General features: G+C 37.6%; 5 protein-coding genes across 7 annotated transcripts; 3 read left to right on the forward strand and 2 right to left on the reverse strand.

Moving 5' to 3' along the window:
* Positions 1-9,497: 9,497 nt before the first annotated feature.
* Positions 9,498-35,871, forward strand: LOC133517786 (homeotic protein spalt-major). Of its 3 annotated transcripts, none has more exons than XM_061851205.1 (9): positions 9,498-9,981; positions 22,131-23,894; positions 24,789-24,968; positions 25,232-25,365; positions 29,316-29,411; positions 29,784-30,009; positions 31,134-31,312; positions 33,338-33,505; positions 33,787-35,871. In XM_061851205.1, the coding sequence occupies exons 1-9, from the start codon at positions 9,912-9,914 to the stop codon at positions 34,153-34,155; spliced, it is 3,186 nt and encodes a 1,061-aa protein (XP_061707189.1). In that variant the 5' UTR covers positions 9,498-9,911; the 3' UTR covers positions 34,156-35,871. The 3 variants fall into 3 exon arrangements, with proteins under 3 accessions (XP_061707189.1, XP_061707190.1, XP_061707192.1); XM_061851206.1 differs by having other exon boundaries at positions 9,499-9,780; XM_061851208.1 differs by lacking the exon at positions 24,789-24,968 and having other exon boundaries at positions 9,502-9,981.
* A 682-nt stretch (positions 35,872-36,553) lies between these two features.
* LOC133517789 (26S proteasome non-ATPase regulatory subunit 6) lies at positions 36,554-41,276 on the reverse strand. Its single transcript, XM_061851211.1, has 6 exons — positions 40,871-41,276; positions 40,534-40,708; positions 39,570-39,729; positions 38,941-39,125; positions 37,924-38,099; positions 36,554-37,356 (listed from the first exon to the last, which is right to left on the reverse strand). Exons 1-6 carry the CDS (start codon positions 41,146-41,148, stop codon positions 37,182-37,184), a joined length of 1,149 nt encoding a protein of 382 aa, XP_061707195.1. The 5' UTR covers positions 41,149-41,276; the 3' UTR covers positions 36,554-37,181.
* A 1,420-nt stretch (positions 41,277-42,696) lies between these two features.
* LOC133517787 (exonuclease mut-7 homolog) lies at positions 42,697-46,347 on the forward strand. Its single transcript, XM_061851209.1, has one exon. It carries the CDS (start codon positions 43,305-43,307, stop codon positions 45,828-45,830), a length of 2,526 nt encoding a protein of 841 aa, XP_061707193.1. The 5' UTR covers positions 42,697-43,304; the 3' UTR covers positions 45,831-46,347.
* Positions 46,348-47,840: 1,493 nt separating this feature from the next.
* LOC133517788 (geranylgeranyl transferase type-2 subunit alpha) lies at positions 47,841-57,233 on the reverse strand. Its single transcript, XM_061851210.1, has 10 exons — positions 57,033-57,233; positions 56,702-56,812; positions 55,768-55,883; positions 54,555-54,751; positions 53,916-54,077; positions 53,349-53,462; positions 51,807-52,033; positions 50,263-50,446; positions 48,943-49,268; positions 47,841-48,187 (listed from the first exon to the last, which is right to left on the reverse strand). The coding sequence occupies exons 1-10, from the start codon at positions 57,033-57,035 to the stop codon at positions 48,041-48,043; spliced, it is 1,587 nt and encodes a 528-aa protein (XP_061707194.1). The 5' UTR covers positions 57,036-57,233; the 3' UTR covers positions 47,841-48,040.
* Positions 57,234-57,393: 160 nt separating this feature from the next.
* Positions 57,394-59,075, forward strand: LOC133517791 (zinc finger and BTB domain-containing protein 14-like). Its single transcript, XM_061851212.1, has 2 exons — positions 57,394-58,464; positions 58,561-59,075. The coding sequence occupies exons 1-2, from the start codon at positions 57,777-57,779 to the stop codon at positions 58,812-58,814; spliced, it is 942 nt and encodes a 313-aa protein (XP_061707196.1). The 5' UTR covers positions 57,394-57,776; the 3' UTR covers positions 58,815-59,075.
* The last annotated feature ends 1,873 nt before the right edge of the window (positions 59,076-60,948 follow it).

The raw sequence follows: 60,948 nt of genomic DNA on the forward strand, positions 1-60,948 counted from the left end.
TAAGCGGCCCATGTCTACAATATTTTCTCGATAATTTAAGACATTAACGTTTCATCTCTCGTGCCGCTAAATAAAAATAATAAATACTGTACACGCACACTGCAATCTCGGAACGACATTTACAATTTACTTTGGTATCGCCCTGAGCATTTCTTTGTTCTTTTGACTAAATCGGTGAGAAACAGTTATGTAGGCCAGTTACGCGTCCTCCTTGAAACATTGTAACAGGTCACAGATCACTTGCCACTAGAAAGACAACTCTTCACCACTTTTTAAGAGTCCGCAGCAAGATCGGCCGAATTTCGCCTTCCCATACAAACGAAGTTTCGTTCTCATATTAAAACTACGTATTGGATTGTAATGAAACTTTGCACATACAATAACATGAGGTCTATCAATGAAAATTTATATAGCTCTAGGTTATAAAACAAACGAAATAGAGCAAAAACAAGTTTTATATAAAAAACTTAAATTAGCTGTATTTTTTAACTATGGGTATCTGAAGCTACATGAACTAATTGCAATCTAGCTAATCGTTTTAAAATGAAAGCATAACTACGGAAAGTCGAGCTTGTTGCGGACTCTTTAACTCGTATAAATAAAAACATTAATAGATATTTAAGAAAAAAATTGTTCGAGGTGTTAATACAATCTGTTGTTTTATAGTTCCTACATATAAAATGGTGTTGACTGCAAATTAATGGTGCGCCTCGCAAGCGCCTATAAATATGGTGGACCGTGACTTCGTGGAGGCTTCATAATGTAGAGTCTGGTGAGTCTATTGAGCAAGTAGAGCCTTTTCACTCGACTGCAGTCGCAACTATTTTGCTACCGTATATTTTTTGCATAGAGTAGCAGTATTAGTTAAAAAGGTAATATGGTTTTATATATTTTATCTTGTACATGTTTGAACTATGTATAGCAAATATTAAGTGTAATAAACATAAAAGTTAGGTGCTGCGTAAGGGTGCGTGTCTTATGATAAATAGTGCATGCCGCCGTAAAATTATGTGATTTGTAGTATTTAATTTTAAAATATATTTTTATAATGTGAAAGCTAGTCTTAAGGTATTTATTTATGGGCCACTAGTTGCCTGAAATATAGGTATAAATATACAATATATAGTCGCGTCAACAAAGGGCACTATCACTTCGAGCGAGCCGATGCTGGGAGAGGCGAGTAAACAAGTAGGTAACAAGCCGCTAAGTCGCCGAGGGACGCGCTCCGCGGCGGCGGGTCGGTGAACGGCGCGACAGCACTTTTGTGCTGCGAGCGCTTCCGTGATGCGTACCCTTTGCACAAGCTCCTATCAATCAATGTCCACTTTTAATGACTTAATTTTGACATACCCAATCTCGACAATGCTGTTGAGAATTTGTTTCATACAACAGAGAAAATGTACTTGTTATTACAACGTCTACTTCGCTTATTACCACGAGCGGGCATCTCCTGCCCGCCGCTAATTACACCCGATGTTCCCTTGCGAGGCTTCGGCCAATATGTCCATCGCTCGATCGTAAAGCGCGCCTAACAAAACGAGAACATAAACATACCTACAGAGCTCGCAATAAAACCGCGTGAAAATGGCAATAGCTATTCAGAGGGAGATATTAAAATGCATGGAAATAAATTCGGCGTCGCATTCGGGCGTACGGCTCTGGGGGTGCAGTAAAAATAAACAGCGACGCCATTAGAACTCACTTCCATATTCAAATTTATGAACGCGTCCGCACCGCTCGCCCGCACCAACCCGCCGGTCACGCCGATCGCCATACATAACAAATAAATTTGGCGTTTAATTTAAACTTTCAACCCCCTTCACCGGTAGCGGACGTTTAAACCATCGAAACGTTTACTCCCCGCAACTTCACGATAACCTGAACGTAAACAGAAAGTGCTTACTGAACAGTGGCGACCGGTAAAGTAAACAAGCGATGACATTAGACCGACATTTTGTGACGGAGACGCGAGCTTTCGTTTGGATAAACAGACGTTTTCAAAAATGCGTGTGTTTAAATCGAATGTGACTCGTGTTACGGAGTTATTTCGGTTTAACAGCCGTCCGTTAGCCCTGAAATAACACCTCGCTAGGTGAAACCATTCAGAAAACTTAGTTTCTAACATTAATTCATATGGGATTAGATGTCATCATAAACAGGAATTATTTACTCGACTGAGGTTAAAAACAACAACATTTCGGTGAAATGGTTCTAGAGAACAGAAATATCTCTACCATCTTTCCAACTCCAAATACTTAGGTACTTATTAACTTATGGTAAATTAAATTCATGGGTTCAAGGCGTTAATATTGACTACTGAGAGTTCATTTTTAGGGTTCCATACCTCAAAAGGAAAAAAGAACCCTTATAAGATCACTTTGTTGTCCGTCCGTCTGTCTGTCTGTCTGTCAAGACCCTTTATCTCGGGAGCGCGTGGAGGTATCCAGTTGAAATTAAAATCATATACTCAGGGCTACAGACCCTTGAAGTTGTGGAAAAATAAAACAGCTAAGTTAACATAAACAAAAGATACGGCCGTTTATGCCCCAAAAAACGTATATTTCGACACTCAGGGTACTTCTTATCAAAATTTATAGGGTACTTTCCGTTGCCCTAATGAAATTTGGCAAGTAATATGACCTAATACTACAAGTAGGTACATGGAAAAATCAGAAAACTAGAAATTGGTAAAATAAAATAAAAAATAAGTTGGGCCTCGTCGATTTTTAGGGTTCCGTACCCAAAGGATCAAACGGGACCCTATTACTGAGACTCCGCTGTCCGTCCGTCCGTCCGTCCGTCCGTCTGTCACCAGGCTGTATCTCATGAACCGTGATAGCTAGCCAGTTTAAAATTTCTACAGATTATGAATTAGATTATGTATTTCTGTTGCCGCTATAACAACAAACACTAAAAACAGAATAAAGTAAATATTTCTTTCCAATCTCGAGGTTCTCATCCAATCACCGAATTTAAGCAACGTTGCGCGGGGTCAGTACTTGGATCCCCCCGCGGGTTGCCCACCTTGTCGTGGTGGAGGGGCTTAGTAACCGTGGCTTGGTCTCCCACGGTAAAGCGAAGAGGCAACCAGGGCCGGCCTGTTTGAGGTGCGGGCTGGCCCGAGGAGGACGCTCCAAGTGGGCTTTGTAAGCCCGCTTGTGACGCGTTGGAGGTGGACCGTCGAGGAAGAGGAGTGTCGGTATTGCGGTGAGCCGTGCTCCCTATCCTCGACGGCCGAGGTGGGATCGCAGGGGAGGAGGCGTGATGGTATCACGATGCGCCACTCTCCCTATCCCCTGCGACCTTGGCGGGGCCGTTCCGCTGTAGCGGCGTTGGTGGGGCTGCAGAGGAAGAGGAGTGTCGGTGTTACGGTGTGCCGTTCTCCCTGTCCTCTGCAGCCGAGTTGTGGTTTGCGGCAGAACCATGGACCTCATCTGCCGCCGGGCGCTTGGGAGTTTTCTGGCGCCCGTGGCCTCCTTGTGGCGGACTCGGGAGGGTCCGCTACACTGCAGGACGGAGGCCGAGGAGGAAGGCGCGTCGAACCATCTGGCGCGCCTAGCGTCAAGGGCCTTCGGGCATTCGCGAAGGAGCCGCTCGCGGGCGGCTGCCGCCGGTGGGGTCGCGGATGAGTACGCAAGCGTTCCTGTAACCCCACCAATAAGGCGGCGAGGTGGCATATGGGGGGTTTTTAGTGGGTATACCGTGGGCCTCATTAGCCTAGACGGGAGTCCCACATAACCACTCGGGTCACCCCCCGCACCCGGGTGGTATGCGGAATGCATTTTCCCCCCTAGAAAAAAAAAAAAGGGTCAGTACTTGGATGGGTGACCGTTTTTATAGATAATGGTACGGAACCCTTCCTGTGCGAGTCCGACTCGCACTTGGTCGGTTTTTTTTTGTCCTGTTGTGTCCCACTGCTGGGAAAAGGCCTCCCTCTCTTTCTTCCACGCGTCTCGGTCTACGGCAATGTTAGGCATTGGCCTAACTTTCCGAAAGACTTCAAGATCATGCCGCCATCTCCTGCGAGGTCTGCCGTGATGCCGCACTATGTTTGGTGTCCACTCGGTATTCGTTTGGCATACGGCAGATGTGTCCGGCCCAGTCCCATTAAGCTTAACGGCTGTCAGGGCTACGTGGGCTAGTTTGGTTTTGGAGCACAAGATGGACGCCAAGAATACTGCGCTCCATCGCTCTCTGGCAAACCTTGAGGGAAAGCTTTTGAGTAATAGTCAAAGACCAAGTCTGAGCGCCGTAAATGAGGATCGGAAGAATACACACATCCATGAGTTTGCGTTACAGCGATATAGGAAGGTCACCCTTCATGTATTCCTTCATGGACCAATAGCCCTTCCAGGCATTTTCGTTACGTCTTGCGACCTCCTTGTCTTGTCGTGCCTGGACAGATACTATTTGGCCATGATTTGGCCCAAGTAAATATCCTCATGGACATATTCTATTCTTCTGCCGTCAACTTGAATCCTACGTTTGGCGCTTTTAGTTATTAGTTTGGTCTTTGACATGTTTATTCGCAGTCCGATCTCAAGGCTTACCGTGCTCAGATGTTGGAGCATGCTTTCGAGTTCTGTAGCCGACGCTGAGACGGTGTCGTCAGCAAAGCGAAGGTATGTTAACCGTCTGCCGCCGACTTCAACGCCCTGGTCCTCCCCTCCAGTTGCCTGCCAGGCCTGTTCCAAAGTGGCTGGGAGACAGCGGGCCACTCTGTTTGACGCCTTTTTCTTTTCTGAAAGTTGGACCAGAAGACTGTAACTTTATGTTTGCTGTGCTATTATTGTTATGTTGTTTGCGTAAGAGATGTATGTAGGTGGGGTCAATGTTTTGCTCTTCTATAGCATATACATCTGCGGGTAGCTAAGCACCTACTGTATTTGATTCGAATTTTTAAAAAACCTGCCTTTGTTTGGTAATGACGGGTCGAAAGGACGGGTTCAACCGATTTGAATATAATTATATTTGAAAATAAAAATGTGATAGAATATAAAACTATATATATCAATAAATATCAATAAATGGTAGGTGTTGCTAACTCACAAGCAGCAATAAAAATATATTTAAGTCAAAAGTATGTACTTTAAAAAACGTTAGGACACTCATTATTTTTTATATAATGTATCTTAAATACAAGTATAAAATATCCGAAAAAGAAGTCAATTGATTACATCGTTTGGCGAATAAAAAATAAAAACTGTTTTTCTTATTTTTATTTATTTAGCAAATAGTAAGCATTTAGGGCATAAAATTCGTTAAAATGATATCTCATAATAATACAAATAAACGTGCATTAGAATATATGAATTACAGACACGATTTTACTATGACAATCCGGCCTGGCCCTTTGTGTAGAAACATGTGGAACCCTCGGTGGGAGAGTCCGAATTGCACTTGTCCGGTTTTTTTCGTAGCCAATTAGTTCATGGTTCTATAATGATTGGTACATACATAGGTAGAGTAGAACCAAGTTAACTCTGTACATACTGCAATGAAAAAATATAGGCAGACATCATAAACGTCAAATTCCTAAGAAAATATATCGTTTGCAATGGCACTATTGGCATTATTCATTAATGCACTAAAAGCTTCAATTAGCTATTAAACGTTTGTCTTTATTTACCATTTTGACTAATATATTGGTAAGAAAGGGATAAAACATAAATAAACTACTTAATAAAGGCTTGTAAAGTTTGTAGAAAAAGAGATGGTTTGTCGAGACAAAGTTAGCTTAGATTCTAATAAATAATAAATAACTGGGGACAATCTTACACAGATCCACCTAGCCCCAAACTAAGCAAAGCGTATACTACGAGTACTAGGCGACGATATACTTACCTAAGTATATAGATTAATACATACTTATGTATATAGAAAACATTAATGACTCAGGAACAAATATCTGTGTTCATCACACAAATACATGCCCCTACCGGGATTCGAACCCGGGACCATAAGCTTCATAGCCAGGGTCAATACCCACCAGGCCAGACCGGTTGTCAAATTCTAGTGATATTTTTTTAATTAGGACCTACCTTAATTGTAAAGTCGATATGATTAATATGAATATTTTACTCGCCACGCTACCTCTAGGTACATTTCAACAAATGATATTGAAGTTGAACAATTCTAAACTCTCAAAAAGATAACTCTGCAACCATTTATGGGTCTCCCACACTACACTGTCAGTGTGTTTTCGTTTTTGACGTCAGAGTAGGGGTGCGACCCCTAGGTGGCGTCTAGGGAAGCGGATTTCAATCCTTTAGGACGTATTGTTATTTTTACATCCATTCTTACTTTAGTTTTTATCGCATAGCTGCGACTTTGAATTACTTAACAAACTACAAGTACCTACTGTCAGAATATGCTATAGCTGTATTTTTTTTTTATACTACGCCGGTGGCCTACAAGCGATTTTTTTTTTGGAATGCGGTTCTAGTGAAGTAACAATTTGGGCACATATTTTGTAATTCGGATTTTTTGGTAAAATATAAATAACTAGTCGAACCATGAAAATAAAATAAAAAGTAAGTATTTGATTTATAGCAGCAAATAGCCAAAATCTTAAAATACACGCCGGGAAAATTTTGTTTAGATACCATCACCCACACAGTTAACTGTCCTTATTACAAAAGGCATAAGATCTACCGCGGTGGAGGTTAAGACTTAAGAGTGTTGCTGTTTGTACCTGATCTGCGTCATTCTTAACAAGGCTGTAGCAACAGCTGAAGTATAGGTACGTCAGTAGGCACTTATGTGCTTCTTCCGACGACCTGTCTGGCCTAGTGGGTAGTGACCCTGCCTATGTAGCCGATGGTCCCGGGTTCAAATCCTGGTACGGCTATTTATTTGTGTGATGAGCTCGAATATTTGTTCCTTAATTTGTGTAATAATGTCCTATAATATTTATTTATTTATTATTTTTTGTCAACACTTTTTAGGGTTCCGTACCCAAAGAGTAAAACGGGATCCTATTACTAAGACTCCGCTGTCCGTCCGTCTGTCTATCTGTCTGTCTGTCCGTCTGTCTGTCCGTCTGTCACGTCAGGCTGTATCTCGTGAGCCGTGATAGTTAGACAGTTGAAATTTTCACAGATGATGTATTTCTATTGCCGGTATAACAACAGATACTAAAAAACAGCATAAAATAAATATTTAAGGCGGCTCCCATACAGCCATGATTTTCTTGCTGTTTTTATAGATAATGATACGGAACCCTTCGTGCGCGAGTCCGACTCGCACTTGGCCGGATTTTATTCATTAAGTATTATACATAATAAAATTTTATTAGATCCATTTACAACCCCGTTATACAACTTCTGTTCAACGTGAGTTTAACAATTATATAGGTAATACCTACAATGGATACAGTTCCCACTATCAGTCACAAAAACACAGCACAGTAAGTGTCCAAACACCGAACAAATGTTTTCCGCGAAAGTTTTCCTTGTTGCTTAGTCTCGCCGCTTGGCACAAGATGGCGTTAGCAGTAAGGGCATTAAATTGGAATAACCGCATGTTTTAAAAAAATGTATCTCTAAGTTCGAGGAACACGTTGTTTGAAGTAGTGTTAATTTTTTGTACATACATGATTTTTGTTATTCAGAAAAGCCGTGTCAACAAGTGGGAGGGTCGCATCACAACGCTGGGACAAAAACGTTCGACCTTGACACCACTGTGGGTATTATTGTGTCAATACCTATTTAAAACGCACTTAGCTGTTTATTTTTAAAAGAAGTGTTAGTAATAGTGGTATAACTTAAACCATTACCCACGCCAAACAAGTTTATCGTTTTCAAGTAGGTACCTAATATAATGTTACAAGTAGACAAATAGGTACTCACTAGTCTAAAATTAAATACGTAGAAATGTAAATACCTGCTTTAACATCAAAATAATAATAAATGAATACTGTTATGTAAAGGGCAATTTTTTTTTTTTACTAAAAATAGATGTTTTGATAAGTAAAAGTAAACCTATAACTCCTATAAGGTACCAACTATCCTCGTACATAACTATTTGTTTACTAAAGAAGCTTGTACGAGACACCATCACTATAAGATCAACCATACCTACAACATACTCTAAAAACAGCCTCAACAGTTGCAACAAAATTCAGTAAAGTCATCGTTTAAATTCTAAACTCAGGCTGGGATCGGCTAATCAAATTATCTAAGTCATTTCATCACCTCGTGTGTTGGCTAGGATGACTGGCAGATAGCAAATTGGCTGCCCGCGCTCCGGGAGGCCTATCCGCTCCGGAATCACACCTTAATGCAAGGGTGACCCGTGACACTTAAGCCAACTCGATAAATCCTATAATCGAGTGACACGATTTTTAAAAGTTATATATTTAAGCTAACAGCTCCCGGTCTCCGCTTTTTAATAAGTACCCTGAGTTTTTTTTCTAATTAAATTGGATCTAGTTACGCATGTCAGTGGCGAGTTAGTCACAGTATAAGTTATGCTTCGGATATTTTAATCAAAATCGGATCGGGCCCGTTTGGAATGTCAACAATAATGTGGATACGTATTGATTTATTAATAAAAATATAAATAAGTACCCGACGAACTATATTAAAGTTTGGTGAGTAGGTAAGTGTTACTCAAAAGCCACTTAAATAACCAGATAAGGTAATAATAATTATATAAATATTATGTATTGAAAATGAGGGTAAGCCATATAATAATTATTTTATAATAAGTGGCTGTATCTAAGTACTTAATAATTATAGACACCCACCCCACTCACGAGACCCACTGATTATAAAATAATTATTATATGAAATATATATTACCTAAATTTAATATCATTATTCGAATCTACTCATAATTTATAGAAATATACCTATAAGTAAGTAATCATAATAATAATAATAGAAACGTTCAGCCTCATAAGACCTGACACTTTAGGAACTTGTCATTTTCTTATTGACTTGTTTACTAGAGAAAATTGTAGGGGTCGCCGTTGTCGACATACGGCATGAAGGACTACTTCCGAGTGTTGATGGAGCTTGACTTTCCTAAGTGATTACTTACCTACCTGCGTAGAGTGTGAATGTGTTATCCACAGGTATATATATAAATATGTAGGTACCTATTGTTGTTAAAGTTGTAACAACTTCAATAAAAGTTTAAAAAAGTTGTCTGCAAACTTTTCGAAACTTAGTTAACCGCTAAAACATTCCAACGCGTCGATGCCAAAGAAGTCAAGATCAAACGATTTATTCAAAATACTTTTTTTGTTATTATTAAGGGTCTTCAAAACAATAAATTAGATGACGTGTAGCTTTAATTAGTGTATGTGGGAGGCTTCGTGGGGCGCGAGCGTCGCCATCTAGCGGGCTCGCGCCGCCCACCGCGCGCACCGCCTCGCGGCCCCACTCGCCACATATCGCTTATGAATATGAGGCGTTATGATTATGAAAATATGCCCCGCCCCGAATATGGAATATGGAGGAGGGGGGCCCGTGCGGCGCGTGCGAATGGGCGAAGTTTGATTTATGAGCCGGGCGCGGCCCCGCCTCCTGTCATAACCGTATACCTGGTGCGCGCGCGCGCTCGCCGCCCGCCGCCCGTCGCCCGCCGCCTCGCTCAGTCGCGCTTCAGATGGCGAGTGGCGCGCTCGGCCGCACCCCGTGTCCGCCGTAGCTCCCGAACACTGCGCGACGCGCGAGTGCCGACCTCCAGCCCTGCTGCGGGGCCATGTGCCGGCTGTAGCCGCCGACACCATGCCGCGCGTGAAGCCAGCCTGCGTCCGTCGCGTCTCCATCGGTACCTAGCTCACCCTCGAACCCACCACGCACATCACTACACAACCATCATACATTTCGGAACAGTGAATATATTTGACGAGAAAGATTACCGTGAATACGTTTTCGTAGAGCCGACCGCGGTCCGCGACAATGATTCAGTTAGCGACGATAAAATTCGGCATCCACCAGAAAGTGAGCACTAAAATTCGCCCTCAACGTGGTGAGTAGAGTGCAGTGAATTTCCACACTTGACAAACAAATGCGCTTACACGAGGGACCACGCCGCAGGTAGGTGCGGAACAAGCTTAGTGAAGTGACAAGAAAAGTTTATAGCGGTGAATGCAGTTTCCAAAATATTTTTTTACTATCATTTATAGAAAATTACACATACTTTTACAATTCTTTTGAAGTTTGCAGAGTTCGACCAAATTTATTTGCGAAGGTAGGTAAAAATAAAAATATATATAAAATGTGAATAAAGAACAATAATTTACTCCAACTTAAAAAGTTAGATAATCAAGTTAAAAAAAGTAAGTTTAGTAATTAATTTTGTCACAAAATAAAAATATATGTCTTCATTTTTATTAAATTATTTTGAAACCCAATTCATACGTAGGTATTTTGAATTTTCACAGGTTTTTCACCTATATAATTATTAATTACCTGTTTTTGAAATAATAATAATATACAACTGGGATGACACAATGATAACTTTTCCTGGTTATCTATGAGTTTTATTTTATAATGTGCAAGACTTTAAGAACTTTATTTTTGTTTTTTAATAACTCTATTTATGAAATTAGAAAGCATTTTTTTTACATTATACTTATATTTTGCTTAACCAGTGAACAAAATTAATTAACGTAATTTTAAATTACCTGCTGTTAATCATTAATGGTTAGGTGGTATTTATAAAAAAGAAGTGAACTTAACATAATTTAGGTGTGCTTGTTCCTTCATAATTAGGTATAGCAAAGGTATGGTTGCGCAAAAATGTTGTTAAACAAAAACAAACATTTTGGTAGAGCTTAAAAATAATGCTTTGGTATGTAAACCTACCTTGTTTTGTAAAAATATTGTACCTAGTAGAGTGTCTACACTTCGCAAACTTGAGCAGTACCTATAGATAGTGATTAGGCTCTACAACTACATATGAGATCTGTCAAATTTTTATTATAACACCGTTACGGTCGGCTTATCTCATTGCCAGTTTTATGAGTGCTCTATAAAATACTAAGCGGCGTTTTATCTGCCAACTATTGAAATAACGTATTCACATTCTTATGAAATATATTCACTGTTTGTTTGGTCCACTAATAAAGTCGAAAAACTTGTTAATATTCCGGTCCCAGCGCTTAAAATGAAACGTTGATATGCATAATGCTTCCATTTACTCGTACAACTCGATGATGAATAATTACTTTTGATATAATTTATAGTCCTTCTCTAAGTAGATTAATTAGCTCTCAACTTTAATTATAAACTTAAAATATTTTAATGGTGATTGCAGCGATAAAACAAAATAATAAATAAATTTATTGTACGTGGGTTGAAAGTCGTTAGGTACGTGTATTATATAGTCGTTATCATGGCCACAAATCAAAATAGTTTTATAGAAGAACATGTTTAATATCGCAATTATTCTTCCTACACTCAGACGCTTATTCAAATCTTCTAACAAGTATCTGCATGGAGAAATATTGGTATTTATAATACAAAGGAAAAGTTTATAAATAAAGTTTAAATACTGCTACGATTGCGTTATTTTATGATATCATAGCATCAGGTACGCAATCATCCCAAGGGATTTGAACCTGTTATGATTTGAACAATGTAACTGGAATAAACAACAATGCAAGTTGTTTTGTAAACTTAGCATAATGGTGGGTTTAGGCGGCGGTTGCAGGACAGTGACCGTATATTTTTTTCTGTGCGTAATGCAGCGGCCGCCGGCCTTTCGGACGCGGCGCAAAAGCGCTGTCACCGGGCACACAGCGACACCACTAATCCTTCATCTTACAAATAATTATTAAACGCACCGGCATCTTGCCTCAAATGAGATGGTTAATCCTCGCCGCAGCAAGGCTCGGATTACTGTGTTTTGTGTCGGTGCTCACTTTATCGCTCGCTTTCAGTGTAAACATCATAAACGTCAAAAAAATTGAACGGCTTCAAACGCGGCGGCTTATGCACCGGACATGCAATTCTTTCTTTTTTTTCAATCGCAAATTTCGGAGAACTAACAATAACTGGTTTTATACGTTTGATACAGTGTTATTAAAATATTGCGGTAACACTTTGATAGCAAACTAGAACATTTATAAACAATTAGGTACCTACCTGCAGTTTGAATATTGGAATATACTGAACTAGACACATGTTGTGTAGGTATATTATAAGGACACAGGCAAGAAGTGACAGGTAGGTAACAAATATCATGCTCACTTCGTTTTTTTTTTAGATTAGAAAATTCTTGCATCGTTAACTAGGTGGGTATGCATTTCTATGAAAACTATTTTAAAATGATAATATGCCTCTTTTAGGTATTGTCTTTCTATTAATCATGGAAAATAATGATATTATATTTAATTTCAAATTTCACCGAGTTGGCTAGTTAAATAATTATTTATCTAATCCTAAAAACAATATGAATAATATTATAATACGGTGACACATTAGTCTCATTACCGGCTGTTTATCCCAAATAGTTGAAAAGCTGGGAAATTTCAGCGTATTGTTGCCAAATCGCCAATAAATACCTATGTTGTATATGTTGATAAGAATAAATAAATGAATAGGACTTATTAAATGTATACATGTTCTGCTTTGAACATATATGAATACTGCACTAATCTTAAATTTTAACCCTAAAATTACCTATTTATAAAACATCCCTTTAATAGATAAAACAAGATTTGTCTCCTTCTAACAAACACGAGTATCAGAGTGACGAACAAGGACAAACTAATTTAAAATGCATTACATTTTGTTATGTTAATACTAGTAGGCAGGAACTTGGTATTGCATTGTCATCAAATCTGCATAAGCTAAAGAAACTTCAAATCAATCCGCTCTTTGAAAATGGAGTACAATTAACGGCTACTAAATCCTATTGGTCCTATTTTACATCATTTTGGTAATTTTAACTTGGTGAAATATGTGATAGCTATTTATGTAAAATGAATAAATAGAGCCCATAGAAGTTTCAGTACATAGATACCTATATTTTATTTTGTCACCTACTTTAGTGAACCATCGACAGATATATAAACATATACTTAAATACCTAACATTTTTACAGAGGCTTACTTATCCCCTTATGGGATAGATTATACATTTAATTTGTTAACTAACTAGATACACAAATAAATATCATATATCAACAAAACAATGTCTACACATAGATACTTATACTGCTGTACACGTAGGTACATTATAGGTACAATACATTTGACGTACCTACATGCTTAAAGTAGGGTAGGCGCATTTGAACAAACGAAAAAATCTGTTGTTGATATTAAAAATGTTGCTTTTGTTTGGCATTGCAGGGTAAGAGAAAAGACAATTCACCATTTGAAATACCAATTAATTTTTCATCTTGATCCGATTCGCTTCAGCCTTACTCTAGGTAACCTAGTTAAGTTTGGAACTTATAATAACGGGGTAATGAGTTCCAAAAATATATAATAAAATAGATTCTCTAAATCGTTGACTTAGATTTTATTTTGCCGAATGATCAAGTGACAACTCAACACAATAGGTAACCCAAACTAACAGTTAGAAACTGGTTTGGACAATAACTTAAATATACACTATAAAACGCTACGTTGTAGACATCAGAACGATTTCGTAAATTGAACGTAAAACAAAACAAAAATATTTATTTTAATTTGTAAACTAAAATTATACAATGAAAAATTAGGATTTGGCGCAGTTAACCTAAAATGCTCCTCCTCGCTTCGCTCATCGTTCGTTGCACATTAGGTTACAAATATTGTTTACATGTCATAATGATAATCTTGTTCCGTGTAGGATAGAGATTCATAATATCATAATTCTTCCAAGTGAAACGTCATTATAATGAAAACTTGCCAAATGTTTGTTGCCACAATACCTAAATCATTTGCGAAAAGTTGGTTGGCAAGTGAAATTCGGACAGTAAAACTTCGGCTAAAACGCAGAACAACGATAAATAGTACTTATGTGATTCGAGATAGGTAATTAATAATAAAACAAGACTACTGCGATTTTTTCTTATGGACCTGACGGTCGAAATCAGCTTTTGAGTGAAATACGCACCTTAACGGTTTTTTTTTCTTATAAAATTTACAAATATAGGTACACAACCAATTAGACATAAAGCACACAATATAAAATAAATTATTAATACAATAAAATAAATAAAGTAAAAATGCCTACTTAATAACTTTAATGTAATTGATATGCAGTTATTTTATATTTAATACTTTTGGTATTTTATAAATAGCGCACGAATAATTAAGCCGTTAAGATTATATTATTTTAATAGGCACATAAAGTTAATAATGAATCATTTTCAGCTAAAGTAAAATAATAGTTTTCAATTTCAGATTTTCAGGTAACTGCTTGAACGGATTGCTAGCGACATCTAGTGATGAGTAGCCAAACCCACGGGCATTACAAAATAAAAATACCTATATGTCGAAGGGTGGTGGATTTAAGGATATTTATTTAATATAGTAATTTGAAAATGAAAATGAAAAATATTTATTTCATAACTTATAAGTAAACTATCTACACACATAAACCCTCTATGATGCTTTCAAAATCGGCAAATAATGGCTAGCATTAACTGTTCTGTTACAATATTACAATTGTATTATTGCAATTCTATTACAATTTTTTATCTGTGAAAATGTTATTATTGCTTCATATATAACTCAATTTGGTAATAACATTCCAATTTCGAATATCTCTGATGAAAAGAAGCAATTTGATTTGACCTTTGTTCTAATATCAGTGGAGATGATGTTTTATTCGAAATGAAATATCAATTGCAAACCATATAAAAAAACTACGGATGCGTAATACGCAAGTGACATGAAAAAAGGTTTCTTTTACTGCCATTTGACGTAAAGTTATCTTTTAATTAGTTTTTAAGTACCTATACAATTAATATGTATTGATGTTTTTAAACTATTATAGCAAAACTTTCGTGTAAAATGAGCGATAAATATATTTCGGAGACGCCACGGAAAGCAATGATGCCCCAATGCCGGCTCTAAATAAATAATAGTTATTTACGATACAAGTGCGAAAAATAGGAAATTCGTAACGAGTGCCGATAAATTGAAATACGACCGAAGGGCGAGTTTTAAATCGACACGAATTGCGATTTACCTATTCGCACATGTATCATACAACGTTTTACAGTACATATGACCCTTTAAATTTTCGACATCGCTACATAATGTGCTAATTTACGCACTAGTGCGGAACAGAAGCACCATATGTACTGTAAATAAATATTATAGGACACTATTTCACAAATTTACTAAGTCCCACAGTAGTAAGCTACCCACTAAATTGAACACATATTAGTGAAAGAATAAGGATCAAAGTCAAATGGCGTTCTAAAAGTTTTAATTATGTGTCGAAAGATAGCAGTAAATTTACGTCGCTACAAAGTTTTCTTTGGCAATACACCTCTATTTCAAATTATCTTTGATAATATGTGTGTAGATAAAATATTGTATGTGACTGTACATAATTAGACATTAAAACACTCGTGTGGTCGATCCAATGGAGGGGCGATCCAAAAGTAGTGACAATCAGTATGAAAGTTACATCAAATGTGAAAAGTAATCATTTATTTTACAGTACATATGGTGCTACTTTTCCGCACTAGTGCGAAAATTAGCACATTGTGTAACTATGTCGAAAATTTAAAGTGTCATATGTACTGTAAAACGTTGTACGATACATGTGCGAATAGGTAATTCGCAACTCGTGTCGATTTAAAACACTCCCTTCGGTCGTGTTTTAATTTATCGCCATAATCGTTAAGAATTTCCTAGTTTTCGCACTTGTATCGTAAATAACTATTTCAATCTTGTCTCCTAGCAAGTTTACACACTTACCATTGTTTCTCTAGACCGTTCATTTAAAATAAAAATTGTTGACCCTCTAAAATGCCTTCACAGAGACCATTACCTCGTTATCATCCAAAAATGTGTTGACTTTACGATCTTCCTTCAGCTGTGAAAAGATATAAAAGATCCTGGGGGCTAGTTCTGGCGAATGTGGGGGGTGTTCTAGCAATTCGAATCCTACATCACGTATGGCAGCCATTGCATCACCGACCTTGTGGAGGGGTGCGATGCCCTGGTAAAACAGGTCACCAGCTCGAATTTTACCCCGCCGCTATTCTTTGATAGCTTCTCTCAATCTGCGTATTTGGTCAGCGTCGATAGAGCTCGTAATATTGGTTCCCTTTTCCAGGCATTTAATCATTATCACTTCCTCGGAATCCTAGAACATGGAAGGCATGATCTTACCAGCTCAGCTTGCGACCTTGAACTGCTTCGCTGTAGTGAACTCGATCGCACCCAGGTCGTGGATTGATGGTTGGTCTCAGGATCGAAATGATGGATCCAAGACTCATCCATGGTGACAAACCGACGGAAAAATCTTTCGGGATCAGTTTGATATTTGTCAAGATTAGTCTTTTAAATCTTACATTTTCTCCTGTTCTCTTACGTTTTCTTTTGTTCGGCCGTTAACATTGTATGCAACCAACGGGGAGAGACTTTTTCATGTGTAGTTCATCAGTTAAGAATATTTGAATACCCCCCTCCCCTTCCCCTCCCCCCCCCCCCTTCAAGTCCCCTTGAGCTCAACTAGATGCCTGGTAGGCACTTTACTATTTTTTTTATACCACGTCGGTGGCAAACAAGCATACGGCCCGACTGATGGTAAGCAGTCACCGTAGCCTATGAACGCTGTTAACTACTATCTGTTAACACGAGATCGTGTTTTTTTGACGTTTTCATAAGTAAGGAAGATTTGTGGGCAGTTTTCGGGGTGTTCGTCTTTAGTTGATGTTCTACCCAGGTTAAACTCCTTGCACCGGCGTGCAACTTTAGAATACTGAGGCGCAAAGTCTCCGAATGTTCCTGCTAATTCGATGTGTATATTTTTAGTACTCACACAGATATTAGTACCTAGTAATCAATAGGTCATAGTAAAACGGCGCATTGATTAGGAACAGGATGCATTGTTATTTTTGTGCGTTCTATTCCACATCCAAAACTACATACAATAAAACATCTGACGTTCGTCCCTTTAAATGAAGTTTTAAGTTTTAAATCTTACGGAAACATTTTTTTCATTTAAGAAATACTTTCACTAACTCTCAACTACACTTTACCTACGTACAATTTTGCTTTATTTTTTTCTTTAAAGGTTAATATATACTTATAGTATTGTTAATAAGCAACCCATTGCTATTGTTAATTAAGCATAATTTAATGCTTAAACTTAAAATACAACTTAACACAACAGATTTGAAATCGGATCAAATATAAACTCAGTAGCATGGTTAAAATATAAGCTATTCTTATTTGCATTTGTGTTCAATATCATTTTTACCGCAGCTTCTAGCTTCTAACAACATAATCATATAAGGAAGGCGCGTTATTTTTCATCTAATTATAGGAGTTATGAAGCGCGGAACAAAAAATCTTAAAGTACACTTACTTAAATGTATTGTATTTGTTTGTATTGCTCATACTGTGTATTGGCCATAAATAATATTTACGGTTTTTTGTGAATAATATGTGTTGCAAAAGTAGTGATATTTTCGTTTCCGTCCGCCTAGGAGCTAGTTTTCAACTACTGCATTATATAAGTTGAAAATCGATTATACACCGTGTTTTTATTGAATTGCGTTAACTCCGGGGTTTCGGTAAGTACGTTTAAGGAAACTAAATGGCATAGTAAATTTTAAAAAAAAAAAATTTTTTTTTTGTTTTTTTTTACAATTTTTTTTTTTATAAAAAGTAACTAAATGTTGCATATAGCGTTATTATAACACGGGCATTACATTTAACTCAACCAAACAATTGAAAACTGTGATATATCAATGTCATTTCTAACATCGATCGTCCGAGATAGTACGTACGTTAGTAGCACATGTATGAACTCGCACTAAACACTAATCAATAAGTAAACAGGCCCTAAGGCAAGTGTACACGCTCGTAAGGGCCTTATAATATAAAAAAATATGATTGATTATCTCCGAAATGGAGTTAATTAGAATATCGGTGTCTTTGAGAAAGTTACTTAATTAAAGCTCAGGAATGCACCCTCGAAATTAACGCAAATCAAAAAAAACACGGTGTATATTAGGAGTGTTTCTTCAAAAGGCGCTTAATAAATAAGTCCTTTTGAAAAGACACTCCTCATATTTAGTTTTTAGTTCTTATGTTACACATACATCATTTTTAGTTGGTTTTATAGCTTCTGTCCGCAACTTCGACCGCGTATAATGATTATTTTCGTGATAAACCTATCCTATGTCCTTCCTTTGGACTCAAGCTATTTTCATACCAAATTCAATCATCCTTCATTTAAATCTGTACAAAATCAATTGTACAAACTAATATTTTATTCACACAGTGGATGTAAACTAAATGCCTGCTTTAATAGGCGATACAGATCATATTAAGAGGAAAAACAAATGTATTTAGAATAAAACCACCATACTAAATATTCGCCTAGCCATTTGGGTTTCTGTCCGTTCATGGACGAAAACTAAATAACCTTAAGTAGAATAAATTTAAAAGTGAAAAAATTACTGCCTTGGGTGAGACTCCAGAGGCCGTGAGTTCAAGACTCCCTAAGGCAATTTTTCCACTTTTAAATTAATTCTAAGCTTAATAGCATCGTTCGCAGACGTTTCTGCTAATTAAAAATTAATTTTGAAAACTAAATATTTCATATAATTGGTATGTTAGTTTCCGTCCACTAAATTTCTCTAAGATTTCTTTTAAAAACTTCATAGAACTGTCAATTTTTGGTTTTATTATACTTCTAAGTATACATACAACTATTACTTACAATAGCTAGAATAGTAATTAAATCTTCCATGAACATTTCCAGTCTGTACTTTGTTCCTGGTTTTATGACCTCTGAAAGGCACGGATAGACGGATACAAAGCTGCAACGAATTTATTTTATTTTTAATTAGCTACTTGCGAAATATAATTTTTATGTAAATAGATCTATTATGGTATGTTTGTAATCAAATTATACCCAATTCTTTGTAGCAACTCCGTCAATTGGACGGTAACAAGCACACTAACCCCACCAAATTCATATCCAATATAATTGTCGTTATTTAAACTAGGTATATTATTGCGATATGTATACACCTCCCATTAGTCAATTTTAACCTCGTACCTACGTTCCGGCGTACTTGTGCCAGTACAAATTAATTTGAGTTTTGAACTTTTATAGAACTAAAAGAAAGTTCCAAATTCAAAAGCGCAAAAATTGCCTTTGGTTTTAAGAAGATAACTTTAGGACACCATACAAATACATTCATTTTCAAAAATGACATGACTTGAAACATTAGTAATTAAATTAAAATTAACTATAAAATATCTACAAAAGCTTTTTAGAGCAAACATTAGCCCTCACACTAGGTTGTGTCTTGAGGCCTGTGCACTGTGGGACATTAAACATAGAATTTACCATACTTTGTAAATGTAACAAAAAACCAGTTAGTTGACAGAGATACAAACTAAAGTATAAGTATCCATACTTGTGAAAAGTTGCCTCTGTAGATATTTTAAGCTGACAAGCCGTTATTCGCATTTCTCAATTAATGGCGGCATATATAATCATTTCAACAGTCCTCTTCATCATGTTGATCATAAGTTAAGCAGTAACTTACCATAGAATAATAAATAGGAATATAAATAATACGAAAACAATATTTTAGGTTTATTACTAAACAAATTAGCTTTTATATTGTTTCCACTATTTAGAATTAACAGTTTTTGTTAGAAAAATCGCAGTTTGTCACTTAGGAGCTTTATGTTTATGACGTGCCTACTACCCATTAATTTTTTAACTGTAGCTCTATACAATAAACGTTTGTAAATAAAATATATCACTTCAAAACTACTTACAACCTGAAATAGTTTCATCCCGATGACCACTATCAAAAAGGTTTTCTGCTTACTCGTCCACCTCAACCTTTGAAATAATTGACCACAGCGGTTTATAAGTAGCTACATAAACATATTTTACGAAACAGTTAAAAGCGTTTTAGAATGCTTTTGGACGGAAAATTGAACAAATTCGCAGCTAATCGAACTAATAGATACCTATTTAGTAAGAAGGTACTTATTACTTCAATTTTTTTTACATTTTCGCATTCTCCGAAAGCGACATATTTTAAACATGCAAAGACTTTCAAAACTTGCAAAATACATACAAAATGCTTGTTTTAAAATTTGGTCCGAATATTTTTTTATGTTAAAGGAGAAATTCACCGCTTCCGGCAAGACTCGAACTTGCGAACTTTTTTCTTTAGTATAAAAATTTGTAGTTTCGCCCGTAGACATATCTGCTTGATAAAAAATAGTCCATAATATTTATTCCTAAAGTAAAGAATAATTCAGATACCTACAGTTGAAATTTGACAATATCATAACACTAACAGGCCAATTCTAATTTTAGTTACCTATTAGATTTGTTTCCAATATTATATGCATATAATTTCTTCAACCAAAAACGTCACTTTTGATACTGACAGATCAATATCATAGTAGGCAACAGATTTAATAACTAAAACTAGAATGTTGATTATTGGCCTGGAAACAATTAGCAGTAATAAACACTAACCTTTACTTTGATTTTGATTCTTGCACAAAAAAAATAAGTCCTTTTTTGCGTCAGAGGAAAAATCACAACACATCAGCATGAACGACTTGAAAAGCGTCGCCAAGACTGACGCATGAGTCTTAACCAATGTCAGTCACTGTCACAGCGTGCGGGGAAAACAGAGCCAACTTAGGACGCGGCTTCACGGCTTGGCCAGCCGTAGCTAACCACGAACTTGTGTGTTTAAAATAAATTAACTTACCGATTTGCCACAAAAACTTGTGTCGGACAGGCATCGAATAACCGCAAGAAGTACCTACTATCAAAAAATAAACGATGTTGATCAGCGGAAGAGCTTTTCTAAACGTGTGTACTTAGTACAGAAAATATAGTAATATTCATTATTAAGGTGCTTCCTACTGTCGCGTAAGTAAGACTTTGAAACGAAGTTATCTTAAATTAAAACTACATCAAAAAATATTAAAATAAGCAGTATATGATTATTTTTTATAATTTACTAGCTAAGTACTGACCGGAAATTTTAACAAGCACCTACTTAATTTTTATATGCAAATAACTCCTTATTTTACAAGTGCTTAATAAGAGGATTTATAATCCTTACTGAATATAGTAAAAACCTACTCGATATGGTATGGATCGACAGTGACGGACACTCGGACGGGTTGAATGCAGATGAATACCTGGGTAGACACCTAATTATAGACCAACTCGTGACAGCTGAAATATACGCGGTTTTAAACTTTCATGTTTTTAGAAATAAATATTGATAGGTTAAAGCTTCAGTCAGTCAATTTAATTTAAACGCCTTTGAAAATTGTACCACAATGTTGATACTAAAAAAGATCAGAAAAGAAACAATAAACGCATGATCACTTCAGTCTGTAGTATAGGCGGTTGTACCGCCTACTTCTTTAATTTTAATGTTTGTTCAAAACGAATACTTAAGTACCTACCTACTAAGAAAATATTTTGTAAAACATACTTTTAAATTAAAACCCACTTTTAGATACACTACAGAATATAAAACATCCTTACAATTAAATTACCCTTTAATAAATATTTTTCTTCGTTTACTGCCATATTTATTCATGAAATAAAACAATTAAATGGATCATATCGAGTACTGGTAAAGGGCTCGAAACGTTGGGATGTATTTTAATTCATTAGGTATACGTGATGTTACCCTTCAAATAAATTAATTACTACATTCAATTTAATTATCCTTTTACATAGTTCGCTCCAGACGAAAGTATCAAACAAAGTAATAATATTATAACTTTTCGCGGTACCTAAATAGTAATGGTAATTTATTGAGTAATTCCACACACGGCACTACAAATAACATTAACATAGGTAGGAATGTAGGTGAAATGCCACCACTAGCATAAAATACCTAAATAGGAACATCGACACGTACACCTACACAATAAAAAACTAAAAAACTTTCGATAAGTAATTAAGTTTTCTTTGTTTTAGGTGAAAGTTCCGGTTCGTGTTCGGAAGAAGAAATTAACAATGTCTTACCAGAAGAAGCGAGAGATAGAACAGAGGCGCACATGTGCCCGCGCTGCCAGGAGCAGTTCGATAATCTGCACGAGTTCCTGCACCACAAAAGAGTGTGCGATGAGAAGGCGCTACAGATGGGCGAGGAACGAATGCACTCCGACCCTGAGGAGATGGTCGTATCAGGGGACGAAGAAATGGATGAACCTAACAAAAGATTAGAACAAGTGCGAAGGCATCGACAAGATGCAGAAAATAATAACAGCCTCGAAGAAGGAGAAGCAGAAGTGCCTGAGGCCGACGTGCCGCCGGTAGGACTACCTTTCCCGGCTGCCGGACACGTGACGCTCGAAGCGCTACAAAACACGAAAGTTGCTGTAGCGCAATTTGCCGCCACAGCGATGGCGAACAATGCCGACAATGAAGCGGCGCTACACGAACTTGCCGTCCTACAAAGTACACTTTTTACGCTACAACATCAACAAGTTTTTCAACTGCAGTTGATACGTCAACTACAAAACCAACTGTCGCTAACACAACGGAGAGATGATGATGGAAGTCCGTCACCGAATGACACTGAACCGATCGTGCCTGCGCCTGCCGCTCGATCACCGTCGCCGCCTCGTCCGCCACGGGAGCCATCACCTCCTGTACCCATGCCTCCTACTAGCCAAAGTTTACCGTCTACGCACTCGCATCTTATTCCTAAGACAGAGCAAATCTCCATTCCAAAAATCCCAACCTCTACGCCACCTATGATGTCCCACCCACCCTACAGTTCCATATCGTCCTCTTTAGCATCTTCGATCATAACGAATAATGATCCACCACCATCCCTCAACGAACCAAATACGCTTGAAATGCTACAAAAACGCGCCCAAGAAGTACTCGACAACGCATCACAAGGTCTATTAGCGAATAACCTAGCAGACGAATTAGCATTTCGTAAATCTGGAAAGATGTCGCCCTACGACGGAAAAAGTGGAGGGCGAAATGAGCCATTCTTCAAACATCGCTGCCGATACTGCGGGAAAGTCTTTGGAAGCGATTCAGCGCTACAAATCCACATCCGGTCGCATACAGGTGAACGACCTTTTAAATGTAACGTATGTGGATCGCGATTCACAACTAAAGGGAATCTTAAAGTCCATTTCCAAAGACATACTGCGAAGTTTCCACATGTCAAGATGAACCCTAACCCGATACCAGAGCATTTGGACAAATATCACCCTCCGTTATTAGCGCAACTGTCGCCGGGACCCATCCCGGGTATGCCGCCCCATCCACTTCAGTTCCCTCCAGGCGCACCTGCACCTTTCCCGCCAGGCTTGCCGTTATACAGACCACCGCACCACGATCTACTGCCACCGCGTCCACTGGGAGACAAACCTCTACCGCCTCATCCACTATTCGCAATGCGTGAAGAACAAGATGCTCCGGCTGATCTCAGTAAACCATCTGCGCCGAGCCCTTCCCGATCTGCACCCGAAATGTTCAAATCGGAGCCCCAGGATGAGGAGAGCCAACGGGATTCTAGTTTTGAAGAATCAGAACGCGTATCACCCAAGCGAGAACCTGAAGAGAACGATGCAACTCAGGAGGCTGAACATGACCGATATCCCTCAACGTCGCCTTACGATGACTGCAGCATGGACTCAAAATACAGCAATGAAGACCAAATCGGCAGAGAAAGTCCGCATGTGAAGCCCGATCCAGATCAACCGGAAAACTTATCAAGTAAGAATTCATCGATATCTGGGCCAATTTCAATAGCAACGGGACTACGTACATTTCCCACTTTTCCTTTGTTTCCCAACTCCCCGCCTAGCAGTATTTCTTCAGGTAGTTTAACTCCGTTCCACTCCTCCGTCCATGGCGTCGTTGACGTGGATCTAGCTCGCGATCCTTTGTATTATAATTCGCTTTTACCACGTCCGGGTAGCAACGACAACTCGTGGGAAAATTTGATAGAGATAACAAAAACGTCAGAAACAACAAAATTACAACAGTTGGTAGATAACATAGATAACAAAGTATCCGATCCTAATGAATGCATAGTATGCCATCGTGTTCTATCTTGCAAAAGCGCTTTACAAATGCATTATCGAACACATACAGGCGAACGGCCGTTCCGGTGCAAATTGTGCGGGCGCGCTTTTACCACTAAAGGCAACTTAAAGACCCACATGGGCGTTCATCGTATTAGACCTCCCACTCAAATGTTACATCAATGTCCGGTTTGTCACAAGAAGTTTTCAGATCCTTCTATTTTACACCAACATATACGCCTACATACCGGTGAGCGTACAAGCAATCACTACGATCAGATTCGCAATGTTGATATTAACGGATACGCACCATTGAGCAATGGATTAGACACCATGGACTTTCCTTCGTACCGTGTCCCTCAGCCCCTATTCCCTACTCCTTCCACTCCCGGCGACCGACGGGCGGACTCCCGCGGGACCGACGATGAGAGCGGCCGGGACGACCGCGAGCCCGCTAATAGGGAGTTCGACGACGACTCAGATACGAAGGATCGTCGAACTTCGCCGCTCTCCGTCTGCGCCTCGGCGTCCGAATACGAAGTAAAAACCATCACCACAACGGCTTCCCTCCCATCGGCGACAGGTTCGGAGAGCGGGCGGAGCGCGCGGGCATCGCCGCCGTCACCGACGCTGTCCAGCCTGTCCACGCCGCCGCGGCTGCCGCTGCACTCGCCGCTGCCTTCGCCGCCGGCCCCCCTCGCGGCGCTTGGTGCTCTCGGAGGATCGCCCTTCAGCCCGCTCGGACTCGCTTTTCCTCCCGCAGGTATGCGCTAAGCGGGAACCTATGTTTTCGTCCGCCCCGGTCGCCCGCACGTCCATTCCCCTCGAATCATTCATCCTCCGCCTGTCAACTAACGAAAGATCGCTTACCGGGCGCTCGAATACACGCTGATTGTAATTAAACAGTTATCTAACTATAGAAGATGTTGAATCAATACTTCTACAGTGTAATCGTGCGTTCCGATTTAAATACAGTGTGGCATTGTGTAAATACTCGTATTGTAAAGAGGAATTGTCTGTGTACAGTGCGCGGCAACACAACGTGTAACATCTGCTACAAGACTTTCGCCTGCAACTCTGCCCTGGAGATACATTATCGAAGTCACACCAAAGAGCGCCCTTTTAAATGCACTGTTTGCGATCGCGGCTTTTCCACAAAGGTTAGTGAATTATCATTCTTGTTGCTTTATGTATTTATTCTTATTTCTGTTCCCATAATACTCCTCCATATTACCATCATTTCTGTTAACACGATATTGAGCGGACCCGAGAATTCCAGGCAGTATTATATACCTACTTATCACGCATAAAATATTACGATTGTTTATTTAATAATCAGATAAGAGGACACAACACCGATCGAGTATTCTTGGCCAGCGGCCAGTACATATCTTATTGTAACACAAATAGCGACATATGCGCGTTTACGTTTCCACAAATTTTCTGTAGACCCACATCTGCATAAACCTCATTGACAATAAAATCTTTGACTCGCAAAATAAATTGTTTTACGGCGTGTAAATAGGCGGTGGCTATTTTGATCGTAAAGTCAAGCTTGTAACAATCGTGATTGTTGTAACGTAAATAGATGTAAATAGTTCGAGTCCAATAGATAGTCGTGTCAAGTGATCGGAGCATCGAACTCCAAGTTAGCTGTCGAGGAGACAAGTTGCCCGAACGCCGAGGAAGTTCTTGCGCCGGTTTCATTTCAGAGAAGTTTCAGTGCATTAATTTTGCAAGCTGTAATTACAAGTCGCTAGTCGTCGCCTCTAGTTCGCATTAGTTTCGGCCGTTGTCTCCGCGCATCCGAGCCAACGCGACTTGCCGACTTGCGAGTAATTGACGACCAACTTGGCGAACTTGTAGGCTCGTTTGATCCGATTTAATCAAAACTGTACTGATGCCTTCCTATCAGACGCCGACTCAAATAAGTCCATGTAAATTTTAACGTTGGTACTTAATTACACTTTATAAAAGAAAGTCCCCCCGCGTCTGTCTGTATGTATGTATGATCGCGATAAACTTAAAAACTACTGAACGGATTTTTCACCTATCGACAGAGTGATTCTTGAGGGAGGTTTATCTAAGTGTATAATTTGTAAACCCGTGCGAAGCCGCCGGGTCGCTAGTATAATAAGAAAATAGTACCAACAATACTAAAACTCGTTAAGTAACACATGTTTATTTTACAAAGACTGAGTCTGTAAACGCAATTTAAATAAATATCTGAATATACCTAAATAGAAAGTATATTTAAAACCAAATTACACTGAAAAAAATAAATAGCCGAACTGGTTTTGTAACTTTACTAAATAACTAAACTACGGTTATAAGAAAATAAACTTGCATAAATTTACAAAACTTATTTTGTAGTGTATAATAAATACCTGAACACGGTTTTGTAACATACAACACATAGTTCGCAAGTCCCAATTTTTGTGTAAACAGTAACCAAAATGTTTGTTACAGTTATGCAAACATTTCTTTCAGTGTAATTTTTCGCATATAGGACGAGGAAAAATATATTTTTAATACTTTAATAAATAGACTGTCCGGTATTATCATCTTACGCTAAACGAATTAATTAAATTGTTATATTAATAATAAATAAAGGCTATAAGGATCACGTTTATGGCGATTCTGGTTTATACCCGGTTCGGCCAATATTTCAAGAGGCAGGGACACAGCGCTGCGCCCGCGCCGCCCGAGTCGCTTCGCGAGGCGCGACACAAAAATGATAACTCATAAAAACAACGTCACGAAAAACGATCAGAATATTAATTCACGTCGTAAAATATTTATTGCTTATAAATCCTTGAGCCTTTACCTACGCTTATCGTCATAAAAAGATTATTTATGCTCGACAAAGTAACATTTTTCATATATTACCAAAAGTTTTTGGTCTTATCAATAAAATATAATTTAATTTTTATTTATGACGGCGCCGCGAGTTATAAGTTTAAAGATCTCGCTACAAACGTATGTCATTTTATAAATCATGTTCCCCTATTTATAGGTAATGTGGAATTTATTTATTAGTAATGTATGTCCGAAACTGCCCACGAAAGGTGTAATTTCGAAATAAATGTGGGAATAATTAACGCGTCGGCAGTGATCTGCAGTTTCAGATAATTTCCGACAAGTTGTAATAAACATACATTACGCTCACTACAAGGGAATAAATTCTTTGTCCCTGCTTGTAATTTTAATCGTGATCGTGAACATTCTTGAATTGCTAAAGAGAAAGTCCCGAGTTGCCTTTAGTTCAGCACGTCGGCGTCCATATCTATCTACACCTATTCAGATAATATACGACAAGAACTGAAACGGATATAATATTAACCTGAGAAATACTTATCAATAAATAATGAGGCATTTTTATGATTATGTTATCATATTGAACATTTGAACCGCTAAGCTATTTCTGCTGTAGACTGTACGAAATGAATGTGACATAAACCCAAAATGTTGGTATGTTTCACATAAAATTTACCACAGTTTATTTTAAGTTGTTTTAAAGACAAATGAACATCAATTTTGAAAGCCCAAATTTAAGAATTTGATTTTGTGTTGCGCCTATTCTTTACGTAAGTAAATATTTTCTTGTCAGGTTTACAAATATAACTAGGTACAATTTATGGTTAAATTATAGTAATACTAACGAGAGCGATACGATAACAGGACTATACTCAATAGGTTGTTTTGACGGAAGACCTTATAATGATATTTTAATGAGCAGCTGCGGTAAAAGGGCAATTAAACAAAACGTATCCAAAAACAGCAAGTACTTTAGCCGCGGAAAAGGGACCTAAAAGTAACCAATTCTAACTCTAATTTTGTGAGATATGTTAGTACCGGAAGAATTCTACCAACACTAACCATAATGTACTCGCATTATCACCATTGGAACATGCGCAATGAAAAGCTGGGAATGCTAGCAAACACAACGAATGGATACGTTGGATTGGAATACGGGGGACTATCCGTGCCGTTTACATGCACATTTGAAATTACAATAAGTCGACACCCACCGGCACCTAACGAAAGTTCACGAGTCAAACATTTTATCGCATATTGAAATCTTGTTACACAGTAGCATTGCGCGTGTGTTCGTAGCGGTGCGCTATAATAATACCTACCTATTTTCACAGACATAAATTAGTTACTGTTTGGTACCCGCTAACAAAATCAGTTAAAGATTAAAATTCTCTATATGAAATGAAAAACTATAAAATATATCACCAACACCAAGATGATCAACGAGTTATAAAGACAATTTGTATAGTTAAATTTAATTTCCGAAAAGAAGTAAATATTAGTTCTACTTAAAATATTTATGTATAATAAACAAATATATGCAAAAATATATTGAACTCAATGCCAATTAAGTACTTAACCTAGGATGACGTCGACGGGTCAACTTAGATATATTCATCATCATAGGAATCACCTACTTAATAATCTTAATATATTTAAAATTAATAGAGATATAAAAAGAAGTATCCTTGTAGCGCCATCTAGCGTGGAGTAGCAAATTTAAAGCATTATATTAACATTATTGGTCTTCTGTATAGCAAAAAAATTTTAACATTTCGTACACATACCACTACGTGTAGACTATAAATTAGTTTGGTAATGATGTTTTTGGAATTAAAATGTGCCTATGCCACACTGAACAACTTAGAAGGGGTAACTAAACTATACGGGGTACTATTATATTAAGTATACCTATATTACCTACCACCTAAGCCGACATGGCGATTTTAACTTTTGAAAAACTTTTTTATTGATTTAGTAGTAGGTGCGACACGAAACATTTAGTCCCATAAAGTCCGCTTCGAATTTATATGTTCAATACTCTAAAGCCCTATTTAGACGGTTCAAGATGCGTGCGTGCATACGATTTTCGTTACATTGCGATCTTTGGTCGATCGACCGAATTAATTGTACTCTATTAGCAATATATCGAATATTGCATGCAAGTTCTGTAACCGTCTAAATGTGGCTTAACTCAGTTCCTTTCGGCATGTAGTGTACCAACTTAAATTGTTTGTCCCCATTTAACGGTGTGCGAGTGTGTGTGTAATGTTGCGTGTCTTTGTGGTTCCAGAGCAGTGGCGGCGGTTGTCGGTGTGGTAGGCGCCCGCGCGCCCCTCGCCCGCCGCACGCCACTGCTTTGGATCTCTGGAACGCCTTCGTTTATCCGGTATGGGTGATGGACGCCTGAGCGTGTCACGCAGTTCTCGTGTCATAGCTAAACTTTTTTAGACTATTCAAATACCTTTAAACTTACATAGAACAGTTTGAGATATGCTACGACACGGCGTTCTGTTTTTAATTAACTCAAAAGCTTGCTTGGTACTAGAATGGCTGTGACCTTTACGCAGTGCTTCATGTGTCCTTTACACTAACTACTCATTAATTAAAATGTAATAAATAATTCAACTGATCTGACCATTAAGACCTTAGTTACAATGTTTACGCAAATTATAAATTTGAAAGGCACTATATTAATCTGCACAAGCTTCTCGGTCTGACTGCGTATTCTTGTTTTCTAATTTTATATGTATTTGTCTAGGGCAACATGAAGCAGCACATGCTAACGCACAAGATCCGAGACATGCCGCCGTCGTTCGAGAAAGGCATGTCGGGGCCGCCGGGTCCGCCGAGCGAGGAGCGCGACGCGAGCCCGGAGCGCCGGTCTTCGCCCGACAAGCTGGAGCTGAAACGGTCTCCCCCGGCGCATCCGCCAATGTCGCACGCCTCGCCTATCGACTTGCCGCCGATGCCCAAACGGCCTAGCGGTTAGTTGATGCTGTTTTTATACTTTGCCTTAGTAACATCTTCGTGACACCACGAGAATCCATGATCCACCGATTTTTATACGACATATGACATGGTTTCAATTTTGTTATCTCGTACAAAACGATGTTTTTGGATTTTTAGACTAGGTCTACAAGTTCCCCGTTCATGTATTTAACATACGTGTGTTTTCTAAATTAGGTAATATTTGATTAATATCTTAGGTAGAATTGTGACTTGTTTATACAAGTCCTAAACCTAATGGTAAACCTTATGGTTTTGAAAGCAAAACAGTCGCGCTAAGACAAAGAATTTTTGTATCGGAAACCTACCAGCTGTCGAATCGAAGGAAATCTGGGTTAAGTGATATTTCTAACCATTAAATACTCAGCGGCGCTTATATATACCCTTTCCCTATATTAATATTTACAAATTCATACCGGTTTTTCTTAAGATAAGAAGTTAAAAGTGCGTAATAAAGACATTTATAATAGGTATATTAGCAGAGGAAATTGAATGAAAATTGCATATTAATATTCGAAAGAGTTCTAGAGTGAAAGCAAGATAGCAAAAAGTGTTGCCCAGCTGTATCATTGCGTCATTTTCATAAGAAAAAAGTTGCATAAGTGATAAAAAAAATCACAACTCCACAAAAATATCAATACGAGTATCGAACATAAATCATAATCTCTGATGACCATCGGGGTTTTTGGTGCGAGAATTATTTCGTGTATTTTATAATTTATTACTTTTTGTTTATTGTAAAATAATTACTAAACTATGAATTAAAAATAGGTACTTATTAAGCTCCAAATTACAGATTGTTAAAATAATATCGGTTTTTACCTACTTTTTTGCTCATGACAGTAAACATGTATTTTATGTATTAGTACACGCGATCTCTGTAGCGACTGTACCAAAACTTTTAAATATTCAGCGAGAAAAGGGAAAAGTCGGGCCCGGTCAAAGGACCTCGAATCCTTTCTTTAAGGTTAAAAGTGTATCTTAGAAAAGCAACAGTTGTCTCATGAACGTATTAGTCCCGCTTGACTTATGTAAATAGCAGCTTACTCCATACAATTAAAAATGCTATAATAATTTGACTAAACTAACCTTGTCTCCTCAGTGGCAAGCGGGCCGACGCACCCTCCGCCGCCGGCGTCCTCCAAGCACTTGTGCGGCGTGTGCCGCAAAAACTTCTCGTCGTCGTCGGCGCTGCAGATTCACATGCGAACGCATACCGGCGACAAGCCTTTCCGATGCGCCGTCTGCCAGAAGGCCTTTACCACCAAAGGGAATCTTAAGGTCAGTCCACATAACACCAAATATCGAGTAGGTACGCCTTTTTTCGTATCTTCAGAACCTAGTCTAGTCATTCTTCTAGAAAATAAGTCGCCATTTTTAAAATGACATTAGGTAAATGTCAACCATTCGAGCATAATAACTGATAATAACAAAACTCTTCGTGCTAAGATGCCTAACAGACTACACACGATAAATTTTATCGAATATTTTTACCAAAGAATACAATACTCACTAGAATTTTTACTGTCAGTTTAATCTACTCAATAGGAGGATATATTACGCGAAACTCTGCGTAGGGGGCGTCACTACTGTCGATCCATCACAATCTGAGGGTCTACCGCGAAACAATAAAATCAAAATTTCGTAATCTAACCTCTCTATCACTCTTCTATATCCGAGCGATGAAGAGTCGAATAACTATATTTCGATTTTCGCGTCTCCCAGTAGGGCCTACTGGAAGACGCGAAATATTGTAAACAAACCGCCTTGATGCATCAATGTCATATTTTATTATCTGTAAAAACTTGCCAAAAAAACAGTTTAAGGCACAGTATGTATAAGTTACTCTATGATTTGCAAAGGCGCTAGTGCTGCACTCTGACGGGAGATTGCAGTTATTGCGGTCATTTTTCTCTGTCACTAATAGGGAGTATTACTGCAATATTCTGCCGCCAGAGAGCAGCACTATCACATCACATAAACCATAGTAACTTATACATACTATGCCTTAACTAACTCTTATAGCACTTACGGCCTCGGCCGCGGTTAGGCACGCCCACGGCGTCTTCAGGGCGTTTCGGGCCTTCGGGCCTACGCAGATCTCGGCGTTCGGCCTTCGCAATAGCTGTCTACACCACGTTTCACGTAAACCATTGCGTGTGTGTCCCTAAAACAGCCTAAAGGCATTTTTATTCTTAAATCCTGTCGGTAACAAACTATTTTATGTATTTTTTTTTTCAAAATTTTAGACCCAGTAGTTTCGGAAATAAAGCGTGGTCATTTTGCCTATTTTTTTCAATAACTTCTGAACTATTTATTTAAAGTCATGAAAAAAGAAAATTTCAGATTCTTACATTTTAGTACATTATGATACAAGTGTGCTAAGTTGGTCATTACACACGAGGCGATATTATGCGCGCGAGCTGCAAGCGAGCGCGCAATAAGAAAACCGATATGTGTAATGACCATAGCACACGCGTTTCATACGACGTTTTTCAACACACTTGCGAGGAAATAAGAAACTTTCATAGTAATCAAATTTTAATTGTTAAATCCGTTAGTATGCAGTGTTGCACCTGTCATACTGCCTGCCGCCCCTCGCCCCACCGCCGGCGGCCGGCCGGTCCCTCGCCCGCCGCCGCCGCCCGGCCAATTTAAGAAGGCTCCGTTTCCATACATGATATAAGCAATCAGTTACCTTCTTAACTCACTCGGATAATATAATGAAAAAGCACGAGTGGTATAATATACTGAAAAAGGCACGCGTGTTTAATATCTAGGATTATAAGCCAAAAATAGGTGGAATAAAAACACCATTTTGAACAAGTGTGTTGAAATAGTACATTACGATACAAGTGCGAAAAATAGGAAATTCGAAACGAGTGGCGATAACTTAAAACACGACCGAAGGGAGTTGCGAATTACCTATTCGCACATATATTGTACAACGTTTTACAGTACATATGGCCCTTTAAATGTTCGATATAGTAACGTAATATGCTAATTTTCTTACTAGTGCGGTAAAGTAGCACCATATGTACTGTAAAATATAATATAATAATAGCGAACATGATTGTACCACCAGTTTTAGAGTATTGCAAAAAGTCTTATCTTTTTAGTAAAAAGACGTACTAAGCGCTGCGAATCTAATACATAATACTTAGTACTAACCTAATAGCACCCGCTTAGCTTATTCTGACAGAATGGTAACTACGGAATCCTACATTGAGCATGGCCCGACATGCTCTTGGCAGATATTAGGTACCTATAGATTATTTTTTTACTAATATGCAACTTGTACCCCAGGTGCACATGGGCACGCACATGTGGAGCGGCGGCGCGTCGCGGCGCGGGCGCCGCATGTCGCTGGAGCTGCCGCCGCGCCCGCTGCACGAGCCGCACGACCTGCTGCGGCGGCCCGACCTCTTCTACCCCTACCTGCCCGCGCCCTTCCTTAACGGCATGCAGCAAAAGGTAAATATTTACTGCAGACTGGACTACCTACTTACATTTATATCCGCTACCCAAGTTAAAAGCCATTCATTGTTGTGATATTACGGGAGCGATGCGCGACAAAATCAACCATTATCAGACCAAACCCAAACCAAAAAAAATGGCTGAATTTTTTATTTCGTCGCCAGTGACAGTTCCTTACAAGCGTGTTTACGCTGTTGGCCTCTTTGATTCCTCAAGATTTAATTGAATCATACTCTTAGATCATGATTGTAGACTTAAAACATAATTTTCTCCAACAGCTGAACGAAATATCTGTGATCCAACAAAGCGCGGGTCAGAACGGTGTCGCTGGAAAATTCCCTGGCCTTCTCGGCTTCGGTGCGTTCGGCGTGAGGCCAGGCGCGGCATCGCCTCTAGAGCGGCCGCCTTCGTTGGAAGGCGACGAGCGCCAGGCGGCCATGCGAGAACTAGCTGAGCGCGGGCGGGAACTGGCGGAGCGCAGCCGCATGCGCGACGAGGAGCAGTACCGCTCGCCGCCCGCGCACGGCTCCCTGCCTCCCCCCGCGCAGGCGTCGCCGCCCGCGCCGCACCACCCGCACCCGCACCCGCATCCGCACCCGCTCGCCTCGCTCCCTCCGCCCGCCCGCACTGAAGGACTCACGGTCTAATCGGACCTAGAGTTGGAACTGCATTTATATCAGGTCGGAAGCAGATTTCATAGGAGCTACCACCCGAACACATTCCAAATATTGATACGCGATGTGAGCTTCTTATGTAATTAGTGCGATGGTCATATTAGTAACACCGTCGCCTTCGTCGACGGGTGAACCTAGTAGATACATCATGTTTATAATGTACAAAGTTATATTAGCCGGAGTTTAAGGGACTAACTACGAGAAAATTGGCGACTGTAAATGTGCAAAGCGTAGTGCTATTTAACGATGTTATTCCAAGTGTTATACGCCTAGTACCTATTTAACTGTAAGTAAGTTATATGCATGAGTACGGGCCGGGGGCAATGGGGGCGCGCAGCCCCGCTTGTATGTCATTACTCTGTGATAGAGCACATTTGTCACTGTATCTAGTTTCGACAGATTACTTCGGTATCGCCAAGTAACTTGAATACAGTGAAATGTGCTAACATCAAAGTAAATATAAATAAATAAATTATCCCAAAAATTAAATAAAGTTTTAAGTCTTATATCTATAAATGTAAATAAAATGTATGATATAATTATAAATTAATATAGCGAAAATTTTAATATTACAGACAATTATACCTAGTACATTTTATTGTACAACACTCGAGTGGAGTGCAATATGCATGATTTTTATCTTATGCCACATTCCAACCGACATATTATTTCAAACGTAATCTCGGGCACGAAATATTAGTAATCATTGTGCCTAATACTACATCGAACGTCACTCTCACCTGCACACGGCTCGCCGAGCCTACATTGTTGTACAATAAAATATCTGTCCTAATACCGTATGTGACTACAACATATTGTATTTATAAGGTACACATTTGAAACTACCTACCAATTGTTGACCTAAGTTTAAATTATTGTAACAGAGGTTAATGACGTATTCATATCATGTAAATTAAAAAAGTATTTGCATTTGAGGTCTACATAGTTGTAAGTATTTAGAGTCATAGCTATTATATTGCTTTAGAATACTTTGACATATCTTTGTAAAATACGAGCGGCTGTTGACGTCTTGTTGAAATTAATAGGTTACTACCGCTAGGGTATTGCCAGTACTCAGACTGACCTTGCGAGATGTTCCCGGGACTACTGTAACGTTTCTTTCCAATGTGCATTTTCTCAATGGCAAAGTACTATCAATATTAATAATTTGTGATACTGACATGTCAATAATATCAATTTAATTCTTCAAATTTGTTTAAATGCTCAATACACATCAATATTTATGAAATACTGTATTGCCATGTAAGTATTGTGTGATAATATTGATAGTGTGATCCGCTCTTATGCTTATGATAGTCACCGATAGTCAAGTCTCCGTGTTGGGTTCTATACGAACTATGTATGTTTTATGATTACTAGTTATCTGTGTATAAATGTCCTACTAAATTATTTATATGAAGTATAAATCATGCATGCACTCTTAGTATTGAACGACGGCTTGTGGGGCGGTAGGCCTCACTACAGTTTAGTTGTAAAGATTCAATTCTCATAGCACCTACGATTCATTAATTTTCAAGTTGCAAATAGATCCTAGAGAGTAGTATTAGTCATGAATATGATGTGTCATGGTCATGTCAGTATAAATAATCATTGTAAATTATTAAATGTTTATGTAAATGTCCAAAAAGTATTCAAATTATTTAAAAAACAATTATATTAATAATTATTTTCTTTTTTGTTCTCCTTTACCCTTTGCTCCTTTTATTTTTTAAGTTACAAATAAAGAAGGTAATCATTACAAGCTAAGAATGTCTTCAAATTGGATCGATCACATTGGTTTTACTTCTTTACATCACCCACGAGTAAATTTATGATAGGGGGTATTACTGCAATGTTCTGCCGCGAGAGTGCAGCACAAGCACTTATCGTAAACCATAGAGTAACTTATACAAATACTTACTGTGCCTTCAACAGTTTTTGACAAGTTTTCACAAATAAATTGATCGAGTGTAGAAAGTGTAGTTCTCTACCGTCCATAGATAAATTGTTACGAATAAATATGACATTGATGCATCAAGGCGGTTTGGTTACAGAGGACCTGCCGCCAAAATCCGAAAAATGAAATTTCGTTATCTGTTTCGTTTCGTCTCGTTTAATTAATTATCGTGTAATTGTCAAGAAAGTGTACGTTCGAATATGCAAGAGTGATAGAGAGGCAGATAACGAATTTCGTGTTTCGCGGTAGGCCCTCCGTTTGTGTTAGTGGCGCCCCCTACACAGAGTTTTACGTAATATTCCCTATTAAGATTAGTGAAAAAGTGGATTCTAAACTATAAACTTCAAAACATAACAACTGTACTATTTCGAAATAAAATTATAGGTACATTTCGAGAGAATTAAAAGATATATGTTTCTTATCATAATTTTATTTAGAGATGTTTATAAAATAATTTCAATACAATTCAACTTATTACTTTAACTAGGTAAATAATCAGATTGCTGCTAAAATATGCGTCATTAATGTCGCATTTCGCCTTGTTGGTGCTAGAGTTGCAATAATAGGAGTAGGTAAGTATTGTTTCAATATAAATATTCAAAATGGTACAAACCCTCATTTCATTACATTTGGTTATACTACTTGAGGATCTAGATATGAGAGACGGTTTATAAGAAAGGAAAACAGATTCACTATTTCTGGCTTAATTGTATAATGCCCTTTAACATGTAAAGTAAGAACAGATACTGGTTTAGTAAGAGACTTGTGAAGAATAAACGTAAATCACGCTGAGCTAACGCAAAACGCGAATCTCTCACTCCGTAACATGCGTGGAAAAAGTGTATGGATGATGCATCTGATTTGGGGCAGTTCGGAGCCCATTCCATTATAGACCATTTACTAAGCGTGCCAGTAGAATGTCTCATTTATTCTAACAAACCGTCTCACGAATTTCTCCCGGCCAATGGGACAGAATAACAACGAGAAGTTGTGAGCAGTACATGTGGGCGGGCGGGTGTGAGCCCGCGCACGGCAGATAGATCTAGAAGTTGATGACGCTGGCGAGCTTCTTGACGCGGTTGAGCAGCAGGTCGCCCTCGCGGATGGTGGCCTGGTACAGCTGCGAGCGGTCCGCGTCGGCGCCGCGCCCCGCGCCCGTCACCACGCAGCCCGCCACCGCGTCGATGCGGCACTGCAGCCGCCCCGCCGCCGTGAAGCTGCGGACACCCACGCCCACGGTTACAGATACAGAGCCTTCGTGGCGACTCTAACGATTTTAAGGCGAAGGGTAGGGCAAGCTCTTTCCATACAAACTTTGTGCGCGTTTTTCTTCGTTTGTTTACACTACAGTTATTATTTTTGGTAAATATGCTTATTTTACTGTTAGCTAGGGCTTGATGTATTACTTTTTTAAATCATTTTTTTTGTATTTTTATTTTTTTTTAATAAAGAAAAATTTCTACATCAAGTTCTGCATATATCCAATATATACAAGCAAAAAATGTAATTAAATGTGCCAAAACTAACGAATAAAACTTGCACAAGGTTTGTATGGAGAATGCCTTGCCCTAACCTGCGCCTTAAGTATAGCTATTGCTAACAATTAATTAATGCATAGGTCATTAGATAAGTTTTGAAATTGACAAATATGAAATAAAGAAGTGGCCTATCACATATACTTTTTAATCGAGACTAAGGCAAGACTTTTGCAGTTAGAGATGTTTGCCTTGTCCATAAGAGCTTAAGTCATTTGACGCAAAATTTTGTCTTGTAATAGAACTCACTTGGAGATTTCCTCCTCAACAAACTCGCGGGTTACGCCAAAGGTGGCTGCGATGTTGTCGAGACTCAGCGAGCGGTAAGCGCGTAGCAGCTGCACGTATGCCTTGATGCGGGCCTCGCGCACGTAGTGCTGGTAGTGGGGGCGGAACACCGGGTCCACGCAGATTTGGGTCTCCACCTAAAGTAGAAGAGAAATAAAATGTAAATATAATGAGTTAATACAAAATATGTAACTAATGAAAATTTTATGATATTAAAATAAAGAAAAGATAATGATGTAGGCTAACCTGCCCACTATGTCGCCTCTAACGGGCCTTCTCCCCCTACATTTAGTATTCTCCTACTAATTTTCAACCCTCCTTTGGCTTTGCGGTAAATCTTAGTGGATGAATTCCAGGATGTAAAGCGTCTTTTTAGCTTCATGCAGGGGATTATAAAGGAACAAACGTTCAAAATATTCCAAAATACTAAACACAGAGTGGGGCATTTTGCAATGATATTAGTGAAAGCACACCATTTTATTTTACTCACACCTTTCATAGCATATTTGGAATGTATGTACGCGCGTTTCAGTCGTCAATTTTTTTTTGTCTCAATCCCTACTAATATTACAAATGCAATAATAACTCTGTCTGCCTGTCTGTTACCTCTTCATTGCAATCAGAAGATAGAATTTTATTTTACTCACAACTTTCATAGCATATTTGGAATGTATGTACGCGTGTTTTAGGCGTCAATTTTTTTTGTCTCAAACCGTACTAATATTATAAATGCCAAAATAACTCGGTCTGCTTGTCTGTTACCTCTTGATCGCGATCAGAAGATAGATGTATATTTCAATTTCAATTTTTGGTCGTTTGGTAGTACCTAGTCAAGGAACTCTACTATATAACCAAAAATATCGAAACACGCCAAAAATATCAAAATATCTAAACACGCCATAAATATGCCCAAAGAAATAAGGTGACAAAAATGCTCTGGTATTGACCTATTCAGGGTGGTGCCCTTGCAGTACTCACCCAGGCCAAGCTCTTCATGAAGTCCGCGTATCGGCACTCGTGCAGCGACTCGACGAGCTCCCGCAGCTCGGGGAAGCGCGAGCGCAGCGCCTGCACGGCAGCGCCCTGCCGCCGCAGCGCCGCTTGCAGCGCGTGCCGTTCCAGCGCTAGAGCGCACGCTAGCACGCAATATTGGATTATTGTGCCTGAAAAATATCATTTCGTCATTTAACGTCATTTGGTTTAGGTAAGGTAAATTGAACAAAAAGATACAGTGCTGTATACTATCAAACAAATTCTTTGATCTGAGTTGCTAGATGCAAAGTAACGGTTTCGTCAAAGCATGCACAAAGCTGTGGTGTTAGTCTCAGATAATAATAAAGTCCTCTAGATGCCCAGTCACACACATAATAGAGGTGCTAAGCTAAAATAACAGTTTAGTCAACTTGTACATTTTTAACAAGAACTAACTGAAAAGGGCTGCTCATATAATTTAGTTCTGATATCATGATTTATTCAATATTTTCAGCAATATTTGCCCTCAATCATGCAACTACTAAAAAAATACAATCTACAGAACTATGATATGATCTAAATTACTTGTACAAAACTTTGCACCATAGACCTAATAATACAGGTGATATTCTTACCAAAATCAACTAATTCATAAGACTCAAAAGTGGAGACACAGTCAATGAAGAGGTCTGCAGCTTTGCTGTAGTCTCTGACAGCCAGGCAGTAGATAGCTTCATAGGCTTTCAGCTTGTTCCTTGAACGCCAATCTCCACCTTTGTCAACCAGCTCATGGGCCTGAAAACAAAATATTCTGTTAAGAACCACTCTAGGTTATGGCTTAGAAGCCATACCTTACCTACTGGTAAGCTATATAGGTTGTGAGTGTGAACCCCTACTCTGATGCCTTTTTTGAAACTGCAGGTGTACAAAATATCATTTAGTATTTACCAGATGCCCTTTGTTGAAGAAAAACTACATTCAAATGCCAGGGTTTATTATTATTTATATATAATTCCATTGCCAATGGTAACCAAAAACCAAAAACACTAGAAGTTAAGATCAACTGATAATGATAATGATTTTTATTTATGTGGGACTAGGTCAATCTGTGTAGAATTGTCCTATAGTATAAATATTATAAAGAAACAAAAACTGAGCAGATTAGCTAAGCAGTGATTATAATACATATGAATTATATGAACCTTCATGTTCAGAACAAACATAGTGTAACTTATCAAATTATAAGAAAATTCAACAAAATTTTGTACACCAAACGCTGTTCTATACCAAAAAAACAATGACACCAAAATTGTATTTACCATATTCTATGAAATAAATTTATCAATAGCCGATCCACACAGAGTGAGCATACGCGTTAGGCAATTTCCTCACGCACAAACCGGCCAGTGTAGACGTGCCTCGGCTGAGGCATGTCTATGTGTCATGCGTATACTCGCTCTGTGTGGACCCGGCTAATTATGAATTACATAACTAATTAATTATTAGTACCAATAAAAAAATATGGTGTGCATGGCTCAACAGCACCCTGTTTTGTTTACTGAACCATGACTACAAACTTTCAATGTAGATAATGTTTACCTTATTAATAGCTTTTCCCATATCCTTCACATTGCAGCCATGGAAATAGGCAATTCTGAATAACGCAAATATAGCATCAAGTCTTCTGTTGGTGGTTAATGTGGAATCTTCATATTTAGAAGTAGCCAAAGCCGTTGCTCCCTCTTTGTCGCCAATAGAACACATGTAGTCTAATCTGAAAGTGACATACATAAGTATTAAAAACCAAGTACTGTACATGAAATCAGTATCAGTTCAGATTTATTTTTTACAAAATGAATACAGTAAGATCACAATGACGTGCTAATGCAATAAACATTCATACGGCACCTGAACAACAAGCCTAAGCTCTCCTTACCTGTCCTGCCAAACTGGCGTCTCGGAATCATCCTCCTCAAATTTAGATAATCGTTCTTGATTCTCTTTAGCCATAGCATCATATAACTTCTGATCAAATGGCCAGCCTAACTCAGCACAAACCTCCTTGTAATAGGGAGCCATATTTCCAGCCTTTATTCCTTGAAATAGTTGCTCCCGTAGCTGTGCATCATTTTTTAAGTCAGGCAAAGTCAGCTTGAACTTAATGCCAGCTAGGGCCATGTATTCTGGAGTTTTACCCTCAGCTGATAGCTCCATTTTTCAAGTTTAAAATATAATAACTACACAAATAAGATGAGAATCACAAGAAATAACAATTTCACAAAGCGTATCTGAAATCCAAACTAGCCAGTCAGAGCTGTCACTCGAGGTTATGTTGTCAAAAAACACTTGGTCATTGAAGAGTTGCTAGTAGAGAAAATGGCGAAATTTATTCTTATTCATTTCTTAAATCCACACTTCCCGATTTTGGGCCCGAAATTACTCCCGATCTCGAGCCTGATAATTGTTTTCCGTTTCATGGAATATCAGCACATCGTTAACAATATTTCAAATATAAAAAAAAAAATTATATGCAAAAATATCAAACATTGAACATTTTTGGCAATTATGTCAAATACTGTAAATGTAGAAGATGTGTTGATATTTGGTGAAACGAAAGAATACTCTTGTTCGGGCCCGGCATCGGGACCATAGCGAATGTTAGCCCAATATGCCTTAAGATAGTGCCAATACATGACACATGTTGAATTTTATAACAAAATCTAATAAAATAGATAGCAAATGAGCAATTTATCGCAATAATGTGGTTATTAAAATAATATATGGGAAAGATAAAAAAATTTAGCACCTGAAAGTTTCAAAATTAAAGGGTTTCTTTTTTTTTCAAAAAAGGAAAAAAGTAAGGGTACCATTCGATTCCTTACATTTTATCCAAATAAATATAATAATATACATGAACGCAATATTTCACCGACAAAATCTCAATTTTAATGTTTTTACATACTTCAAGATGGGCTCTTGGTGACCGTGACGTCAAGTTTGCTTATTTTATTTATTTAAACTTTATTGCACAACACATGAAGAGTACAAATGTCGGACTTAATGCCAGAAGGCATTCTCTACCAGTCAACCATGAGCCAAACCGAAAGATCCTAATTGGTGCAGGGTCAGAGGGCCTACCGCGAAATCCGAAATTCGCAAATTGCGGGGATCTTTCTCTTTTACTCTTATTAAGACGTAATTAGAGTGAGAGAGAAAAATGCCCGCAATTGATGAACTTCGATTTTCCCGGTAGGGGCCCAGAATACAGATTGCTTATCGTTTTTATCATTTCTGACTTTTGTATTGCTTTAATGCAATGGGTTCCATATAGACATTTGATTCTAAAAACAAACCTGAACGATTAATACCACTAATAAAAAATTGTCATCTAGCCTATTACATCCACACTTTATCAGGCCAGCGATGTAAAACGTCTATTTGTTCTTTTTTTCTTAAGATATCATTGATGCTTTTTTCATAATAAATGATTAGCTCTTCATTTCAGACGTTTAATGTACTTTCGCACTACTATCTCCTAAATCTACTATCCTCTGTCGGTTCTTATTAGTGAGTATTATATTCTTTGGTTCTTATCGATATCGCGGCGATGCCTAGAATCGAATTGCCGCATTCTAATCGACGCTTCTTAATCGTTTTCACGCGGCTTATGTTTCCAATCACTAAATGTACGGAAGGTGGAGATAAGGAACGAAATCTCCATGTACCAAGAAGTGTCCTCAAAAAAAATTTAATAGGTGGCGCTACAATACCTGGAGTACTTGAACAAAAAAAAACAAATCATAGACAGCGCAATTCACTCCGTCAATAACGCCTAGGTTCTTAGCAACTCTAGCGTTACTCTGGAGAGATTTGGAACTATTATTTATAGCTGACAGCTGGACACTTTTGCAACAGTTCTACCATAAGAGATGCCACTCCTCTTAATTCCACACTCCATAACTAAATGTCACTCGTGACGTCAAATCAAAGTGTCTTCGAAAAATGTTACTTACACGCTCGGTCCCCTTACAAATTGATCAACTTTAACAACTCTTTTCTTCTATCTCGATATATTGTGGCGACAAAGTATATTTTACAATTCAAATATTGCTATTAAAGAAATCTTTAACATTGACAGAATGCAATGACATTTCAGTGATTGAATCTGTGTAGTGTGTGAAAAAACCCTTGAAGTATTTGGCGAATTAATACATTTTGTTTGTAATCATTATAATCTCGAAACGACCACTAGACGTGATCCGATGATAAATACACAATATGGCTGTGGCTTGGCCTTAAAATAATAATAACAATCATAAGAGATACTAACGATTGTAACGAGTCCCTACGTGCAATAAATTTGCATCAACATGGATATAAATCAGCTTGTCAGCAAAAATCAGTCCATTAAGATAGTTCCATCGATAGAAGAAACTCTTCAAAACCAAGGACTTGATGTAGATTTAGACGATAATACAATATTATGGCTTCATCAATTGAAAGAAACTTGGAAAACGTGGAAGAGGAGTCCTACCATTGAGCACCACATTGAATTATTTTTCACCTCTAGGGCTGATGCTTTTCGCGTAGCCCTGGTCTTTGTCATAAAATGCGAAGAATCAAAAGATTGTAAGACTAAAACATTACCCTATTTTATTATTGAGATTTTACATAAATGGTCACGAGCAAACAATGTAGTACCTGATGACTGCCTAAAACTGCCTGCATTCCATATAGCTATCAGGCAGAGGAACCAGAGCTTTCTGAGTCTTATGGCTAAAACTTATCAATTATCAACTATCAAAGAAACTATTTTGCCAATTGTAAGGTCAATGATCACAAATGATAATTGCAAGCAAGCATGCCAAGTTGTCATAGCACTTGAGTTATTTGATGATATATCAGTACAAGAATTACTATTCCCATTGATTCTGCAAGACAAATCCAATATTATTGATGAATATCTTTTAGAGTGCCCTGCCCAAGTTGCACCACTTCTTCAGTTTTTAGATATGTTGCTTGATAAAAATTTTAGCATTCGTGAATATGTTCAAAAATATATTGAAGAATATAACATTGGTAATATCAAATATGATAAAATACACTATAAGCCACTGGGTAAGTTGGTGGCAAGATTATGCAATAAATTCAAGGTACCAATTGAAACCTGCAAAAATCTTAGTAAAAATCGAACAACTGGAGGTCTGAGGTACTTAATTCACCAAAAATATGAAGAAAATAATGTAAGCACAGCTGTTTGGGATGATTTAATCAAAGATTCACTTCGACAGAATGCTGACTCAGCACATGAGTTCATTGACATGCTGGTGGCATATGACAAGAATGAAGCTCTTAAATGGGCATCATACTTGAACTTACAAGAGAATCTGTTGCCAGCTGCCTTGCGGGAAATGACTATTCAAAGTGATGAACCAGAACCTGAGAACTGGGATACAGATGTTAAGACTGAGATTACACATCAGGAGTATTATAAGTTTACGTTGCCTCTAGAGCAAATAACAATGATAGATACAGCTGAAAAGTTTTATGACCTGATGATGAATGATTTAGCAGGATGTAGTCTAGTAAGTATTGATTGTGAATGGAAACCATCCTTTGGAGCAAAACAATCTCAAGTAGGGCTTATCCAGATAGCAACTGATAGAAATGTATACCTTATAGATAGTATCATACTCAATCAAAAACAATATTCCAGCTTTTGGCACACTTTTTACAAATCTCTCTTGGACAATGCTGAAATAATCAAGATCGGATTTGGTCTTGAACAAGATTTGAGAGAAATGAAGGCATCAATTATTGGTTTGAGTAACATGAAGCTAAAAGGAGAAGGGCTGCTGGATATTTGTATATTATGGAAGAACCTTATCAGTTGCGGATTAGTTTTACCTAGCAACAGTGACAGTGCAGGAAACAGTCTGAGTTCCCTAGTCCAATCATGCTTTGGCTTGCCGCTTGAGAAATCGGAGCAGTGCTCTAATTGGGAATTGCGACCATTGCGGGACACACAGATCCAATATGCTGCTCTGGATGCCCATGTCCTAATCCAGATATATTATTTCCTTCAGCAAAAATGTTTGGAACAGAAAATAGATTTTGATGAAATATGCAATGAAGTAACAATGGAAAGAAAGAAAAAGTGTTCAAAGAAACTGAAAGTTGTAGAAAAAAATCAAACATTTGTTCCATTAAAGTCAGTTAATGATGTAAAACTATTCATTGAACCTGCATTGTCAAACTTAATGACATATTTAAGGTATTGTGGAATAGACACTATGCCAATTCCACCTACTTTATTATGGCATGATGTTATAAATTTAGCTATAAGTGAAGATCGTTTGGTTGTTACCGCTAAGTATAAGTGCACTCCCTTTGAGGAATTTCCACAAAGCTGTATATTTGATGCAGGTAAAGGTAATGTTAAAGAGCAACTTCAAATGCTCCTTACTAATTGTAATGTAGGCATTAAGCAGAATGATATACTTAGTCGTTGTTTGTTATGTAATGGCAAAACTTTGCAGAATTTGACAGTTGATGAGGTATATAAAATTTGTAATGAGTATCAAGCTTCACAGGCTATTACCAACAATAAGGCATATGACAATGATTATGATGAGGATGAAGAGTTTTATGATAGGTTTAATAGTGATTCTGATTGTGATGAAGATTCCTTTCAACCAATGCATAAGCCGGCGCTGAAGGCAACTTGCCTCACTAGCAAGGGTGTGCCTGTTGAAATAAGTAATGTTGAACAACTTTGTTCTTCTGGAAAACCTGCAGTATTGTGTGAGCTATGTGGCAAGTTATTTTGGGATGAAGATGAATTTTTAAAACCTGTTAGGGAACTAGTTTTAAGTATGACAAAACTCAGCATCTGAGAATACATTTACCATGGTACAAATTGATTTTAAAAGCAATACTGTTTCAAAGTAAATTGTTTATTCAAACATTAATATATTGCCTATTATAATATGTGTATATAACATATTTTAGATAGTAAATCACTATACATTATACTTAAGCGTTAAAGCATATGATTCATATTAATCTAAATTAGTAAGGTAATGTCTATAGTGAATCTCATATTTGTTTGGTCCCAAAACATGTGACTATGACAAAGTGTACATATTGTAGGATTGATTGTATGTATTATAAAGAGTCCTTTTAGGAATATATCCAAATGCAGTTTTATAAAAAAATATGGACAAAGAATTGTTAACTTTATAAAAAATAAAATAAACAATACAATTATGTACTTATATTTTCAACTCCCCTTTATCACAAATACCATTTAGCTTATTGGTGTATATTTATACAGGTGTAAAAAGTGAATTCTCCAAGTATGATTTACATTGAATATGTTACGGGTATTCCACGAGAATTTCGCTTACGAAATGCCATTCTGCTGTGATAATAACTAACGGAGAGTACTTAGAGCCACCCCACACTAGCGTCTTTTGAAGGTCGGCGTCTAGTCAGCGCTGTGGGAAATGGCGTCTCCGCGCAGTTGTGCCAACGCTGCGTCGAGCAGCAGCCATAGAGTTGATTAAACGCCGACGATCGGGTGACGATGACGCCGGAAGGGTCTCGCAAGGCAAAAACATTTCGTAAGCGACATTCTCGTGGAATTACCATCACTTTATAACTTTGATAAGCCACTTATGAAAGCCGTAAGCACGGTAAGCATTGTTGCCAATGAACTTTTCAGTTTTAGACAACAATAACAATCTATGAAATAAGCTATTGAATACTATGTTTGCATATTAATAAATGTTAAGTAAAATGTGAATCTTTGGTATAACACTAAGCACAGGTAACTTGTTAAAATAGTTGTTATATTTTAGTTTTACTTATAATTATTTCTTTGAGTCAGAGTTGCGTATCTTGGCGCTCGATAGTAGGTGTATTCTTTAGTTTAGTACTTACTTTGCCATAGTTAACACTACGGCAGTGACGAGTTACAAATTAAATTAACAAAATGATTAGGTGCTAAATTGTTCAGCTACTTTTGAAGCGGAATTTATTTTAAAATTAAAAATAATTGTGTATTATGGGTTATTCTGTAAACGGAATATAATCAAACTGCTATTTGGAGGTTTTCCTCGAATGTGCTTTTTCAATTAACTCGTTCAAGTGCTTTCATAAAACGTTGATAAAATAAGAGCACCCCATAGTGCCCATTTAACTAAAAAAAACTAGTGTTATGTAGTGGTGGGCCAGGCTATTGACGGTTTTAACTTCGACGAAACGGTTAAGTTGTCAACTTGTTGATTTCGTAAACTTATTTAAACCAGGGCCACAAACGCCGATTTGTTTATTATTTTATTTCGTCAACTAGTTTTTTACTTCAACTTCGTTTGGCGCGCACCGCACTCGTCTTGCAACAACCCAATATTGTATTGCATTAACACCAAAATTCAAAAACGGTCAACGTCGAGGACCGATCTACTAGCGATCAACGATTTAATCAACAAAATTAGTGGAATCAAGGGCCACCACTATATGGTTTTATAATGAGACCATCACAAACATTGCTCTCAACTCGCCCAATAGCAATAATATTTTCCTATCGGAATAACCCCAGAACACCTTGCATACAAGTTTTATTTATTTATTTTATTTTATTTCTTAGGAAAACTTACAGCTCGAGTACCAAAATAGATTGCGAAATAAAAACAGTAAGCCAATTACAAGTTTCCACATATGTTGTGATGCATAAATCAGTGAATTAGCTACGCAACCCTGGCATAGACTATTCTTTTTAGCGATTTTATTAACATAGCAACATATTGCTGCATCGTATATTAAGGACAACAGTGTTCATCTAGATTTATGTGAATCAAATGTACTTCTAGAATGTTAACTTATACTTACTGAAAATAAATCAATGGTTTAAATGTACTTTATTTTTACTTTGATCAATCTCATCACCAACAAACAACCTATAGATTTTCTATATACATGATAGCTCATTTCTTAAAAGTAGGGTTTAGCTTAGCAAATACATAGTAATATGTATTCATAATTAGGTGAATCCCTAAAGCACAAAATGTTTTTACAAAATAAAAAAATTCTATCTACCAATAGTTTAAATGAATATCTCGCAGTTCTTGATTAAACTAAGAAGCTCTTCATTTTTATCCAGTTCCTCATTGCCTTCTAAATGCAGCTCCTTCAAATCCAGGGTCGGAAAACCTTTTAGTGTTGTCAATTGGTTGTTAGCTAGATTTAGTACCTGAAAGATGTGAATGTATGAGTAGGAAATTGGCATGTCTTAAAATGAAAGTGTGTGACATTAGACAGTTAGCACAAGGCCCAGGTTAGTACGAGGCCCGTATTGAACCTAGCGGGAAAATTCAAAATTTAAAAATGATAGGTATTTTTTACAAGTTTTGGGCAACTTGATGACATGTGCCAGCGTTTGAACTCTGGAACTAGAAAGTATTACGACGCGCCTTCTTCAGTAAGTACCTACGCCACTAAGAGCCACATGCACTGACCCACGGCTAAGCGGTAAACCCAGTGTCATTGCACTGGCAACTCTAGATTTAACTGGTTAACCCCGGGTTAGTGGGATGGTGCAAGAAACGCTGGTGGCCTAGCGGTAAGAGCGTGCGACTTGCAATCCGGAGGTCGCGGGTTCAAACCCTGGCTCGTACCAATGAGTTTTTCGGAACTTATGTACGAAATATTATTTGATATTTACCAGTCGCTTTTCGGTGAAGGAAAACATCGTGAGGAAACCGGACTAATCCCAACAAGGCCTAGTTTACCCTCTGGGTTGGACGGGCAGATGGCAGTCGCTTTCGTAAAAATTAGTGCCTACGCCAAATCTTGGGATTAGTTGTCAAGCGGACCCCAGGCTCCCATGAGCCGTGGCAAAATGCCGGGACAACGCGAGGAAGAAGAAGTGGGATGGTGCAAGTGGCCCTACTATTTTTTTAAAGTCGATAAATTTAACAAGTTAGCTCCTAGAGCCTCTAAACTCACCTTGCAATGTTGAAGAACCACTAGCGATGGCAAAATATTAGACGTCAGACTCTGATTAGACAAATCTACAACTTTGCAATAACTGTAATACTGGAGATACGGCAAGCTTGTCATCTTATTATGAAACTTCACTTCGCACTTATTGTCCTTGGCTTTGTAATCAAACAATAATTTTGCTTCCATGCTCCATTTCGTAATCAAGTCGTCATAATAACCAGATCGTAATTTGTCTATTTTCTTCAGTTCGTGAAGATTTTTAATAGCTTCTTCATGGTAGAGTTCAGCGTTGATACAATATAAGAAGACTGTGGTGGTTAGAAGGGTCCCTGGAATAAATAAATAATTAATAAGTATTTATTATATACGTAGGTAAATTTATTTGTTACTAGATTGTCCCTAACAGTGTCTTGTGGAGCCAGTAATATTTTTTTCACCGCACCAACTGGTAAAGGCCCTCTTGATTGTTCAAAAACTAATGAGAAAGTTGCATTTTATCCACATGTGGGGCAAAGTAATCAGATGCAAATTTTGAGTTGTTTCCTTATGTTAGCTGGTAGGATTGACTTTTAAATGATGATTTTGGATTATAATTTTTTTTTACGTTCATTTGATATGGTTGTTTTTATTGGTATTTCATAGTTAGTATTTTCATCGGTTTGGTGTGTTGAAAAATTTTGTGTTCCACTCGGAGGCAAAGTTTGTTTAACCCTAGTGCCTTGGAACCCTCGCAACGCTCAAGATTCCACTTCTCGTAGCACTCGCTACGCTCGTGGTTCAATTTAGGAATCTTTCGCTGGCTCGGGTATCAATATTAGCACGAGCGGTTAAACAACAACTTTGCCCCCTTGTAAAACAAATAACTATTAAGCCTAAGTAATTTACAGGTTTATTGTATCTTTTTTTCCCATAAAATTGTAGCCAATACGTACGAGTAGCATGAAATGAAAATTTGTGCGAACGGCTACTCTCAAATAACCATCTTAGTATGTATTAGCAATAAGATTTACGAACAGTGTGGACGATGGAACCGTGGAACGGACAGTTCTAGTGGTGAAACAATTTTGAGAATTAGCGCATTACCTACCTCGTCCAAAACAAAGATTTTAACTTAACATACAAAACGCTAAGCCGGTTTTGCACCCTACAGCTCAGTGACTCCACTTATTTATTCCAGATACAAAAAATGATATAAAGTGTATTCGGGTAATTCAGACTACTTCAAAATGTTGGCTAATTCAAAAAATCACTGGAATCATGGGGTCATAATATTACACTTGGTCTGTTTAAAATGAATCAAAAGAAGTCAGGAATAATACTAACATTTATTATCAGGTTCCATTTCCAGCAGTTGTCGACATGCTACGAGTTGGTTATTCAGCTCTTCAATCACAGGTTTAGAATACTGTTTCTGAAAGCTGACTTCGTTTTTACCGATGTATTCACATGTATCGGCTTTAACGCATTTTATTATTTGTTTTTCGTCAAAATCCACTTCATATTCTACCTGGAAAATAAATTATGTTACTGACATTAGGATGTGGTGAAAATAAAGAATACTTATTCTCAAATCTCAATGCTCAAAACATTGCCTTACTAAGTTTTTGGCAAAAATTTCATTTTTGTTTACAAGCTTTTGTCGTTGATTGTACTTGTTACCATGGGCAACTAATACTCGAGACAATTCTAAAATCCCCAAACACAATTAGGTTGCGTTGTTGCAACACAGAGTTGCTATGGCCACCTCCCGTCTCCATCATCAGATCAGCTCGACCATCGACGTTAATATTGTATTGTGACTTACATCTGTATGCAAATTTTCAGCTCAATCGCAAATCGGAAAGTGGGTCAAATGGGTGGGTGGGTTGCAGGCATCCATAGGCTGCGGTGACTGCTTACAATTAGGTGGTATAAAAAAAATTGCTTCCAAGATTTGACACTAACAATATAACACACATACTCGTACCAAAGAGAATTTGAAATAGAGGTGTTTTGTCAGAGAAAATTTTGTAGCCACAGTTTTACTGCCACTTTCGACATGATTAAAACTTTTATAACGCCATTTGACTTTGATCCTTATTCTTTCACTGATATGTGTTCAATTTGTTAAATATCAAAAAGTGACGCCATCTAATAGATCAAAGGCCACAGGTGGCGACATCGTTTCGAGCGATGGCGCCATAACCTTTAGGTTGTGCTCGGTAAGATGGCGCCAGCCACCTTTTGATATTTAACAAATTAACACATATCAGTTAAATAATACGGATCAAAGTCAAATGGCGTTCTAAAAGTTTTAATAATGTGTCGAAAGAGGGTAGTAACAGGGCAAGTTAAATAAAAGCTTGTAAAAATGTGGTATTATGCACAAAATGTAATAGTTTGTTCGCCTAGCGCTTAGATAAATTCATGCGGGCCTGAATTTGGCGTAATGAGTGCTGTCCTGGCTGTCCCGCCTATGAAGGAGGTTTGAAAGGGCTCGCGAGCCTTTTATACATTGGAGATAAACACTTCCACTGAATCAATTGCAATTTGCCCCATAAAACATCGCATGTACATGACAAGATAGTTTTTATTGTTGGAAGAGAAATCACATATCAATATCACAATTCTGAACGTGGATCCACGTTAGTAGGTATTGAGTTCTAATTCATAATTGGTTAGAATTCATTACTTACTGCATGGATCCACGTTACGGTATACAAGAGATTAAGGACCATATAAGATGTTTTGACAAAATCAAGCGGTCAAACAATGACATGATAAGATGATTTCTTTTGAAAGAAAACTTTATAACACCTCTAGCAACCATTACTTCCTTCTTAAGCCTTTAGTAAAAAATATATTAAAAGGAAACTAGGTATACTGACCCTGATATCTAAATCATCAGTGATTTCTCTATTATGTATGAGTATCCATAAAACATCGTACTGATTGCCAGTACAAGACACCCATTCGCCTTCCAAAGATGTGTCGTTGATGTATAATTTGGTTCTAGATCTCACTATGTCTAAGGGCACGTGGTTGCTGAATGCTACGGTAGTCTTCGATGGCTTTACAGCGCAGACAACCGGGCTTATTGTTGTTTTTACTGCACCTGAAATATGTTATGGAAGATATTTAAAAATTATATTAGTTTATAGATCGTGTCATTCACGAAGACGCGTGCCTTGACTCCTATTATTAATAATAAATATCATAGGATATCATTACACAAATTGACTAAGTCCCACAGTAAGCTTCAATAAGGCTTGTGTTGAGGGTACTTAGACAACGATATATATAATATATAAATATTTATAAATACTTAAATACATAGAAAACACCCATGACTCAGGAACAAATATCCGTGCTCATCACACTAATAAATGCCCTTACCAGGATTTGAACCCGGGACCATCGGCTTCATAGGCAGGGTCACTACCCACTAGGCCAGACCGGTCGTCAAAATGTTTTATTTTATTTATTTATTTCCACACTTACAACTATCTTTACAGGTACTAGACCTAAGACAATTCACAATAGTGTAACTATTAACATAAAATTACTCTAACTTATGGCGCATATAACATAATGTGAACAATGTGGACTTTGTGAATTCAGTCAGAGAACACCAAAACCAATCAATGCTCTCGGCTACTGTGCTGCGGCTACTCGGCTAATGTATTGTCATGTTATTAAAGGTTAGATTTGACAACTCTGCGCGTCATCGTGGATGACACGAATTATAAGTACCTACGATCTTTATAAATTCAATGTTTAATAATATTCACCACCATGATTTAGACTTTAGGTACAGTCACCATCAGATATATCGGAGCGGCTAAGGTGCTCACAAATATCTGAACACACCTCTAATGTCAAAAGGCATTAGGAGTTAGAGTATACATAAAAATAGTGGGCTTCAATTTTGCGTAATTTCTGACATCCTTCTGGCTTATCAGTAACAATGTCTTTTTGCCAGAGCTCCTGGGAGCCTAGGATCCGCATGGCAACTAATCTCAAGAATTGGCGTAGGCTGGGCACTAGTTTTTAGGTCAGTAATCCGGTCTCCTCACGATGTTTTCCTTCAACGAAAAGCGACTGTTAATATAAAATAATACATCGCAAATTAGTTCCGAAATACTCATTGCTACGTGCCTGGGTTTAACCCGCAACCTCGACGGGTCCTTGACGGTCGCACGCTCTTACCGCAAGGCATTCTAGGCAACCAGCGCTCAATATTAATATTAGGTACTTAGTAAATGACGATGCCGAACCTCTAAAAAAAAATTAAAAAGTGTCCCTGCAGATATATCACGTCTTGCCGCAACTCGCTGTGAACGCCTACGAAGAGTACGAAGTCGCTGGAGTTGCGCATGATGTGCTAGACGTGTGCGTTCAGTACATACTACTTACTATAGGTACTTTACCTAATAACCACCTCTGATAGAACCAAGCACTTGTATCATCAGGATCAGTAAAAGCTGCACTTTGAACTAGTTTCAATTCATGCTTGTGGTGGCCATCTTCAATGGGTCTCCCACCTGTAATTAGTTGATAAGTATTTTTATTTAATATTACGAAAAGAAATTAAATTAAGATCCTTATCTAATGGGGTAATTCCCAGTCACTTCCAAGCCAAGTATTGGTTAATTCCTAAAATTACCCCATGTTTGGCTGTGATTCATAGCATAGAGAAATAAGAAGTAATAGAGTGCTCACTCCATACATCAGAGTAAGCGTAGGAGTTGAAAAAAGATTTCCGGTTACTCTTGTTATAATATTAGCGGAAAATCGTTGAGCATTAGACTTTTTGTTTGCCGCGATATCTATTGTCGAGTAGCAGTACTGAGAGTTCCGCTACTCGATGCTAGATGTCGACTGCGAAAATAATAAGCATTTTGGTACCAAAACTGATGTATGGACTGAGCACTCTATTACTTCTTATTTCTCTATGTTCATAGTTACGCAACACACCTTAGTAATAAATTACGAACCTTCCAAATCAGGATACAATTCAACTAACATCTTACTCCTGTAGTGCCAGGCGGAATAATTAGAAAAATTGTCATGTATTTTCTCAGTTGTAAAATCAAATTCTTCTTTTAGTGATGGCTTGCACTGGGACACTACAAATCTTCTATAGTCCCAAGTGTGAACTGAAAACATAAATAGTTTTTATAGATGAAGTCTTGGCAACGCAACACTTTATCGCTCACAGCCAAGCTAAGCAAATTCGAAATCTTTTTAGAGGAGTATTGTGGGTCATATCGGAATTTCAGCAGTCGGTCATATGTTGTAATGATAAATTTAAAAAAGTACTATTACTGATAAAATGTTTTGCTTTCCTACCAAATAAGATGTTTTTAGAGATGATAAAAATGTTGACATCAGATATTGATTGACAATGGGTCATCATTATCAATTAATATCTGACTTCTAAGACAAAACATGTCTCAAGGTTTTTTATAGATGGTGCTTTATTATAGGTAGTTATTTCCTACCCAACCCTTATATTTTTCTAGTTATTATCAAGTAGTAATAAGAGATCAAATCAAAGATGCAGTGATATTATATTAATCTGTCGAAAAAAAAAATGGTGAGTAAAAGATCAAATACTCTGTAAAATATCTTACAATTTCTTTCATCAAACTTAAGATATTTATTACAAACATCTAACTCCCTCTGCCAATCCGGGTCAGACCTAGTAGTGAGCACCCATTCTCTTTGGTGCCATGCACAGTATGATTTGGGATTTATTTTTAAACAATACTCTGTTAGTTGCAGCTCATCATCATATAGTTTTGATAAATCTTCACATTCTCCATTTTGCCTGTAAATAATTTAATTACCTTAGTCAAACCAAACTTCAAATCTGCTTATGAATGAAAGTGAGATAATAAAATTCATCTTTGATAATGTAATCAAGATAAGTAAACTGAAGAAATTACAACGAAATGTTGCCATTACCTATTTAGTTTCTTGTAAAGGGCTAGAGGGAAAAGCTCCATTTTGCCTGTAAAGGGAGTAGAGTAGAGTTTATACTAATGATGGACGCTTGACTGGTTGATTTGTTGATACTTTACTATAAAGGTTACAGTTGAATGGCCACATTGCACAAGCAGCTTCTTCTAAGGTGCATGCATGCAGAACCATTTGTAAAAATAATCATTATGCGCCTCGCATCACCCTATTTACATTTTAAATGAAAGATGTTCTCTGCTAATTCAAAGACTGAAAGAGTGATAGAGTGGAATTTTACTATTTTGTGTGAATTTGACCAAATCAGCAGTATATCTTGTTGGAGGCCTTCCCAGGGGTTTATTCCAAGGCCAGTCAAAAGTGGCCATCAGCTCTAGGAGCAATGTACTCCACTATTACACAAAACAACATGAATATTTCCCCTAGAGATAATCTCATTATTAATCCTTTCTTACAGGGTAACTTCAAGCACAACTTCCATTAATTTCCTTTTAAGCAATATAGACTTTTCTCAAGAGAACCGCGTTTTGTGGGGTTGACATCTAAATAGATCCTAGAAGCTTAATTAAAAATCCCTCGAAATCTAGTAATTTATGTACATTTTTAATCTTACGAGTATAACTGGAACCAATAACAAAAGATGAGTTTAATATGAAATTTTTTGTAAAAGTTTTCATAATGATCCTAAATAGGTATTTGAATAAAATAGTTTATAAAACATATGAAAAATATTAGCTAATAACATAGTTTATGTCCTGTTTCTCTGTAACATAAAATATGCTAACTAATCAACAAAACACCAACTACAAATGAGCCGGATATTCAGCTTTCCGGGCTGGTCTGTAAATCCCAATTTTATACCCTTACCTTAATTGTATAATAATCTCTCTCCTTATATTCCACAGTGTGTAAACATCGGGGTTTGAGGACAGAACCTTTCCTGTGAGGTCAAGTAGTTCTTTATCTAGCTCATTTTGTTTTCTCTGTAAATGATAACACAAATTGGTGAGTCTTAAATGAGTCTTAAATAAGCTTTTAAGCTGCCAAGCTTACACTGTAACAAATTAAGAATGCAAAATGAAAGCCTAATCAGGACACCAGATAAATTGATTAAGCTTGCAGATCTTAAATGTTAAGAGACATCCATGACAACTAACAAAAGATTACAGATGTTTCCGCTAGGTTAACACCTTCCAAAATTTTATTTTATAAAATCACATTATAAGTAAATAAATTAAGGTACTTTGATAAAAGAATATAAAATACTAGCAGTAAAAATAGATACTGGGAAGCCTACTTTGAAAGCCAGGTACCAATGTTTTGTAATAACTCAAAGATGCAATAAAGATTATTTTAATTATTTTTATTTAAAAAAGGCAGTTAAGTTGGTATAGTTAGTGGGGGAAGAAATTTCTATATCGATCAATCGAGTAGCAATCGAGTTAGATTTGTTTCTTTGTTCTTTGAGCGAATTCACAAGGGCCACGCTATATGTATTGTGTTACTGTAGTTTTACTATATACCTATGTAATCCTTTTCTTTTGTGTGTCAAATTCCATACTATCGAATTAGGATAGCCTGTAACGATGGTTGTAATAAAATATTTGTATGTAATAAAAAATATTTGATGACTGCCAATGTCAGTTAGTGGTCGAGTTGCGGAAAATCGCCCGAATTACAATACAATACATTAGTTACTTTAGCCAGATTACAGCAATCACTAGATTAGCGATGGTCTGGATAAGCAAGGCTCTACTATATGATCAACATCATCGGGTTCGAAAATTTGTTACTTATTTACCTTGAACTGAATCTTTTGCATTGCATTTTTAAATACTTTTAACTTCTCTTGGCGTTCCTTTTCTTTCCTTGCTTTTTCCTCCTCGGAGGTACGGATCTTCACTCTGCCGTGCTAAAAAATTTATACAGTTTATGAAGCCACAGTTCTTTAAGTCTATGAATATGTGTAAAAACTGTGCCTTTAAAATAGGTTTTACAGGCAATACATTAGAAGATAAAACATCATTTAAATCAGCAATAATTATGCGAAAACCCTATAGACATTTAACATGTTATGAAATTTATTGTTCACAAATTGCATCAGAGGAATTCAATATTACAATATTACTCACCATTTTTAAAAGATCTACAAAAAAAAATACGAAAATATGATCGTGGAATGTGATAGTACAATACTCCGAAAGGTACTGCAATGAAATAAAATAAATATTAATTCATGGGGTAATGAACCATGGAACCGCGGATATAATGATAATAATGAATATCTTAAGAAAGGAAGAACATCAATACGATGGAATGGGATGAAGGAAATTTGACATATATATCAATCTATGTGTCACTGTGAAGTTTCACGGCAAATGGCAAATCACAGTCGTATTTTTTTGTTATTAAGAAAAGAAAGACCCTTGCAATAGTCATCGGACCCGACGTCGCTCTCTTTCGCTGTCTGTCAGACGGCAGGATGGATGTAATAAGCCCTAGAGAGTAAAGGACTTAAGTGCCAATTACATCCACACTTCAGAAATTACATCCACATCTATATGAGTTTGACGCCAATTTTTTCGTGATCAAATCGGTTGATGTCATTACCTCGTCTGGACTCTCTTTCATATTTCCTATTTATAAAACGCGATCTAATCTACAAGTACCATTCGGACCCCTAACATAGATAATTAGAAAAATCGGTGCATAAATTGTCAAAACTGACAAGTTTTTTCTGATTACCGTTTTCGTTGATTATTCATGGGATTGGCTGATTGGTTTTGTTGTTATCTTTCTATTCAGTTCGTCAGTAATTTTAATTAGTGTTTTGTGTAAGAACTTATCACCATCCTTTGATTTTTACCAGTTGTAACATGAATAATGCTCCGCAGTTGTCCTTACGCTGGAATAACTATGTCTCCCACGTCACTGAAGCGTTCAACGTGTTGCGATTTGAGAACGATTTGGTGGACGTTACCTTGTGTTGTGATGGAGGTAAAATTAAAGCCCACAAGATGTTGCTTTCGGCGTGCAGCAACTACTTCAGACAGGTTTTTAAAGAGACCCCTTGCCAACACCCTGTGATCATATTTAGGAACGTGAAGTTTGAGGATCTTAACGCTATAGTGAACTTCATGTATCACGGGGAGGTTAATATCTTGCAGGAACAATTGGAATCGTTTCTTATGACTGCTGAGCTTTTGGAAGTGAAAGGTTTGACAGATAATGTAGAAGATGAACCATCCAAAGCTTTATTCAGGATAACTGATAACACTTCACTAGATTTGAGTGCTAAATCTAGATTTATCGAGGAGCTGCCTGTTCAGAATGACGAGCCTATTAACCTAGCAACAGTGCAGACTGTTAGAGAGGTGTACATTCCACAAGTTACTCCAATGAGACTTATAGCAGAGCCTGAAGTGGAAAATGAGCCACAAGAAAAAATCAAACCCGATGAGACTGTAATTGTGCAACAGAAAATTGGACAGACTTCCAGTGAGGAAATGCAAGTTGACAATCAATCGACATCAGCAGAAGATTTATCAGATAAAAACAGTTCAGGTGAGTTGATAATGATAACACCCAGAATATTAAATGATTAAACACAGGGTGTGCTATGGTTATGGGTATCTAAAATGTGTTTTTATTTTGTTACAGAATCTGAATTGGCTAAATTCCGTTGTCAATTATGCCCAAAAGGATTTAAGCATCCAACATCGCTGACTTTACACAAAGACTCTCACGCTGGAAAAACCCAGTGTCCAGTTTGCCATCGGTCATTCTCCCGATCATACGATATGAGGAGCCATCTTCAGAGAATACATCAAGGAAAACAACTGACAATTAAGGAAATCAGATATAAAAATGCTACAGAAACTGTTGCTCCTAAACAGTATACTCATCATGTATAGTTATATGCAAAATTGCAAATATATAATTGTTTTATTGGTAGCCCTGTTACTGCCTTATTTTTAGACTATTTTATATTAATGTACAAGGTACATTATGCCTTTGAAAAAAATATTGTTGACATTCAGAGTTATTATTAAAAATTAAGAATTATGTATATTTAAAGAATGTATTTAATGTCACAAAATTTTGCTCAGTGCTTTAGCCTTTGCTATTTTTGTACTAGTCTATAAAACTGTTTTATAATAAACTTGTTTCAGTTACTTTTTGTATTATTGACAAATGCCTTATAAGGTATCTTAAGTAAAAGTATGACTGTCATCAAAGAGTACAATAATATATGTATAGTACTGTCATTGAAATGTCATTACAAATGTGCTTAAAACTGGCTTAAAAATATTTATTTTATTGTTAGTGGAAATGTGAAACTTCTAAAAGAGAGATTGTACACCCCATTGACTATAATGTAGGCTGCCCACTCTAGCCAGCACCATTGCAGCAGCAGGTCTAGCCAGAAGGTATTTGAAATTTCATTCAATTTAATTTATATGCATCAGATATAATTAGTGCATCAAAATGTTAGTAACAAACAAAACTTATTATATACAAAAAAATATTAGCGAGGAGTGACTGATGACCCCAAACTTACATGGTTGGTTGGAGTACCATATAGTACCAATAAATTATAAATATTGGCATATAGGCTAAGCATGAGTAGAATAATAATAATAATAATTAACTGCCTCGATAACTAGTGAAAACATTGTTATGGCAGGTGTCCGGATGTCTTTGCAATAACCCAGTCTCATTGTCCTCCCAAACTTCAATCCATAGACCGTTATACTGTTCACTTTACTACAATAGTCCCAATGCCTGTTGCGACCGGTTCATGGGTGTCTATTGTTGCGCCCGTGAACGGGTTCCAGCAGGCGTTCTACATGACATTAAAGCTCTCCAAGAGGCCTCTACGTGTTGGATCTATATCCCCACGCAAGCCTATCAAAAGACCGGGATTTATAGGCCCGTGAAATCCAAGGAGATACAATAATAATTCAGCCTATATACGTCCCACTGCTGGGCACAGGCCTCCTCTCATGCTATAAGGCTCGGGCTATAGTCCCCACGCTAGCCCAATGCGGATTGGGGACTTCACATACACCTTTGATTTTTTTCGCATATGTATGCAGGTTTCCTCACGATGTTTTCCTAAGTGAGAAAAGCTAGTGGTAAATATCAAATGATATTTCGTACATAAGTTCCGAAAAACTCATTGGTACGAGCCTGGTTGGTGTGGCGTCATTGGTTTTGAGTAAAATAAACATTTAATAAAAGGCTCTTTTTTGATGGTACGAAACTCTCGGAGCGGGAGTGCGATTCGCACTTTCCCGGTTCTCTGGTTGCACTTGTTTCGTCTGCTAGTAAAACTTGCGGTACTAAAAGATTTTTGCTCTGATCATGACTTTAGTCTTGTAGTTACTCCTACAGATTTTGTTTTATGGTGCTCACACACTGGCTGTTATATATATAACGTTGTAATAAATAAGCGGCAGGGACAACATAATAAAACACTATCTCGCTCCCTCTCTATGAGCTGTAGACCTCGCTATAAGCTTAAAAAAAAAATACAAACACTAATAACACACAAGCGAACTAACAATAGTCTTAAGCGCCATAGACCATAATGGCGCTTAAGGCCCAGTAAGGTCGCGTTCTTTTCTCACTGTCACTGAGCGTAAGCGTGAACGAGTTAGAAGGGCTTGTTTTTATTAATTATAATATTTGGTACGTTCAAATAAAATAAAATGTAATCGATACGTTCCCTTAAACATGATATTGCCGATTTTTAGAAGAAAGCTTTTGTGCATCATAATATTACAAATTATTAAAGTGCATTTTAGACCTAAGTTCGTGTTTTTTTTATCAATCGAATGTCAAAAACTCAGGATTTGAATCGATACAATCCCTTCAATTTGAGGACCATATTGATAGTCACGCCTCGTGATTAATTGCTTTGTTTTTTTCCCATGAAAATTGTTTAAAGTGTAATATCGATAGCTTATTTTATCATACAGTACAGTAATGTGGTAGTGTGCAGTGAAAGGAGAATTAATCTTGAAACGCGTTTAACCACCATTT

The sequence above is a fragment of the Cydia pomonella genome, chromosome 5, assembly GCF_033807575.1.
Source record: "Cydia pomonella isolate Wapato2018A chromosome 5, ilCydPomo1, whole genome shotgun sequence".
Lineage (NCBI taxonomy): Eukaryota > Metazoa > Arthropoda > Insecta > Lepidoptera > Tortricidae > Cydia > Cydia pomonella.

Coding starts and splice junctions, on each gene's coding strand:
- LOC133517789 (XM_061851211.1), bottom strand. CDS start 41,148: ATGGAGCTATCAGCTGAGGGTAAAACTCCAGAATACATGGCCCTAGCT. Junction 39,126..39,569: donor TTATGAATTAGTTGATTTTG/GTAAGAATATCA, acceptor GATATTTTTCAG/GCACAATAATCCAATATTGC. Junction 37,357..37,923: donor GTTGAGGAGGAAATCTCCAA/GTGAGTTCTATT, acceptor GGGTGTCCGCAG/CTTCACGGCGGCGGGGCGGC.
- LOC133517786 (XM_061851205.1), top strand. CDS start 9,912: ATGATTCAGTTAGCGACGATAAAATTCGGCATCCACCAGAAAGTGAGC. Junction 23,895..24,788: donor TCAACCGGAAAACTTATCAA/GTAAGAATTCAT, acceptor CATCGGCGACAG/GTTCGGAGAGCGGGCGGAGC. Junction 25,366..29,315: donor ATCGCGGCTTTTCCACAAAG/GTTAGTGAATTA, acceptor TTGTGGTTCCAG/AGCAGTGGCGGCGGTTGTCG.
- LOC133517791 (XM_061851212.1), top strand. CDS start 57,777: ATGAATAATGCTCCGCAGTTGTCCTTACGCTGGAATAACTATGTCTCC. Junction 58,465..58,560: donor ATCAGATAAAAACAGTTCAG/GTGAGTTGATAA, acceptor ATTTTGTTACAG/AATCTGAATTGGCTAAATTC.
- LOC133517788 (XM_061851210.1), bottom strand. Junction 54,752..55,767: donor GAGATTATTATACAATTAAG/GTAAGGGTATAA, acceptor AATTATTTACAG/GCAAAATGGAGAATGTGAAG. Junction 50,447..51,806: donor CTGATGATTTAGATATCAGG/GTCAGTATACCT, acceptor TTTATTTTCCAG/GTAGAATATGAAGTGGATTT.
- LOC133517787 (XM_061851209.1), top strand. CDS start 43,305: ATGGATATAAATCAGCTTGTCAGCAAAAATCAGTCCATTAAGATAGTT.